The sequence below is a fragment of the Rissa tridactyla genome, chromosome 4 (genome assembly GCF_028500815.1).
Source record: "Rissa tridactyla isolate bRisTri1 chromosome 4, bRisTri1.patW.cur.20221130, whole genome shotgun sequence".
NCBI classification, from domain to species: domain Eukaryota; kingdom Metazoa; phylum Chordata; class Aves; order Charadriiformes; family Laridae; genus Rissa; species Rissa tridactyla.
This window is the reverse complement of record NC_071469.1, coordinates 70,735,292-70,799,247: the sequence shown is the minus strand read 5'-3', so window position 1 is coordinate 70,799,247 and position 63,956 is coordinate 70,735,292. Positions and strand designations below refer to the sequence as shown.

General features: G+C 42.6%; 3 protein-coding genes across 9 annotated transcripts; 2 read left to right on the top strand and 1 right to left on the bottom strand.

Moving 5' to 3' along the window:
• The first annotated feature begins 6,157 nt into the window (after window positions 1-6,157).
• Window positions 6,158-24,718, top strand: GMFB (glia maturation factor beta). 2 transcript variants are annotated; one of them, XM_054199793.1, is made up of 7 exons: window positions 6,158-6,247; window positions 8,435-8,531; window positions 9,088-9,137; window positions 10,106-10,157; window positions 11,220-11,300; window positions 13,482-13,555; window positions 24,374-24,718. In XM_054199793.1, the coding sequence occupies exons 1-7, from the start codon at window positions 6,245-6,247 to the stop codon at window positions 24,404-24,406; spliced, it is 390 nt and encodes a 129-aa protein (XP_054055768.1). In that variant the 5' UTR covers window positions 6,158-6,244; the 3' UTR covers window positions 24,407-24,718. The 2 variants fall into 2 exon arrangements, with proteins under 2 accessions (XP_054055768.1, XP_054055767.1); XM_054199792.1 differs by lacking the exon at window positions 24,374-24,718 and adding an exon at window positions 16,110-20,018.
• Window positions 24,719-26,902: 2,184 nt separating this feature from the next.
• On the top strand, window positions 26,903-35,175 carry CNIH1 (cornichon family AMPA receptor auxiliary protein 1). Its single transcript, XM_054201002.1, has 5 exons — window positions 26,903-27,057; window positions 29,059-29,127; window positions 32,354-32,466; window positions 33,338-33,481; window positions 34,269-35,175. Exons 1-5 carry the CDS (start codon window positions 26,977-26,979, stop codon window positions 34,294-34,296), a joined length of 435 nt encoding a protein of 144 aa, XP_054056977.1. The 5' UTR covers window positions 26,903-26,976; the 3' UTR covers window positions 34,297-35,175.
• Window positions 35,176-35,949: 774 nt separating this feature from the next.
• Window positions 35,950-45,908, bottom strand: CDKN3 (cyclin dependent kinase inhibitor 3). Of its 6 annotated transcripts, none has more exons than XM_054201386.1 (8): window positions 45,885-45,908; window positions 45,635-45,717; window positions 45,047-45,102; window positions 43,905-43,949; window positions 42,692-42,914; window positions 41,758-41,789; window positions 40,793-40,896; window positions 35,950-38,108 (listed from the first exon to the last, which is right to left on the bottom strand). In XM_054201386.1, the coding sequence occupies exons 1-8, from the start codon at window positions 45,894-45,896 to the stop codon at window positions 37,980-37,982; spliced, it is 684 nt and encodes a 227-aa protein (XP_054057361.1). In that variant the 5' UTR covers window positions 45,897-45,908; the 3' UTR covers window positions 35,950-37,979. The 6 variants fall into 6 exon arrangements, with proteins under 6 accessions (XP_054057361.1, XP_054057362.1, XP_054057363.1 ...); XM_054201387.1 differs by having other exon boundaries at window positions 37,996-39,505; XM_054201388.1 differs by having other exon boundaries at window positions 37,996-39,502.
• Between the last annotated feature and the right edge of the window lie 18,048 nt (window positions 45,909-63,956).

Below are 63,956 nucleotides of genomic sequence, written 5' to 3'. Positions count from 1 at the left end.
AGTAAGGCAACAGGGAGAGGCTGTGGGAGTCTTTTGTTAATGCATTTTAGAAAACAGTTATTAATTAGCTCAGGCTGTGCTTTCCTGAATTTGTGCTTTTGTCGCTGCCACCTGTACTGTTGAAGTGATGGCCTGTTTAATGGCTTTGAATTTTGGTTTATGCAGTCATCAGCATACTGGGTGCTGGAAAACTCTGAATGGCATGAAGCATCAGCTCTTCCCTGCATCAATTGTTTCCATTTCATACACTGAAATAGCAGCTGTTACAGTAAGATGGGTCTCATATCAATAACTCAATCTGAAAAGGGCACTACCAACTTCAATGTCATCAGTTTGAAAATTGCTAAAGTAATTTCATGTACAATACAGCTCTGAGCCAAACAGACAATTTTGTGGCTTAACTGCTACTTTTTCCTAGGTTTAAAATCTTTTCCAACCCCTGAGTGTCAAACGAAGACCAAAAAGCAGAGCTTTTACTGACATTGGGCTCCTTTCTATTGATTCATGTTGGAGGGGTGCTCTTTGTAAGACTAACAGGGAAAAACATCAGTCAAAAGTGATTTTTGAGTTGAGGAAACTACTTCAGAAAAAAAATTCTCAGAGCCATTCTCAATAGCAATGACCTGTTCCTGGCAGTCTAACAAATATTTGCCTTTAACATTTACGTCTTGCGTGCCTGAGTGTCACAGATACAGTAAAGAGGAAAGAGATTGAGCTGGCAGAAAATACTCAGTACTCATTATTCCATCTTTGATAAATTCCTTTGGTTTGCTAGACTTTGATGGAAACATTTGCATTTCTTTGACGATATAATCTAGGGCATTCAGCCATACCTAGTTTGTGCGCATGGAGGGTCAAATCTCTGTCCAGTGCAAGTAAACGTAACCACGCTGACTTCATTGGGGCTGTAATGAAGTACACCATTAAAACATCTTACAAAGAAACCAGGTGCAGCAGCTGTTTCACTTATTCAATATCCAAAACTCAATGGAGCTAATCTCTCCAGTCGCACATAAAGATGCCTCCTGTTTTATACCATCTGGATGATTCTGAAGTAAAAACCCTGTTCTTTGGAAACTTTCTTTGCTGGTCGAAAGCAACAGGATAATCACCATGAAAAGCGGACATAGAAAAAAACCTCTGCTACAGTTTTAGCAGCAGCTGAAGGCAGAAAGGCCTTTCTGTTCAACAATAAGGTACAGTGCTTCTGTAAATGTTAAGGTAGTATTCAGTGTGTGGAGGATCAATAAAGATACAGTTTTTATTTTATGATCTAATAGTCTATCAGCCTAGATCATTAGCTGGTATAAGGGAAAATTAATTTATTCAGAACTATGCTAGTTTAGAAGAGGCAGGAGTTTCCAATGGTTTTGTTCGTGACTTAATTTCTCCAAAGAGCAATCCAGACCTCAAACAAGTGCTGAGCCCATAGCTCCTCCTAATACGAGCGTTCATCTCCAGCTAAAAAGACAACACCCAGGGCCATATTCAGCTAATCTAAATTCCACCTCATTCCCATGCCCAGAGCATCTACTGGGCTGGCTCTAGAAAGCTACTTGAGCAGTAACCTACTTAGACTCTGAGCAGAACCACAGGTATCCAGGGCTGGCCATAAAAACAGACGCTCAGCAAATCAGTGCATGATTTTGCAAATGAAAACATTAACATTCCTAAGCAGTTGGTGTTTTTCAGGCTGACTGACACCATCATGAACACAGCCATAAAACAAACTGACAATTGATGCTGAAAACGACGGGGGAAACAAAATGTCATTACAGCAGTATATCAAGTGTTATGTGCTCATATGACACCATATGCATTTATAGTAGTCTGTGTAGCAAATAAAGGATCAAGTTGTTTTTGTGAGTAAGTTCAAGAGCACTTAAACTGTAACTGCAGCTGCAGACACACTGAAGTTGCTTGGAGGCTCTTGGTCATACAGCCACGGTACGGCAGAGTTCAAAGGCAGCAGGAAGTATCTCTGAGTAACTAGCCACACACTCATATACTTGTATGTGCTGAGCTCCTGGCTACTGCTTCTACTTGACTAACGGTTCCTTTACAAACTAGTTTGAAGACAGCTTGCATATATTTACATAAACTGCAATAATATCTAGTGCAGATGCACCTAGAATCCCTGATCCTGAAAAAAAATGCATCTGGATGGTCCTCTGCACACCCTGTAGCCCAAAAAGCATCAATAGACATGTGTGCAAATGTAGGGATCTTCTGGCACAACCATTGCAGGCATTTTACAGCAGGGGATTGCAAAGCATTTATTATAAGCAGATAAATAATGATTAAATTGATAAAGGAACACTGGTCTGGGATATACATGCAGGAGGTTTATTTGAATCATGATTCAGTATCATTTTTTTGTAAAGGTAATATTTTTAAAGAACTGATGAAATGAAAAAGGAAAAGTGGAGAGAAGTACATGGCAATATAATACCGTCGTGTGCAGTGGGACAGAGAGAATTATGAAAGTAATTTCTACCACAGCTCTCCAAGTAAATAATGAGGTGGAGCTTCATCTAACAAAAAGACAACAAAAAGACCAGTCTTGCCTTCACTACCACCTACCCAGCACTAGGGGAGGCAATGCAAAACAAGAACAAAAACTTTCCACAAAGCTTATCGGAAAGATCAAAAGATATGCCTCATTCACACCGAAAGCAATAGATGGCGAGCCAGTGGCAGCTAACAAAGTGATGTAAACAAGGGGAAAACTCTGCACTAAAGGAAGAGTCAAGCAGCGTATTCATAAGCTGCCAAGAGGACAAACAGCTACAGCTAAAACATCTGTAATTCAAAAAGAGACAAATGAAGGAAAACACTGAACCACAGCACTACAGGTATTAATGTTAAACCAACAGGAGGAAATGCAATAACTCAGTTTTATTCTCTCCAGAAGCCACACAAGTGTGGTGTATCCGTAATACCTACATAAAATATTTTGATTGCTAATCAATGCTCTCCGCTTGGCAAGTATCTGTATTTACATTTACAGACACTCCCGAAGCGCCAGGAAAACAGACAGAACTGTGCTATGGATGCACATTCAGGGACGTGTTTTGCTGAACGCTCTCGAATACAACCAGGAGAGGGGCTTACACTCATCACCCCTCTAGACTCCTCGGCAGATCAGTTGTTTAAGGCTCCTCCCCATCCCAGTCCCAGCACCTTGTTTGGTTCACCTGAAACACCCTCTCCTCCTCTGAGCTTCAGCAGTGAAACGGACTGGTGCCCCAGCAGCGGCTCTGTGTCCTCTCACACATTAGTAACAACCCTGCCTTAAAGCCTGGCAGATTTAGCTGAGAACCAGTATAACACCAGGCACCTTACCCAATACCCGCTCATTTTATCTACCACCAAGATCTGAGATGTCCATCTCCACCAGTGACAAATTTTTTCTTTGAAGCAGCCCTCCCTGACCCCCACACCCTCACATCAGGTCAGGTCCTCTCCCAGCCACCCTATTTTCTGCACAGCTTTCATCCTCTTCTCCTGCTGAAGCATCCCCTCTTCCCCTACGGTCAGTGCTAGCCCTCCCCACGCTCCTTTCTTCAACACAACCCCCCTTCCCTGACCACTGCCAGGCCCCACCCACCCCGCACCCCCAGAGCTATTCCCCACGGGGTGCCAGCTCCCATTAGCCCCCTCCCACGCCACACCACGCCACACCACCTCATTACACCGCCAGACCTCCGCAGCCAAGGCCTATCGCCCCAGACCGGCCTCCACAGGCAAGGACGGTGCCGGCCGCCCCCACAGCCGGCCCCTCCGCCGCACTCACCAGCCCAGCACCAGGCCGCTGGTGACGAGGAAGCAGACGAACACCACGGTGATGTAGAAAAGCGGCGAGTACTCGTAGAGCGTGACGAGGAACACGGCGGCCATGGGGCCGAGCCCCCAGGGCGGGGGAGAGCCAGGCCGCACCAGCCGCCCCAGCACCGGGTCCAGCCGCGGGGCGCGTGCGCCGCCGCCGAGTGAAGCCATTGCCCTCAGCTTGCCCGGAGATGGGCGGGGCCGGGGGCGGCACCGCCTGGATTTGCACAAAGCATTTAAATAATTAAAAATAAAACAAAACAACAAAAACAAATGCGAGCGTGCCCATCCGGCACAACCCGCCTTCAAACACCTCCGTGCCTCAACTGTGGCAACTCTTGCGCTTGGAAAACTGACCTCGAGGAAAGAGGGGATGCTGCCAAATTCCTCCCGTGATCTTTAATTCTGAACAGCATTAGCACTGCATGCTGCTAAATAGTATTAAATAGCACTACACAAATATGTTTTGCATCCTGACGTGAATAACCACCCTGCCTACACAATACCACAAGAGGAAAGAGCTGTATTTAAGAGCACGCAGAGATTAAGTGATGCTTCAACAGCTGCTCAACAGTCCTGCGCTTTGTGGTGTTTACTGAAGCTCCTGTTGAAAACCTGCAATTTTATCTTATAGATCCAGCATTTAAGTCTTTAATATAATTCACAAGAGGTCGTATCTGAGATGTGAAGCCTTCATCTATACTTTCATTCTCTTTGAGCAAGCAAAGCAATGATATTTTTCATTCTCACTGTTACAGGATCGCCAAGACGGCATTTTCTTCTCAGTCACAGCACAAAAAAGGCCAGATCTTTCCTCCAGCACCTCCACCGACAGCCTATTATGGAAAGGAAGCATCTGCCTTGCGCTCGCTGCTCGTATTTGTGATTTGTGAGCTCCAAATCCTGGTTTACTTCCAGAACTGTGCTCAATTTGTATAAACAAGTGTTATGATTTGAGGAATCCACAACAATTTATTGTCATTTAGATAATTATTCTCTCACCCGATGACCCCTCCCTACCAGGAAGGGGAACTGGGAAAAAAAACAAGGAATGCTGAGTGTTGAAATGCAAACAGATTTAATAGGACAAGACTGAATAGCTACCATTACTAATACCAAACAACCAGTATTGATCCTGATACCAATATAAACCAGACAAGGACTATACCCAGCCCATTCCACCAGCAGGAAGCTGCACTCCCAGCAGGGACAGCCAATGTGGGACACTGCGAGCGCTGCAGCTTCAGGAGGAAGGGAAGGGGTCAGGGCTCCGGCACCAGGGAGAGTTCTCTGGACCACCACTATCAAGGGAGAGTGAGAGAGAACTCCTCAGCAAAGTTTGTAATTTGTATTGAATGTGACATTCATGGTATGAAATAATCCCATTGGCAGCTTGGGGCAAGTGCCTGCGTCTCGCTCCTCCTCGTCCCTGCACCTGGTGAGCTCGAAAACACTGAGACCTTGAAACCCCCACACCAGAGCTGGCTAAAAAGTAAACATTTTCACCAATTCAGCCACTAGAGTCTTCTAAAAATGCAGTTTTCCCAAGCATTAGAAGATACTTTCCTGAAAAGTAAAATCACTGAAAGATAAATTAATCTTGTGTCACTCAAACCAGGACTACAAGAAGTACCAAGAGCAGCAGAGCTTGCCAAGTCTCCTTTCTACCTCATGCTTGAATTTTTTTCATCTTTATTGAGACAGGCATCCCAGCTGAGGCTTTTTTAACCGTCATTTTTCTGTGTGTATTCTCTGGTGTTTTTGTAAAGGATGTGAAGTTCCCAGTAGGCCTCAATGGCCTCGTCTAACTACAGTTACCCGCCCTGAACCTGCTCCTGACCCCGCTCGCGGGCTGATATCCCGGCCCGGCGTGTGGATGAGGGTTTAAACAGTCAGCCCTTGTCACCCTGGTGGCACCTGAGCCGCTGAGAAGCCGAATTCCCCCATCCTGAACCCATTTTTCCCGCCGCTCAGAGGCCGGCCCTGAGGGGACGCGCGCCTGCCGCTCGCACGCGGCCCCGCCCCGTTGCCATGACTCCGCGGGGAGGAGGGGGCGGGACCTCGGCACCATGGCAACGGGGCGGGGCGCAGCTGGGTGCGAGGCCGGGGCGTCACGTGGCGCGGCGGCACGCGCCCCTTAACCCCCTCCCTCCCCTGAGGCGCGGCGGCACGTGCGCCACTCTAGGCGGACCCTTGAACCTTCCCGCTACCCGTAGGCGGGGAGGGAGGGGGGAGGTGCTGCCCGCCCGGCTGGGGCAGCGATGCTGATTGGCTAGAAGAGAGGCGGGAGGCGGGGTTTGGGCCGCGCAGGTGCAGTGGGGTGCGCAGCCCAGTCAGGAGGAGGCGGCGGCGGCGGGCGGTGGTTTCCGTTGTTGGCGCGCGAGCGGCGGCGGTTGGGCGGTTGCGCGCGCGCAAGATGGTGAGAGGAGCACGCGCTGCCTGAGGAGACCGGGACCGGGACAGGGCAGTGGGGAGCCTGACCGTCCTCCACGGGCTCGGGGGGCAGGGTGTCCCCCGCTGAGGCGGGAGGGGCGGCCGGGCTCGGCGGGCCGGGGAGGAAGTTGCGAGGGGAGAGCAGGCGCCTTCGGAGCGGCGGGGGCGGGCAGGGCTCTCCTCAGGGCCGGCCGGTGCCCTTCGGGAAGGGGGTGGAGGTGCCGCCGTGAGGAGCTCCGCTGGCCCGGTCCGTCCCACCTGTCGGCCCGCCGGGAAAAGCACCTCCTCGGTTGTTTTGTGCTGGGCGCTGGCAGCCTGCAGGGTGGGAGCGAAGAAACAGCTTTTCAAAAAGGAAATCATGACCCGTTGGGCAGGGGGCTGCATCGGCTTCTGAAAATCTTAGACGTATAACGTTGTTATCGGTGGCTGAGGTTAACCGGCAGCAACACCCCCCACTGCGCTGTTTGGCGGGTGTGCCTGCTATCCGTGCAGTCCTCCTCTCTCTTGGCTTGACTTTCTTTAGTTTTTATTCAGCCAAGCACTGGTTTTTATTCAGCCGAGCTTAGCCCCAGTAGCTGCTCTGAATCTGATGTCACCATGTGCTTTGCAGGCACAGCCTTTGGCTTCTTTTAAGGATTTATATTTGTGTGGCTGCACAGGTATGAACTGCTTACCTGCAGTGTCTGCTGGAAGGTGTTAGGAAACTGCTGAGCCCCGAAGACTGGGAGAAATGCTTCCTTCAGAACAGAGCATTTGACACAGAATATAACTTCAACTTTAAAATGCATCCTTGATTTCTGTTGTGTGTGGTTTTTTTAAGTAGAGACCTCCTGAAATAGTGAGAGTGGCTTTTAATGATATTTGTGGATCAGAGGGAGCCAAGAACAATCTGTAAAGTTCAGGGGGAAACAAGCAAAATAATGAATCATAGAGTCATATGAAACAAGCAATATAGTGAGGACTGCACACACAGTGCTTGACCTGTCCTGTCGCAGCAGAGCCTGATTTCCTCTCCAGCTGTTAAAAGGAAGCAGAGGCACAAGACACTGTGCCAGAATTCTGTCAAGGTAGAATTCTTTTTAGGAGTAACAACAAACATAGGGTATTTCCAAGGAAGTGGGGAAGGAGAGACATTGCTCTGCTTTTTGAGGAAAATCTCACAAACAAGCCAGTGTTGAACAGGAGGAAGCAGAACTCAGAGTTTAAATAGTAAGCAGTGATTTGTCTCAATTAAACAGCTCTTTAGTAGAGTTTGTGGTAGGTAATCTTGCAGATATTTTTTATTTGCACATTTTTTTAAAAGAAGTCTTGAAATACAGTTTTGGCACAAAAGCCTTGACACCTTAGGAATTTAAAAATACAATAATGTGAATAAGCTGGAGATGTTAAATAACTCTTCTTTGTCTAGCTGCCATACATCTCTTAACTGTGGAAATAGAGGTTGTGTGTATAAAATGTTGCTCAGGAAATGGCAGTGGTTGGCTTGGTACAGTTTAAAAATTGCATGTGTAAGGGAAGATAACCTGCACAGTTGCTTGTGAAATAGTCATTTCCTTCCCCATCTTCAGTGTGGTGACTAATATGTTATCTGGACATTTCTTCTGAAAACTTGGAGTTAGTGACATACAAGCACATGGGGGAAAAGTATGCATGCTTTTTGATTAAGATGTCTACGTGTGTATATCTCAACAGTTCAGTTAATGTTTTTGTGGATAAAAATAGGCAGTGACCCTTGATTACTGTCTGTGTTCTTCTGAAATGCTCATAGTAGCTCCTATTATTTTAAATGCTTAAATTACTATAGCCACTTTACTGCCACTCGAAGGGGCTTCCTTATTTCGGGACTTGTCTTGGCAAATGAACTGTTAGATTTGTTTACTTCTAGGACCTATGAGAATGATCCCATTTCAGGAATAGCTAATAAAATATTTCTGGTTAACTATGTGGCTTCACACAGTTAACACCGAGGAGGGATATTAAGACTGATAAGTGTTCTTTCATTTGTTTTAAAAACTGCTTTCATCCATGGTTTTTCTAGTTTATGAAAACTAGACAAGTTGCATGCAGTTCTACTCTAGTAGGGTTTATGCGTGCATATGCATGCCATGGGAATTTTTTCTGGTTTACTAGAAAGATTTATCTTTCCCTCCCCTCTGCCGTTTCCTTTCTGTAGAGTGAATCTCTGGTGGTTTGTGATGTTGCTGAAGACCTGGTGGAGAAACTGAGAAAATTCCGGTTTCGTAAAGAAACCAACAATGCTGCCATTATAAGTAAGTTAAAAACACGTCTGACAAAAATCACAAGGTCTTGCAGAAAATCCTGTCTCCTCTTTTTCCTTCCCATGTAATGTTGCTACTGTAACAGGTAAAATGTGAGCCGAGAGGCTGTTTCTTGTATGAACTTCAGTGCTTCCAATTCTGCCTGTAATTTTAACCATAAAGCAACACTGTTCTTACAATACAAAACTTCATCTACTCTTAGTAGAGTATTTGTACAAAATTGTGTCTGAGTCGACCACTGCTTGTACAATAATAGTAAAAAATGTTGTCAAGGCACAGTCATTTTGACTTTGTAAATTTTTTACCCTTTGGGTAGGGGAGTTTGACATTTCTGTCTTTGAAATTTGAGAAGAGTGTGTTGCAACGAACAGTCCTTAGACTATGCACTTCTCGTGACTTCAGTGATTTTGTGAAGTCATGGGTTGGACTGAAGAAGCAGAATGGAAGCTCAGGGAATATACTTGTGGGGGAATGTTAAAAAGCTTTGTGCACGCAATGTATAAATGCATTGAAAAAACATTGATCTACGTTTTATTTTGATTTATAGTGAAAATCGACAAGGATAAGCAGTTGGTGGTACTGGATGAGGAGCATGAGGTTTGTTAAATGAATTGTAAATAAGAGTATCTTCAGCCTGCAATGTATTGTTGTCTCTAAGGTACTGCCTTAGTTTCAAATTGTTATCAAACTCTTAATCTAATTTGGGTCATGAGCTTATTTAAATGCATGGTCACTCTGCATGTAAAGCACAGCACTATTAATAGTGGAGCTATGCAGAAGCAATTGAGTTGACTAATTAATTGTGCAAAAAAAGTTATTCTAAAGCTGTTATGATACAACTATGTAAAAAGCATCTTTGTCACCTGCTGGCTTTTTGAAGAGATTTCTGCTGTGTTTCCACGTAGATCTGCATATTTGCCTCTGAGCTGATCTGCCATCAATTAGGAGCTAGGATTGCTAATCCTCTGCAGACTCTAAATTTGATAGGTGGCATAATAAGGTCAGCCCAGCATGTAGTGTTTCTTAATGATACATAGGGCAAAATTAAATCCTTTCCAGGGATTTGAGCATTAACCATAGCTCTTATTTTCTAGAATGTAGAAGTTAATGTAATATCTCCATAGAATGAGGACTCTTTTTTTTTTTTTTGCTCGCTCAAGGAGGAAGGAGTGATATTTTCAAAAGCACCATTTATGTAGCTGATTTTAACAAATACTTGTTGGTCTGTGCTTGCTTACTTCTGTTTAGCACTAGAGTTAGAAAAGCATGGTAGCTGCCAGCATATCCAACTAGAGACCAAAATGTTTTCTAAACTCATTATGCCTAAAATAGGGATGATTATTCATGCTAACATTAATTCTGTGTTTAGTCATAGGAACCTATTAGCACACAAATCTTCCTAAACTGCTCTAGTAATTTGTGTGAGAGATTGTTATCAGTTCAACTGTAGATGTACATCTAACTTGCAGCTGTTTCACTGTTCCATTATTCTGCTTTAGTCTTCATAGTATACCTTCAGGTGCAAGATCATTTCTTCAAATATTGCTTGTGTTTAATGTTACCAGGGTATTTCTCCTGACGAACTAAAAGATGAGCTGCCTGAGAGACAACCTCGATATCCTTCTTGTGCTGCTGGCATTTGGTCTTACTCACTCCTGGAAGCTGTTCAAAATGTTCAGAGTCGGACTTCACCTTTTTAGGCCAATACTTGCCTGTAGTGTGACTTTGCTGATATTTTATTTGTGAGATAACCTGGGGATCAGTTCTCATGATGCACTGAATGGTTGTCCCACTTGTTGAAACAATGACTGACACATTTAAGCCTTTCCTGAGATTTTTATTTCCTTTTAGACTATATAATTTTTGTGGAAGTAAAGCAAAGCCATGCTGCTGTTAATGTGAAGTAGTGAGTAAAATGTACCAGCTTCGTATGTGGCTAATTCTAAATATAGAAAAGTGCCTGTGTAACTTAGGATTTGGTTTGGTACTTTCTCAGCATGTGGCCCTTGGTATTTTGCCCCAGTTACTGATTCTAGGAGTGCTGTAGGTATGTGATCTAGGGAAGAATCCTTGTATTTAAAAAAAAAAGGAAAAAAAAAAAAAGAGGGACAAGTAAATTATTCTTCACCTAGGTGAAATAAGAGGACTACTTAAGTTATAAGCGGAGAAAATATCTGCCTTCATTATTCTCAAAAGCTGGCTGGCACTATTCCACGTGCCATGCTGAATCTTTCCTTTCATGACCATAGTGCAGTAGGACGTTATGAATCAGAAGTCCTAGCTAAAACTTGAGCTGAAATTCAGCAAAACACCTGAAACAATGAAGTGCTTAGTCTGCAAAGAAAGACTTTGGCTTTCATTAACCCAGAAACACATTGGTGGGCGTGGGAAGTCTTTTTACAAAGCTGGAAGAGGAATATTTGTGATGAAAGGGTGATTTTTATGTCTCTGAGACAGCCCTCGCACACAGCTGTGGCAGAGGTTGGTAAAGACAGGCAGGGTCAGTTCTGAAAGTCAAATATGGAAGTGAAAACAGGAGAACAGCGAGACTACTTATCAAATGTAAAGCATCATCTAGAATGCAAGACTTATTTGTGCCTGTGTCAGCCTCTGATAACTGAGGCCTATATCCTAACAAAATCATTGATTTCTTAGTTTCTTTAACCTCAGAAAAAACATTTATTGTGTATAGTTACAAGTATCAGCATGATGATGGAAGAGTTTCTTATCCATTGTGCTTTATCTTCTCCAGTCCAGTTGGTGAGTGAACACTGTGAATGGTAGCTACTGTGTGTTGTAAATGTTCTTTGCTGTGGAAGATAAAATGAGTGCTTAATGCTTGAATAGATGTTCAGATGCTTAAGGCTGGATTTGGTTATGCCACTGCTGGAAGCAAGGCACTGTAAAGCTATGGCGTTATCTGGAGACTTTCTTTGGCAGATGGAAATCGTTAGTGCATTAGCTCCATCTTCACCATCAGCTCATTGCAAGTGTAGATGCGTTAATCTGCCCAGATCTCCCTAGTTGCTAAAGGTTTCCACTGCCTCTGGGGTTTACGTTTAGGGCACTTAGGAAGTATGGTAGAAGAGATTCTCTTTTCCATTTCTGAAGACTGAGCAGAAATGTTAGTTTCCTGTGTAGCTCACCAAAAGGTGTCTTTCTAAATGTGCCTGCCCCCTATGGTGGTGTGTGTAGCAACACCCTTCTGTAAAGGAAAGGACTCTGGAGTGCTCTGCGTCTATTCATGTAGGTTTACCCTGTTTCCTGTCACTCTCTCCTCAAATCTTAGGGAAGCCTCAAAATATGACCAGACAAGGCTCAGGAAATGGGTGAGGAGAGGGCTGGAAGATGCCACCTCTGTTCCTAAGGGTTTCTGTTCAGTTCTGTCCATTTTGCTATTTGGATGTTAGTGACTGGGTGGGAAGAAACTCCTCTCCTTCTCAGAAGGGCGTGGGAACACCTATCTACCTACCCATGAAAGGAACAGGACTCTGTAAAAGGGTTAGGGTGGGATTAGAGAGGAGGGTTTTCCAGGGGGCCTATGTACAATGGGCAGCAACAGAGGATGTCTCCAAACAGTGCTATGATGTGAAAGAGCTGTCACAACTATGGGTGAAAAAGAGGAAAAGAGGGTTCCTTGACCCAGATCTGGGCAGGTGAAAGTGCTGGGTGAACAGACTATGTTCAAGGAGAAAGAGACTCTAATCTTGGGTCCTGCCAAGTTTATATAGAGCAATAGCTTCCTCTGCTTGTGTCACAGCAATCCTCAACATAAAAACCTGCGCAGGGAACTGTGTAATTTTAATAGAAGCCAAATAAACTGCGGTTTGATTTCGACTTACAGAGGTGAATTGCTGCTGTGGCTTCCACTGTGTTCTGAATTGTAGTAGGGTAGCTTGCTGGTATTACTGGATTATCCTCTAGAAGATAAACTGATTGCATTGTTTTACCCTTCATTACTCAGAAGTGGAATAACTAGGTAGGTAAAAGAGTTTAGCAACTAGCAAGAATCTTTGTATGAATGTTATGGGTGTTACTTTTCTTCTGAAGGATAGATGTTTTGTGAGTTAGAACAGCAGTTAAAATCTGCCTGGGAGACCTTGAAATGGCAAAGCAGGCAGACTTGTACTTCATAGGGAAGGAGAGCTTAGGCAATGTTGTTTATGGGTGGTAAGATTTAAAAGTACACTCATCTAGAAACTTCTGAACTTAAGTTGCTTAACTTCTAAAGAAAAGCCTTTTTTCTTTCCCTTGAGGTCTTCTGTTTGAAAAATTTTTCTGCAACCTGAAGTTAGTGGTTAGACTTACACTGGAGTCAGAAACAATGAACCATTAGTTGGGCCTCTAAACAGCAGTTAACTTCAACTGTAACTGAAGTTCCTGGGGCGGGGCGGAGGGGAGGGAGGGAGTTGTTTTGAGCTACCAATTCAGTTGGGGGATTTGGGGAGAGATTCAGAGAAAAAACAATAAATTCAAACTGACTTGATTTGTTCTCAGTTTGACTGGGGCTCAAAGGCATATGCTATAAAGATCTGTGTAAATGTAACTAGGAAAGACATGGGAATCTTCCAGAAATAGCAAGAGGGTAAAGAATTGGATGTAGTGTAATCAGCACACTGCTGTAGTGGCGGGAGGTACTACTGCTTTGTTGGCTGCAAATTCAAGTTTGACTGCTGCAATGCTTGATGTTAGCTCTAAGCAGAAATGCAGGTACATCTTGAGACCACCAATTCAGCCTGTATTACTTCTGGAAATGTTTTTCAAGTACTAGATACGAAAGTAAGAGCAAGGATGATAATGTATATAAAGAAATAGGTCACTTTTCTGAATGGAGACTTTAGCTTTCAGTTTGGTTTCTTTAAAAAAAAAAATCTTATTTTTAAAGTGTTGCAGTCAAAATAACTAAACAACCTCTCTTTTTTTTTTTCCACACAACTACAGGATGTAAGCCTGAACAGCAGATGATGTATGCTGGAAGCAAGAATAAGCTTGTACAGACAGCTGAACTCACTAAGGTATAATTGACTAGTTGAAATAACTGTCTCCCCCCTTAAATGCGGATTGCAAAAGCTGTTTTGTGTCTTGCTTGAACCTATCGCGAGAAGGGTGTTATGAGACTTTGTAATTACAGTGAAGTAGTAATTAGGAAGACTAAACAGAGGAGTATATGCAGGGCTATGTAGAGTTTTAGGGTACAGGAAGAACAGTGTTCTCTAAAACTAGAGATGTCCATCGGTAGATCATCCATCCAGATGGATGTCTTTACTTTGGGAAATGGATTTATTGATGGGAAGAATAGACTGAAGTCTTAGTACGGTGTGGTGCTGACTGGTTTTGCTGCATGGGGTTGTATGCTTGCAGAACATAGCCTTCAGAATAAATAACATGTGCCAAAGTGCTGAACAATTCTAAATCTTCCTGTGTTGGCCTCCTCCACTACTGAGACCAGAAGAAATCACTGCATTCAGTAGGCCTAGGTGTGTATATATATTTAAAAAAAAAAAATTGCTACCAAATTGTCATTTTGGAGATCTTTGAAATCTCTGCTTAATTGGCATCTAGAGTTACTAAACTTTTAGAGTTAGTGTTCACTTCAGGTTTTTCATACAATGTGAAATGACCTCACCATTCCCTTTTGGTCTTCCTTATCCTGACTGAGTACTTTAACATCCCATTAAAAATGTATATTGGGGCAATAAGAGAACTGTGAACTTCTACCTCTTCTAGCTGTACCTTGTAAGAAAGACCTCTCTGTTTTAAATTAGGCATCAAGTTGACAGGAGTAAATAGGAAGGAAGCAGAAGATAAGATGGTGGAAGCAATCAGTACAGCCCCAAGAAATCTTCTGTTTGTTGAAACTGCATCTTAGAGGCCTGAGAACTTTAGCATCTTTGATAGAAAAGAATTCCATCAGGAGGAAGGCTGTTTTCAGTGAGTGAGAAGGAAGGCTTGAGGAGGGGGAGGTGAAAACCTGGGGACTAGCTGTATTGGAGTTAGTCTTACCTGTCAAGTGGGAGAAATTCAGTCTGAAAGGCTTTTGAATGAAAGTCGAGGAGTGAATATAGAGGGCCACGATCATTTACCTTCTGACGGTGGAGAAGATAGCCTGTGTCCAGTTCAGGTTGCTTACTTGCCCTTCAAACGTGCTTTATTCTTGCTACTCACTGAGCCATGTTTCATTTTAGCTCATGCTGTGACTTCCTCCTGGTGCAATTTCTGCATGTGACTCAACCGAATCCTCTTATTTTTTCAGTCCTTTGAATGTTAGCTTGCCTTCTGTTAAGCTATTCTGTTCTTCTAACTGAATTTTGGGTTTTCCCCTTATCTTTTACCTAAAAAAAAAAAAAACACCACACCAATATTAGTTGATACTAGTGGATCACTGTCTGAGTACAAGAAGCAGTGTCCAGGCCCCACTCCAGCAGAGATGAGAAATGAGGAAGGAAAGACAGAAAACTTGAATTGTTTCCTGAAGAAGATTGAAATGGTAAGATGGCTGAGGACAGGACTAAATAGGAAGATCATTCCAAACAGCAGTTTCACTGAGAAGCTTGTTTTGAGTCTTACAAAATCTCCTCCATTCTGTTGGCTTGAGCATGCTTTTTGTGTCTATGTAATCCATACCATTTGAAGGGCAGATAACTGATTTAATGCTAACATGGCTTTATTTTTAGTGTTGTCAGAATAGTAACAGCAGTCTCCAGTTAAAATATTTTTCTTGTTTTCATTGCCTAGAAGGAGGCTTTGAAGGCGTGTGGATTTGTAAAATTTACTTACCTGATTCTTCTGAAGAGATGAGCCATTTGTGGGCATCTCAAAGGCTCTAGGTAGCAATACAGATTTAACTTAGCCTCTCCTCAAGGGTATTAAAAAAAAAAAAAAAAAAAAAAAGGGCAGCCCCCCCTCCTACCCCAGTTACTTGCCCATATATAATATAAAGAGTATATTGGTGTCTTTGGTCTTGTTTTCTCCTTCAAGGCTGTTAAAGCTTTACGACTTCCATAAAGCTTTGGGTTGGTGGTTTCTGGGGTTGTTTTGAAAGTTTTCTATTCTGAGGTGTCCCGGGCTTGTTTCTTACAGGGAAAACATTGTGGTACTGGATACTATAGATTTATTTCAGTTCAAAGAAGGAATAACTGTCTTGGGCTGAGCAAACTTCCTGAACTTTAGGCTTAATTCAGCCCAGAGGTTAAATTCATTTGTATCCTTCAAATAGACAATCTTGTTGCTGAGATACTGCACATGAGATGGTGCCATTTCAGAGTAACTTTAAAATGTAGTACATGTGCTGTTCTCGCGTATTCTTAAAGGAGAAGAATGAAGTCTAGAAATAAGAGTTAAGGAATTCTTATTCAAGTTAGTAGTATTCCTTGCCACTTAGTCTTGAGTATTTTCCACTGATATTACTTTAGAATATTAAGTGATCCTTTCAAGAAAGCATATGAAAAGTCTAGGTTGGTCACTGATTTATTATGGCTCAACTTGTGTAGAAAGGTATTGATTGCATTGTATGCTTACTCCTTCCAAGTATCACCACCTCAAGAATTTGTACAATGCAATTTTGTTTAGGTATTTGAAATAAGAAATACAGAAGACTTAACTGAAGAATGGCTGCGTGAGAAACTGGGCTTCTTCCATTAAGAAAACCTCTGTAATAAGTATTTATGTACCATCCTGATAATACTGGAACCAGACATGAATACTTACATCTAAAAAATGCACTGTATTTACATCTGTCTCCTGCAGTATATCTCTTGTGCAAAGTTTGTGCAAAGAATAGCAGGTCTGTCTCCTTGAAGTAACCAATCTTTGCAGGTGTTTCCTTATTTGTACCTGTTAAAAGGGAATACTCCTCTGCAGGGACTCCTTTTGCACTCTTGTGACTAATATTTCTATAACTAAAATAGTTCAGTTCTGGATTTATAATTATCTACAAACGTAATTTGGAAGCTGACGCTAACTTTTTCTGAGCTACAAATGCATCCTTATGACATATACTAGCCATTTATATGCAGAAATTGTGTACTGTCACTTAACGTTTCAGACTTTTTGACTTAATGTCTTCTCAATTTTGAAAACTACTCCCTGGAAGCATTTAGTATTAAAAAGACAAAATCCTCGTACAGCAAATCCATCCATTTAACTTTCCATCAAGTCCACGTGAACTTTCTCAAATTCTTGGAACTAATTTTTATCATTCCAATAATTCCTCAGTTGACTGAGTCAATCTTACTAAATTTCAGGGCAAAGCTTTGACTGTCCAGTTCTCATGCTAATGTAGTCTTACAGGAACTAGGTGATAACTAAGGGCTGAATTACAACTCTGGTTACTCTTGTACCAGATGTCTTGCATTTATAACTTATTACACTGTTATGAAGTTTACCTCTTTGCTCATTTCCTGTTATATGGACACCTGTTAATACTGTGTGCCTTTAATTTGTTAGCTTTAAAATGACTTGAGAATTTTACACTGCCACTTACAAATTTGGTAAAAACTTTGGTAAAGAATCCAAGTAACATTTTTTCCTAGTGCCTAGTGTTGCAGTTGACATCTATTTTTAAAAAAAAGCGAACCTCATTTTCTTTGAAATTCCAGTCATCTACTCCATTTGTAGGAGTCAGGAGGTTAAAGCTTTTCATAATAATGAATGATTTATATCTCTTTTGTTACAAAAGTTGGCCACATATAGCTTTTGAGTACTTTAATTACAGTCTCTAACTTTCTTAACGGCTTGTTGGTCAAAATTACATTCCAGATAAAGCTTTTGCATAAGTGATAATTTGATTTTGATTTACTTACGGTTCATCTCTTTGAAACAGCAAATATTCTAATGTGAAAATAGTATTTAACTTTTATAAATGACCAGTCTTTTTACAGGTCTGTTTTATATTGAATAGAGTAGTTGTCTGATATGGGACATGTTCAGCCTGTGCAGTGGCAAAAGGAGTACTCATGTGACAGTATCTCACTATCTTGCTCATGAGTGTTTGTTGTGCTGCTGAACAAGTATCTGCGTAAGAGCAGCTTCCTGTTGATAATGTACATTAAAATACAGCTGCCCTAACAAATCTGTTCGGTGAGAAGGAATGCAGTGTTAAATTTGGAGGCCAGTATTTCATGCTGTGAAACCTTTGCTGAAAGAAGGTTTATTTTTCATTTGCAAACATATGTTGTGTTAGTGTTAAAACACTAATTCCTCTAAGATCACAAGGAATTCATTTGCAGAGGTCCTCAGTGTTGGAAATCTCATCTTAGTTTGATGTTACTGTGCATTTATTTGTATATAAATCTGACTTGAGAGGAGCTTTTAAAAATACATGTTAGAATGATCCAATTAAATTGATCTTTCAGTGCAGGAAAGAAATGCTTGTAATTACAATTAAATTTCTGTGTATTGAACTGGAAAAACAATTTCATTTCCCTGGACAAAAAAATGTTGATTATGAAACTGTTGCTTGATCGTTCTGTACTACAGATCAATAAAAACAATGTCTTTTGTGACAAACATTGTATAAATAAGACTTTGGCTTAAAGAATACTGTAATTCTAAGCATCAGTCTGGAAACAGCAAGAATCTTGTTTTGTTGGCATTGTGCTAAAGGTAAGACATGTCAAAGTACAGCGTGTGTGAGATGGAAGCTGCCACTTGTAACGTTCATCTTGGTTTGCAGTTGGGAAAACTGGATTAATAATCTTTGTCATTGTACTTTGTACACTGGTGGGCTGCCAGCATCCAACTGCTGCTTGCACAGGTCTTGACAGCAATAACTGTAAAAGGGGCCTGTCTCTCTCGGGAAGAGAAGGGAGGAGCTACTGCAGTCAAATGATTGAATTTGATTCTTCATCTCTGGATCAGTCCACCTTCTGCCGAGGAAATAATGCTACTTATGACTTTATCTTCAGTCTGAGTTCTTCTCAGTTCACTTCAGGTGTCCTTACTGCTTCCACTTAAGGACTTTCTGCCTTGGGTGCTGCCCCTCAAGTCCTGTAGAAAGCAAACAAATCCTGATGAGAGTATTAAAGCCCACTTTCTTGTGGAAGGTGATGTTGATGCTGTTCAGCCCACCAGTATTATTCTTCAAACAGTCTTGCTGGGAAACTGTACCTCCTTCCCCTTGCTGAGCTGTGGAAGTGAGGAAGCAGGTGCAGGTACTTGGAGAATAAGTGTGCAGAGGATGTTTGCCGTTCTGGGCTTGTTTGTGGTTTCCTTTTTAATGCAATGTTTTGACACAAGTGTCTGCTGCTTACTGTCCTAGGCTCTTGAGATACAGGTAGTGCTAATACTTGATTAAACAAAGACATTAATTATGTCAGAATCTTTCCTGCACAGATATTTGTTTTTGTAACATACTTTTCCCACCTTATCTTTAGAACTTTATTTTCCGTACTGCTTTCTCCTTACGATCAGTGGGAGGCAGATGTGTCCGTGTTCAGAAAGCCAGTATGTTCTGACTGTGCTTTACTAGTGAGTTGCCCATCTGTAATCATACATTTGTCTTGAATTTCCAGATCTCTAAAGAGGGTTCAGACTAAAGGACAACATAAATTAACTAATGCCACCTATGGGAGCCTTTGTAGCTAAAGGTCTGAGAGTCAGCATTTTCCATTGTAAGCTCCTATTTTTCAGGAGTTAGTAAGTTGGCCATAAAATCCTTGGCCTGGACTTAAGGGTCTCTCAAAGGGAGTCTTCTGCCACAATTAATATGGTTTGCTTTAAATATTGAATAGATGGCTGGGATACAGCTCTTGTAATCCTATTAATTGATGATAAGCTGAATTAAAGCATGAGTTTGCATGTCAGCCCATAAAATGAACTTGTACTATTTGAATATTTTTTAACAAAAAAAAAAATTAAACGCTGGTATTTGATGGTTTAAGTGTGTTTCTAGTATCCTGAATGCTGTTTTGATCTATTAAGGGAGGCAATAATGCGGGGTGTTGACACCTCTTCACTTCTCCAAAGGAGTATCTTATGCATTTGTACCAGGATTACATTTTTGTATCTTTAACTGTAAAATAGCTAGTCCAGAAACAATGTTAAACTGGTAACAGGGGTCTGAATCAAACATGCAAAAGCAAGGGAGTTCATTTCCTCGCTTTAGTGTGCTCAACAAAGAAATGTCATGCAACATGTTTTTTTGATACATCCATCTGGTAACTGTGAAATGGAGGTGTGATGGGATGTGAGAAGGGGCGCAGCGCAGTGCAACCCCTGCTTTTGTTACGTGATCCAGACTCTGTGACTTATGTACTGTGACAGGTCAGGGTTGGCACCAGTGCTGCAGGTGGTAAAAGGTCGACAGGTTCACAGACAGTTTTGAGAATTTGGCAATTCCATGAAAAAAAATCAGTAACCAGTACAACTTCCATATGCTGTTTAGTCTCTGCTCGTTCACATTGCATGTTTACTTTAAACCAAATCTTTTTTTGCTAAGCATGGTGCTTGTATTGGTTTAAATAAAATGTTTAATTAAGAGGTTCTGTTGCCCTGTTTTAATTGCAAAGTAGCACATCTAGCATGGGTGTCTGACAGGGGAAAAGCTGTTAATACCAGGTATGACTTTTCTCAGCTTCGTGGAGTTTGCTTTGGACTTGTAGTGTGGTCTTCAATCTCGAATGTGTTCCCTCACTTGCTCTCCTACCTAAAATAATTCCTCTTTCCATCTGCTGTGAAGGCTGTCAGCAAGGGAGAGGAGAGGACAGCAGCTGGTGGAGTCCTGTGGGATAACTGCCATCCTCCTCCGCTGCTTTGCACCTTTGTGTCACAAAACTCAGTGTGTGAGTTGTGTGAGCTGCCAGACAGTGTGGGCGCTCATTTTCATTCTGCAATGCCACTTAGACTTCCATGTGGCACCTCTCCCACAAGGTCACAGCTCCTGGTGTAACCTGGAGCTCTGAAATACAATATAGAGTGCAGGTGCCAACTGAACCGTGTTAGAGTAGTTGTCAAGGAGACCCCAAAGCTTGAAGGACTCAAAGGAACTTAGTTGTACCTTTTCCTTCTTGTGGTTGTTGGCTTTTTGTAACTGCTGGAGAAGAGAGAATTTTTCTGGGACGTGAGAGGAAGCCCTTGGTGTTCCTCAAGAGCAGTCCTGAACATTCAGGTATGCAGGCATGTAGGTTCCTGCAGCTTAGCAAGGAAAAGGACTTGTAGTTCTCAAACTGTATCTCTGGGGGTCAACAGTCAATCTTGGAGAATTGGCAACCTCTCTCTGGGCTGTTGTGTAAAGTGTTGGACTGCCTTGATTTGTGCCGTGTTCAAGGCATTGGGAGCTTTGGTTTCTAGCTGTTTCAATAAACACAAGAATCCTGAAGCACAAGGAGCCCTGGCATTAGCTTTTAATTTCTCCAATTAATACACGTTTGTATCTGCCAGGACTCTATATTGAAAGGTCAAACACGAGGCTGAGAAATCACATACCTCAATTTTTCTATTAGCACTCAATTTTCATTTTGTGGAAAAATGGAGGAAAATGGTGAAATTCTAGACAGTGAATATTCTCTGATAGCGGTTAGGACACTGCTGGCATGTAAAACTGTATTTCTGTCTGTGTAAACTTGGCCATCGTTGCCTTCCCAGTTCTCGCAGGCATTCTTCCATATCTGCTGTTCCTTTTGGTGATACTAAGATTATGTGATCTTGCGGGGGTACCAGACTGTCCGCTGCAGTGTGTATATGCAGGATCTTGTACGGCCTCACCTTGACTAGGCTCTGTGTCTTTTCTTTAATGCGCCCATAAAGTGAAGGAGATTATTTTAATACATTTACTTAGATGTAGTTAATCAGTGCGGTCTGTTTTGTCACACCCCAGGGGGATTGTCTCTTCTGGAGTGTTCTGTCATGTTTCGTTCTTTCAGGGACTGTAAACATACTGTTGCTTAACCTCATTCACCTTTGGTGATAAGTGAGACATCTCATACAGAACATGATGGAGCTCAGCTGAAACTCCCCTGACAGTTCCAGCAGCTCCTCAGCGGGAGGCAGAAGGGAGAAGAGAGCAATTATCAGCCAGAAAGACTTTGAATGCAGAACAGATGTGAACACTGGGAAAACAGCGTGACTGTCTTTCACGGCAAATTTACTACTGCAATGGGGAAGTCCCATCAAGGCTTTTTGAAAGGCACACTGTTAACCGTTCCTGCTGTTACGTGCCACGGCAGGCAGCTAGTAGCATGAACGCAGCTTCTCTTCCCTCCTCTGCAGTACTGAGCTTGACAATTAATATGATGCACCCTTGAAATCCCCATGCCAAACAGCATCTGTTGTCGTCACCTCTTTTCTGCACAAAATGGGAAGACAGCAGAAGAAAATGGGGCAGAAAATATTCAGTTGAAAGGGAAAGGGGCACCAGCCATCCTACATCTTCGCTAAGGCCTTAGAGGGCAGAAGTAGAGCAGAAAGTTAGGGGTCAGTGCCCTTATTGAGCTGAACAAGAAATGAGAGATTTAGTATTTCTTCAAAGTAATGTCTAATTTTAAATATCTGCTGTTGGAAAATACTGCGGGATAATTGGAAGTAGATTGTGCCCGCCTTGCTCACAAATGCAGTCTGCCTGGCCATCTGCTCTGACAGCAACAAATCGTGGATTGATTTGCGAATGTGATTAATTCAGCTAGGACGACTGGATCAAGGGATCAGCTAGAGATAATATTTATACCCTACCTCCAACTGTGAATGTGCAATTGTTTGGTTCAGAAGTACAAAACAAATTGTATAGCTGTATTACTGGAAGAATAGAAAAATAGAGGCCTCCACTCAGTAGCCCTGTTTTCCTTGGATGGCCCCGTTCCAAGGTCTGTAAGTGCAGTCTAACATAACGTTTTCTCTGTGAGGTGAAGCAGCACTCTTCTCATTTTACAGAGAGCTGCTGCATCTTTATTCCCTACGTAGATGCTACTATTGCTCTTCTTGCTGCAGTTTAGTCCTAAGATGTTGGAGCTGCTGGCTCTGTGACCCTGTCCACGTAGTCTGGAGAGGCAGACGAGGGCAGTGAGCAGCCAGCCTTCCTGGTGCCTGAGGTTGCTGATGGCAGAACTAGTGCTGATCTAGAGCCAGTGTGGGGCAGGACTTCAATCTTAAGAACAACCAGGGCGGTTGTTCTTGAGCCTTGAGCTGATTTGATAATACGGCTATAGCTGGAGAGATCAAAAGCAAGGTTTGTAATGGAATTTAGATGTAGATGAACCCTTTTGAAATCCTACTTGGTGAGATTTCAGTGTGTAAATACACGTTGGGCCTGTAGATGCCCTACTCAAGGCCGCAAGGGATGTCTGTGAGAGAACAGGGAGACCAAAGTCTCTCCTATGTCCTATGCTGACTCTTTTTCTCCCTCCCAAATTTTCAAGTGTGCTGTAGATCTGCTGGGGGCTGCAAGAGCTGCTTGGGGGAAGCATGAGGTTGTGATAACCAGGCTTTTGATGAGACACCGGGCCCTGAATAGCTTATTTGTTTTGATAAAAAGCAGAAGTTGCCTGTATCTCCCCTCCTTTTGGGCAAAAACAATAATTATGTTACAGCTGGTGGAAGAATGAATGCCTCAATTTGTCCCTGTGAGTAGCTGCCCTGACTCTACCTTGACGCAGTCTTCCCACCATATCCAGCAGTGACCAGGTTTCTGCTAAAACAATTAGCAGTGAAATAATTAACAAGGGAGACTTTTTTAGGTGTTGTCATTCAGTACCGGAGTTAACACCATCTTAAATTGCTAACACTATGGTTTCAGCTTCTGTTTATTCAGGATGATATTGCTGCACTTTGGATCAGAATTTAAAATTATTCTTTGAAGAGCTAAGGACTAGGCGTGACGTTTTCAGAGTCATCACCGTTACAGTTAGGCTAATGCAGAGTGTTTTGGAAAATCCCCCTCTTCCTTTGTTAATGAGCGGACGAATCCTGAAACACATCATAAAATAGTTCTTGAAAAAACAATTATCGGTCCCTTTGCCTGTTACACGCTGATATTATGCCATGGGCTCAGAATTCTATGGAGAGCCATTAACAGGAGCTCTACACAGCAAGAGAAAAACAAACCTTGTTATTAAAAGGACAGGTTGAGTATTCAGTATTTAGCCTATTAAAAGAAAACTGTTGCCATCTGACGGTAAATGTTGGAGGGATTGAGGCCACGAGTGGATTCCATAATGAGATGTGGTGAGATGTCTGGCAGCGTCTGTGTTTTGCAATTGAGTTTTAAATGTGATTCTTGTTTCTCTTGAGACTTACTTTCACGTGCAAAGGAATTTATAACATTAATTTGTTTACGTGGTCACATACGTAATGGTAAAAGTCTAAACAGGGATTCTAAAGATGAGCTAATTAGCGCAACAGGAAAGGATGTTTGCCGATTTGGAAAGGAAGTTGGTGCACTCGCAAGTCCAGGGATCTTTTCATCCCACTGATCAAAGATTGAGCAGCGAACCGACATCCTCCACCCTGATGTGTGTTAGCGCGTAAATGAGCTAAGTGGGTGGGGGAGATTGTGTGCTTTTGCTGGTTTTGACGTGTATTTAAAAGCTGCACAGAAAGGTGACCTCTGCTAAATGATATTGGAGAGTCTCTTCTAAACTGCAGAGAAATATTCACATTTTCCTCTCCTGAAAACCCGGTAAGCGAAGTCTTTATTGCAGTCAGCAGGATTTTTATTACCGCATTCAACAGTATTCGATTTCTTCCTTGATATCTATAACCGAAATGACTTTTTCCAGGGATATTATTTTTAATGTTGAAGAATGTGGTTAACCCGTGCATTTCTACCATGATAATTCAGAGAAATCGCTCTGTAATCTTCCCTCCCAGCTCTCTGACAAAGCACTGTTGTCACGATCTTCCAGAGTCTCCTTTCTTCAGCTAAATCTTCCTTATGAACAGACTGCAATACACTGAATTATGACTGATTATACGACTGTTTTCCGATAAGAACAAATACTTGAGAAGGATTTAAGATGAAGTGAACAGACACTGCCATTTTCCCTTGGGATTCCAATCAGGATTAAGCTGGATGAGTCCAGGTTAAAAGGAAAGTGCATTAAAAGCTGTAGGCCATCTCCAGATCCCCGCTGTGTCCTCCTTGCATTGTTTACAGTGTTTAATCAGGGGAGGTTCTGAGAAGGTCCTCGGTTGTTTGATTTCAGATCCCAAATAAATGAATGAAATGAGAATTGATTAGACCCTTTTCTACATTTCTAAATTTCTACCCTAATTTCCTTTTGTGTTATCTTAAAAAGACAATCTGTAATACAAGAAATCCTTGAACGAGCAAATCTTTGTTGTGCAAGATTACAGCTGCCTTCCGCTTTTCCTGGCAAGATAATTGCAGCTGAATGATATGCAAGCATCAGAGGTAATAAAACGTATTCCTTGAGGCAGAACCAGTATTAATTGCAAATGCAAGTACGTGGCTGACACACCTTTTTATTTCTGGTATGACATGTCCTGTTGCACAATGTTCTGTTGTACAGGAGCACAGAATATAATTAGCAACATAGCAACACCGTTGCTTACGTGGGTGTAGGACAGACCATTTGTTTCCCTGTTCTTTCTTAGTGTTTCAGCTAATACGGATCACGCATGCCAATCCAAACCCATCAGCATCCGTGCTGGGATGTGCCGGGAAGGAACTCTTACTGCTGCAGTGGCCTGTGATGCTGCTGACAGCACTGTGGTGGCCAACAGACACTTGGCATAATCCTGTGTAGAGTCCTCAGTGCACATTTATGTGTCTTGAAGCACAAATCCCCATGTTCCGGGTGAGCCTGGGGGCTCGGAGTGGGTCTTGCAAGGAGCCAGATCTCTTTCATCAACAATATTAGTAGATTTGGTGCCAAAGCATCTGTAATTCTGCAGGGCTTTGCCTCGCCAGGGAGGCTCTAGGCGTAACAGTTGAAGCAGTGATGGTCATTTGTTATGGATCGAGGAACCCACAACAACTTATTGTCGTTTAGACAATTATCTCTCACCTGATGACCCCTCCCCACACAGGAAGGGGAACTGGGAAAAAAACAAGGAAACCCAAGGGCTGAAATACAAACAGATTCAATACGGTAAGACTAAATAGTTAATAATACTAAAGAACCCATATTGATCCCGATACCAACACAGAATACAGGACCGTACCAGCCCATTCCACCAGCAGGGAGCTGCACTCCCAGCAGGGACGGCCAATGTGGGACACTGCGAGCGCTGCGGCTTCAGGAGGAAGGGAAGGGCTCAGGGCTCCGGCACCGGGGAGAGGAGTTCTCTGGACCACCGCTATCAAGGGAGAGTGAGAGAGAACTCCTCAGCAAAGTTTGTAATTTGTACTGAATGTGACATTCATGGTATGAAATAATCCCATTGGCAGCTTGGGGCAAGTGCCTGCGTCTCGCTCCTCCTCGTCCCTGCACCTGGTGAGCTCGAAAACACTGAGACCGTGAAACCCCCACACCAGAGCTGGCTATAAAGTAAATATTTTCATAAATTCAGCCACTAGAGTCTTCTAAAAATACAGTTTTCCCAAGCATTTTAAGAGACCTTATTGAAAAGTAAAATCACTGAAAGAGGAATTAATCCTGTGGCGCTCAAACCAGGATGTCGCTGTATCTGGGTGCCTTTTGAAGGAAATCTACCTCAAATGGGTCAAACTGCTGGTTTCCACATTGCGGTCGAAAACCAGCATTTCCCAGTCCCAAGGTCTAAGGGTGTCTTATGTTCTTACTTTCCAATTAATATTCACACAGGTTAATTTTTAAATCTGTTTTCTGGGTTTCGCATTGAAGTTTGACTGGTCATAATGACACTGCAGGGGATTTATGGGAGTAGTATGGGAACGAGACGAGGGATTTTATACCAAAAGATCAACTTCGTGTTCACAACAACTGATTTCCTAAAGATGGCTCCTTTGCCACGGTTTTCCCTCTTATTTTGGTGAAGGAAATCAAGCTTCTGCTCATCTCATTGTGACACTCAATTAATTGTGCGTAAAGCTTTCCGGCAGATATCACTGGAAAAAACTGTTGAGTATTTGGCAGCTGTTATTTTTATGGAAATCGTTACTCACGCTGCTCGTCTGGAGGAAACGGTGGCAGAAATCCTATCCCGAGTTGCCTTTATTGCAGGGTATCCTTGCTTAAAACTGAAACGACTTTTCTGGGACCCTGGGGAAGGAAAAACCGGGATGTTCTCCTCAAACTATTTCTTTTCTTGCCGTTTCTTTTGCGCAAGCCCCGAACGGTTCCGCTATGCGACTGCAGAACCTCCTCCCCCGGCCCCTCCTTTCCCGTTATTCCATCCTACGGGAAATTCCCCGCCTCCGCTCCCTTCGCGGGAATGGCGGTGCCGGCGGGCTCCGACAGGGGGCGCCCGCGGCGGGGCGGGGCGTGGCCCCGGCGGTGAATGATCCTTCCCGGCATCCCCCGCGCCGCCGCCGCCCCGCCGCGGCTCGCCCGGCCCTGCCGCCATGGCCTTCACCTTCGCCGCCTTCTGCTACATGCTGGCGCTGCTGCTCACCGCTGCCCTCATCTTCTTCGCCATCTGGCATGTGAGTGCGGGCGGCGGGCGGGATGAGGGCACGGTCGCCCCGCGGCGATGGTCGCCCCGCCGCCCTGAGGGGTGGGACGGCGGCCCTGAGGGCACGGTCGCCCCGCGGGCCTGAGGGGACGGCGGCCGTGAGGGGGGAACAGGGGGGCCCGGTCGCTCCGGGGCGCTGAAGGAGTTGAGGGGGGTCCGGTCACCCTCGCGGCCATGGGAGGCCGGGGGGTTGTTGTCGCCCCACGGCCTTGAGTGTGGGGTGACGGCCGGTCGCCCCGTGGCCTTGAGTGTGTGCGTGTGTCCTGTCGCCCCACGGCCCTGACGAGGCGGGGCGGGGGGGGTCTGGTCGGCCCCGCGGCCCTGAAGGGGTGGGGGGGGGTCCGGTCGCCCCCGAGGGGTGGGGGGGCTGTCCCGTTGCCCCCGCGGCTCTGAGGGAGAGGGCGGTCGCCCCGCGGCCCTGAGCGTGTGTGTGTGTATTCCGGTCGCCCCGCGGCCCTGACGGGGTGGGGGAATGTTTCCGGTCGCCCCCGCAGCCCTGAAGGGGTCGGGGCGGGCCGGTCGCCCCTGCGGCCTTGAGGTGGGGGGGCGGTCGCCCCGCCGCCCTGAGCGGCTGGGCCTAGAGCCGATGCTGGCGGTGCGGCCCTTTCCCTGGAGCCGGTGCCCGGCTGGAGGCCCTGGGCGCTCTCCCGCGCAGGCCGCGGGGGCCGGGCCGCCTGCCCCGGTCGGGGCCCTGTCCATCTGTCTGTCCACCGTCTCCCGTGAGAACCCCCACTCCCAGGGGTTTCCGTCCGCCCCCCGAGCCGCAGCGTGGGGACTGGAGGCCCCTGGGGGTCTTCTCTCTGCCCGGGGGCTGGCGGCGGTGGTGGGAGCCCAGCAACCACATCTGGGACCTGCCGCCATCCTTACCTTGGAGAGGTGGAAATCAGGCAGCGCTTGTCGGCGGATGAAGTGAATTTTCGAGTGCTGACATAAGACACATCCATTTCATTAAAGGGTATTTTAAATGAGTGCATCTTTTTTTAAAATAGGGGTTGAAAATGTTTTGGCCTGGTGTCAGGTTGGCTGCTGATTTAACAGAAATAAGGAGTGAAGTGTTGTGTTCTTTTCATGTTTTATAGTGAGACTTAATTTTAGAGATTTTTAAAAAAATTATTATTTTGAGAGTTTTCTGACTTGAACCTGCCACAGAGAGAGCCAGGAACCTGCCACAGAGAGAGCCAGGAACCTGCCATGGGTCCACTGCACAATACAGCTCTAGGAGAGGACGCAGGAGGATGTTGTTTTTGGCAGAAAACAGAAACTGTTCCATTGTAAAATCAGTACCTGTAAGCATATTGGGGCTTATATTGAATATAGATGAATCTCATACCTATAATAACTTGTTCTGTCTTAAGATTGTTTTTTTTTAAAGTTTGGTATGACATTTGTTCTTTAGAAGTGGCTTTTTTTTGTATTTCATGCCGTATGTTTGTCTGATTTTTATGGCATGAAAAGGTCCAGTACAGAGGGTTTTTTTTATGGATGCACCTTTTGGACATACACAGGGGGCCAGGATTTACTGTGAGAATAACGAGAGAAAGCATCTGGCTGCTTTTAAGATTGCTGTTGTTTTTTCTTCATTAATGACCCCTGTGTCAGGTTCCTGCTGGCAACCAAGAGAGTCACATGCAGCATTTGGGGTCGGTGCAGCAGGGGGAGGTCGATGCACTGCGAGCAGGGTTAAAAACTGCTGAAGGGACGTTGGAAATTGGTTGCTGGTGAGGAGTAAAAAGGCAGAGTGTGGGCAGAGGGCTGAGAATGCCTGAAGTATCTTCTGCTTTCTTGTTTGTACAACCTGTATCCAATGTGTTTTACCTGTGGGTTTATGACACTAGAACTAGAAATTATATTCCTCAGTATGGTGGCAGCACTGGAACATTATGGCTCTATACCAAAATGTTGCTTTTCATGGATAAAGTACATTGTTGCTCCTGGACTGAAGAATCACAGCTGTTTCAATTTTTTTTTCTAGATTATAGCATTTGATGAACTGAAGACCGACTACAAGAACCCCATAGACCAATGTAATACACTCAATCCTGTAAGTTGCATGCTAAACGTTTTGGTTTTTGGTTTTTTTTTGGTTTTTTTTTTTAATAAATGTATGTAAAGTTGAGTGGTTTTGATGTTATCTTGATCTATTCAAACTTTGCAGTAGAATTGCATCTGGGTGGACAAAACCTAGCTGTTCGATACAAGTTCTAGGGAAATTTCTTTGTCTGATTCTTTGCTTTCACGTTGACTATTCTGACTGTTATTAATCTGCTGGTGATCTTGTCAGCTGTCGTACTAACATTCTTTCAATCTGCTTTTACATTTTCGGCACAAAGACAGTTGAAAAGGTCAAAAAGATTAAAAGAGTCAAAATTGCATTAAAGGTGTGTACTGCTTTTCAGTTTAATGTTTTTAATGCCACTTTCCTTTCATTTTGTTAGGAACATTTGTAATACTATTAAGCTGTTTTGTTTAGTCTGCCTGTTCATCTGCTCGTTATTTGTTTGTTGGGGTTTATAACAACTTCATGGATTTCCATATTTTGTGCAAAACAACTTTGCTTGCTTACCCAATGAAGTGGGGAAAACTGTTACATGCCTGTTATATATGTCCTTAGCTGGAGTAAATTCAGGTAGAAATAAATAGTACTTTTCAAGCAAGATGTATTGAACTCTGAGATTATAGGAGACTAGTTGTTTTTTAAGTATCGACTGGGAGGATTTGGGTGGGCATAATGTAATAGGCATTCTCTTCACTTCTTTGTTTTATGTTCCAGGATCAGGGGTGTGTCTTGGTGTCCTCTCGGATGCAACTCTGACACTCCTTGGTTTGTGAAAAGACTTTGAGACAAACTATTTGCTTGCATCTGTAACAGGCCAATAATAAAAGGGATGCTGGTTAAAGAGCATATGGTTTGATACAGCAGGGTTTTTGTGCATTTCTCATGGTTTTTACTGTGCCCAGGCTGAGGTAGAAAGCAGGGGCAGCGCAGCAGTGTGGCCTGGACTGTAACTTTATTGTATTTTGAAGTAAATTTTGCAAGTTAAAAATGAGTTTACAGTAGCTGGGGGGAAAATGCGTGTTAGACATAGGTCATGTCAATTGACAGCGAATATTACAACGTGAGAATGGTGGGGAGGAGGAGGAGAGGGGATAGGCAGAGGATTCCATCCCAGAGGGTGAGGTTTGCTGCTCAGATAGCTGTGCATCTAACAGTTTCCCTTGCTTGGTCTGTTCTACGGTCATTTCTGCTACGGTACGGGGGAAGGCAAATTGTCATTACATGGATGCATTATGATCTTATCGCAACCTTTGAAGTGTTGTAATGCGCATGTTTAATGCAAAAATTAACCTTCTGTTAACCCACATGCATGTAGTGTTTATTTATATGATAGCTTTGCGAATTGAAAATATTAAATAACTTAATATTTGCTGTTGTTGTGAAAGTAGATTAGCCACTAACAGTGAAGTTACGATCTTGAGGGGATCTGGTAAATGGTGCTGGACAAACACACTGAAGCGTTGTTCCTGTATAAAGAATCAAAAATCCTGGTAGGAATTGAGATACCTCAGTAGAAAGATTATCCCAAAATAGCAACTGCTTAGTACACTGTTGATGCCTTCTCTTCTCTTCCCTGCTCCTATTATAGTAGTATCTCTTCTCAGCAGCAAGATGTCTTCCTCCCTCGCTTCCCTGTTAAATATAATGGCAGAATATGATGTAGCTCATTTTCCTTTAGGACAGCCAGGGAGCATCAAGTGTAGTAGGTTTGAAAGAGTCAGGTGTTCTGGTGTGGCAGGAAGGTGTAATAAACAAGAGAAAGAAAAATGTGTTTTGAGATGCGTAGTTAAATAAACTACAGATTTTCTGACCTGGTAAATCTGTCTCAGCAGGCTGCCAAATGCATTGTGGTTTTGGATAGGTCTGTTGTTGTTGTTCTACTATAAATAATTGCCAAGTTGTAAATGGTAAGTATACAAAGAAGGATCTGGACAAAAATATTTACTTGAAACATTTCATGTATGACAGCTTATTTTTGTTGATGTTGATGCAAGTTTGCTTTGTTTGATATTCTTCATTTAGAGAAGCAGAATGTTGTAGCAAAGTAGGTGGTGAAAATGGCTGTTTGTTGGTAGTTTTTAAATTTCTAGGAAGATATTCTTGGGGTTCAAAAGAAATGTCTGCTTAGAGAGAACGAAAAAAATTATAAAACATTGAAGGTTCTGTGCAGTCATCCCATGCAACGTTTGTGATTTCACGCAAAAAGCAGGGCAGAGTGTGTGTGTGGGGTGTGCACACACTTAAATCTTTGGGTAGAAATGGAGTATTTTTCATGAAGAGATGTTTTAGTGGTCCTGAGTTGAGAAGTTGAAATATGACAGATTTGTTTCTTTCTGAATTCCGTGATAAAGGAATAAATGATGTCACCTTGGGGTGACTTGTTTTAGAAAATTTTACTCCTGTGGCAGGGTGTGAGGTTTTGCTGGCTCTTTGCATGCATTTAATCTATGTATCTCTCCATAGTATTCCTATTAATAACACTAATGCTACCTGGCATTTCACGCTTTGTGTGATTTCATAGTAAACTGATAATTAGCTCTGTGGGCTTCCGCTGGCAAGCATGATGCTCTAAAGCATGCATGTTAGGTACTTGCGAAGGAAAACGAAGCTGGCTCGTCGGCCCCGAGCCGTACGTGCGTAGCTGCCGTGGTGGCCTCCTGCACCGCAGGCAGCACAGAGTCGCCGCTGCAGACCCGTGCGCCTGCCAACGTCACTGCTGATTTGGTTTGATAAAGCCTCTGCCGAGGATGTTACGTTTTGCCAATAGTTGGAATTTGAAAAATTATGGAGGGATGAATTCCAAAACCAAGCTGTCAAATAGGAAAACACAAACCATCTTTTTGCCTATAAACATGGAGCATGTTTCCTACTGATATTTCTCTGTTGCATGAGCAGAAATATCTCGATCTCTTCTGTTACAAAGGTCATATATAAAGCGTGGAGTCTGTTAACAGTGCACATAATAGAAGCAATAAAAAACTTGATCTCAGCATTTAATTTTATAAATTTTTCTTCATGGTTCGTGAATATCATGTGAAAACAGCAAGGCACATACCACTGGTTGCTGTTTTCACTTTCTGCAGTCCTGTTCTTGTTAGTGTTGTTTTTTTAATAATATTTTTTAAACAATAGCTTACCTCCAAAATAGATTAGACACCACACGTTTTGCTTTGGATAATCAAAATTTCTAACTCGTATTTTTCTTTTCCAGCTTGTACTTCCAGAGTACCTCATCCATGCATTCTTCTGTGTTATGTTTCTCTGTGCAGCAGAGTGGCTTACACTGGGTCTCAATATGCCTTTGTTGGCTTATCATATTTGGAGGTAATATTGATGAGTCCGGTATCTCTGTACTCATGTTTAATTGTCACTCATTCTCCCGTCGCAGTGTTTCCTGTTACATGTTCTGTGTCTTTGGCAAATAAAGATGCTTTCTGATATGACACTGAAAAAGTTTATGTCATCGCTATAAAATAGGAACCATCACTTTGCTTTCTCTGTCACTTTTATTTGTTATTCTCTTGTGCTGTGCAAGAGTCGAGTTGTGCTGTGTGTGTTGAAGGTAGCTGATGTGTCAAAGCAGTCCTGATACTGCAGGTGCACAGTGCGAATTGCCAGGAGCAGTGACAATCCCACTTTCCTCCTGCTGCTGAGACATGGGCACCACCTCTCCTTCTGCTGGCATGAGTCCTGTGCAGGGAGGAAATGCAGGAAGTGGTAGTAATTTTACTAGTTGCCTGCGTTAAACTACAATTTCAGGATTGTTTTGTGTTGACCCGTATGAGTAGTCCTTCAGCATGGGAGCTGGTGTGCGTTGTATTCGTGAGAAGAGGCTGTAGGTTATGTAGGGTTATATGTTGATCTCTTCTCCGGCTTTTCCAACCCTTTCACAAGAAATCCCATTTTTCATTTATTTATAAACTTGTGCCATTTCCTTTTGGCGTACCAGAGTTCAGCATGGTTTAAGGCTGAGGTAAGCTGTCGCAGCACCTTCTGGGAAAGCCCTTCCATAGGCATGTCTACTTTGGAGCTCCGTGTTGCTCTTGCAGTTTGCCATCTCCTACATGGAGCTGATGGACTTTGCTCTAAGGGGTGCGATTCCTTGTCTCGGTTCTGGTGTTACTTGGTGGGTGGGGGACAGGAACGAATGTTTCCCATCGCTGTCACCACAAAACTAACTGTGCGTCACTTTCAGGTACATGAGTAGACCTGTGATGAGTGGCCCTGGTCTGTATGATCCTACAACCATCATGAATGCAGATATTTTAGCCTATTGCCAGAAAGAAGGATGGTGCAAATTAGCATTCTACCTTCTATCATTTTTTTACTACCTATATGGGTAAGTTTTTTCCTCTCTTTCCCATCTAATCTTCAGTCTGAAATTTTGGCTCAGTGCACAAGAGAAATTTTGTACCTAGGGATATATATAGTGACAGCTTTCCCGAAAAAGAATCCACAATCACCATTTATTCTGTTCTAAAACACAAGTCTTAATTTGATCAAAATTACTAATTTGAGTCTCTCTACCATGACCGAAGACTTGAAAGCTCCAAGCGTTTCTTCTTTTAAGCATAATATAATAATGCCCCTCCCAGTATTTTCATTAAAAAGCTGGAACAGTAATATTTTTAAAGTAGGTATTTTGATGAAAATTTGATTTTTGTGGAAGTCAAAGGTAGAGGAGTCGTTCCAAGAGTGAAAAGGGCACAAAAGCCAGTGCCACCGCCTGGTTCCTGCTCCCAGTTCTTCCTTCAGGCCAAAAACCGACTCGCTGCATGGTGTTTGTGTCTGCCCTGGGCGTGTGAGAGGGGAAGGGGTGTGCTGTCCTCCTCCCTCTCTGCAACTCTTACAGCGCAGCGGGGGTAATTCAGGCTCTTTAAACGTAGCATCGTGTTCATACAGGGCTCCCTGTTACAGTGGCACTGGGGCTAGTGACAACTGGCTGCTGCATCAGTTCGTGTTGTGCTTTATAATGCCCCTCGCATGTGCTTGTGACTTTGTGTAAAGTCTTCGGTCACAATCCACCTACCTCACACAGATTTGTTCCTTAGAATATATAACTGTATAATTAAACGTATAATGCTAATCAAAATACAGCATCTTAATATTCTTATTTTATTTTCCAGCATGATTTACGTTCTGGTGAGCTCTTAAGAAGACATTCTGCAAGCTTTGTTCCAGTTAAGTGCATGCAAAAGCCACAAAACATGGATTCTTTACAACGAGAACCTCTTACCAAGATTAAATATGGAATCTGATGATCGCATTTGCATTAGAAAACAATGACTCCCCGATTTTTAAAATATTTCCACATTTTATACTTGTGGAAAGACTGTTTTCTTATATTTTACTGGGACACTGAAATCAAAGAATTACATGTAAATTAATACAAAGATTACCAGGTTTCGAAACGTTTTGACTTTGCACTCCATAAGGAACAGCCATAATCTTCAAGTAGGTATCGGTTACTGACTAGCCGTAGGTATTTTCTTTAGGCTGGGCTTCGTAGTGGCTCATTTGGACTTGCGTTTCCCACTCTGTTAATCACCTGTAGCTGCCGAGTGCTCAGGGAGGACTGGCGGTGCTGTGTGTTTTACCTGTAGGTGACGTTGGTCTTAAGAGATGAACTCATGGACGCAGTTGCAAAAATAGGAGTTCTATTTCGGTTTACTGTATTTATTTTCTATCTATCTGGTTCATCTTTCCCTGTATATGCATGATTCAGACTTTGTATTTTCACCAAACATTAGCCTTGCTTTAATCTCAAGCAGATGTCATTGTGATAGGAGAAGTCGAATTGTCCACGAAGGAATTAATTTAAATGGTGGTTATTTTTTTTTTAATGTCTGTGCTGTGTTATTAAGAAACAGTCAAACCTTACAACGTTTGTCAAGTCCAATGATGGAAACACTCTTGAGTTTAAGAGTAATAACACAGACCTTTGCAAAGCAGAAAGTGAGATTGTGAAACTGCCCTGCTGTTCCTTAGTGCAATACATAATAAAAAAAAAAATCTCAGATTCAGAAACACTTATTTTTACCTGGTGCCTTGTTTTGTTTTTCAATTGAAGAGATACTTGCTGTATTCATCTGTTTGTGATGGATAATTGCATTGCCTTTTAAAAATAGAACACTGAATCGCGTTCTGTCTGGAAAAGGGAAGCTCTGATTTCCTGCTTTTTCTCATGGGTCTGCAGATAAATAGTAGATGGGGCAGGGGAAGGTGTTTTAGCTGAACAGATAATACCGCATTGTAAATTGTTACTGCTGCTTAATTTAGGAGTAATAATTAGGAATCTTTTTTTCATTTACCTGTGCTGGAGAATAATGAATAGTTTCTTAGTTCTAGTAAAATGTTTTTGTATAAACTGTTTATTTGTTCACTCTGGGTGTCTCGGGCATTAGATGCAATAAAAACGGTACGACTGGCTGCGCCGGGTGGTACCAGGAATCCAGCTCCTCCAGTGCTGGTGTGCTGGGCGGTGGCTGCAATTGAGGGAACAGAATATGAACAGGGCAGGTATGGAATATCTCTGCCTGAAGAGCGGAAGCACGGATTTGGAAATCTGCCTGTTACAGATGGCCTGAACAAGAGGTTTGGCCTCTTCAACAGCCCTTGAATAGCTTTTCTTCCATTAATTCAGTTGCTTTTTGAGCACTTTTGTAGCCCGGGCTGGAAGATACAGTGAGACAGTGAGTGGAATTACTCAGTATGTAAAGTAAAAAAAAAAAAAAAAAAAAAAAAAAAAAAAGGCATTTGGTGCCTCTAAGCTCTTGTTTTTTAAGATGTATTGAAAATTTCCCCTTTTCCACCTTATTTATGCTGGGCATGATTGAATAGACCTTCATCATGTCATCTGTCAAAGCAGAGAAGTCCATTTAATCTCTTCTTGATTGAAAGTCCTTCCGTAGCTTTGTGATTATCCCTTCTCCTCCCCAAACGTTCCTTTTCAAAGCCAGAGGAGACCAGAACTGTTGTCATCACATGAGATTTGGGTGCCCAGGGGACTTTAGAGCGGCGGTTGCTTGCGTTCTGCTTCTGAATTCCTCCCCTCTTTTGATAATGTGGTGGGGGGATGAGAATTCAGGCTGTGAGAACTTCAAATTCTCCTTCCTAAGTAATAAGAGATCCTCAACACCTTCTTCCTAGGTACATAAATTTTTTTTTTTCCAACACGTGTTTTCTTTGCATTTGTTGCCAGTTTCCTCTGCCATTATCGCTCAAGTGTTCAGCACCACACGATTTTTATTTTCCTGACTGTCCTGAAATATTTGTAGCAGTTTCAGGCCTTATCTCTCATTTTCTGTGTGGAGGCGTGGGTTCCATCCCGACCCCTCTGGAGCTTGGCGAGGAGCCCCCTCCTCACCCCAAAACTCCTTACTCCGATTCTGTAATCCCTTCCCAGCAGTTGGTAGTTGACAAGAGGATTCTCTTCCTTACGCAAATCATAATTTTGAGCTTTTAGCAGGAGAAATTTTGAAAGGCTTTTTGGAAACTCAGGAATATTGTTCCTGTTGGATCACTTTTATTTTCCTACTGGAAGATATGACCTCAGCCTGCGTAAGCAAAACTAATTAACCCTTTCTTATGTTTGTATATTTATTAATCCATATGGAAATGAGACTTACTGGCCTGATCTCTCCTCAGCCTTCTAAACGAACCTCTCATTCCCTCGGTGCTTGGGCTCATTTAAGCCGTTACACACCAGAATAACCCATGCAGGACTGACTGAGTCCAACTGATACCTGCTTCTGAAACCCCTCCCGCTGTGGAATGGCTTTAAGCAAGAAGAGCAGAATGTTTGCAACATTTGCAGTATCCTGTCCATCACAGGCTTTACACGCTTCATGTAAAAATCCAGGTGAATGTTCCTGGACAGAGGAATTCAGAGGTGAAACCAGCCCAGTTCTGCCGGTGAACCTGAACTTACCACTAACCCCAGGAGCAAAATGCTTCTTTGGAGTCTGTCCTGCCTGCTGTGGTTAAATACATGAGAACCAAAGAATTTAAGTATTCTCATTTCAAAGGTCTTTAAATAATGTCAAAACATTGCAGAGCGGGGTCAGAAGTGCAAGTTAGAAGTTACAATGTCCTATGAGAACCCACTGTGTGGACGTGTGATGGCCACCCAGCAGCATCCCTCAGAGGATGCTATTCAGAAACTGTTTTCAGCACTTACTTTTACAGCAGGTTAGTGTCTCCCAGCACCCACCCAGCTGCTGGGTGGTGTGACCGTTGCTGGGTGTACCAGCGGCGTGAGCCTCACCTCCCAGCTTTACCCGAGTGTGGAGTTGCACGTGTGACACTTAGCTACAGAACCGGTCATTTCATGTTCAAACTTGGTATTAATTGATTTTTGGGTTCCAGAAGGCAAACGATTATGGAGAAAATAAAGCATTTGTCTCTCCCTGTCAGTAAGTTTCCTGCTAAACCATTTTAAAAAGCCATCTCATACATACTTCGTGTCTGAAAAACCATCAGTTGTGAGGATTCAGCATGGTAGAAGGGACGGACCTTTTTGGTTTTCTGAGTGCTGGGGAGCAGTGTCAGGGAAGGGACAACACACATTTTGAACTAAGTATTCTCTGATTCCGTGCTGTGAAAACTGGGAGAGTTGCTGTTGTCTGCCTTAGGGGTGGAGACAGGAATGGCGTTAAAAGCTAATCAGTAGAAATAACCTTTAAATGTGCACTGTTACAGTGTCTGGGTTCAAACAAGATGTTAAGAAAAGGTTATAAATTTCAAGTGAGCAAAGCAGCGAGTTCTGCTTCAACTCGAACCCACTGTTGCTGTGGTAGAGTCTCATGGCACAAGTGACTTGAAAAGTTACAGAAACTTTATTGAAGTGCACCATAAACATCAGTGTCGCTGCAGGTGATAGGGAAGCGTAGGCTGCAGCTGTGGGGAGCGCAGGAGGGTGACCCTGGGAGCAGGATGGCAGCTCTTGGTGGTGCTGGTACTGGACACTTGGGGAGGAAAAAAGCACTTAAGAGATTTACCTACAAGGGAAGAGGAGATGGTGACAGGGCAGGACAGTCAGGATGCGGACACTCAGTGACTGCAGCCCAGAGCTGTTTGTCTAAGAGGGCAAGGCCCGGCCTGGGTGACACGGGCCCTCTTCCCACAGCCAAAACTTATCTCACAGGGCGTCAGAGGAGACCTGGGCACTGAGGCGGATCATCATCACTTCCTCAGAACAGGACAGAACTAGTTTAAATGTTTTCTTGAGGAGTCTGTTAATCTTCTCTGGTCTTTACGAGTAGATAGAGTTAAACAGGAAGGACGTGCACTGTTACCAATGTGTTGCTGTGAGATTCTCTCCAGCCTGCAGCTGACTGTTTATTTACTTTCTCTAGCATTAGCACGCAGGAGCGCTGTGCCAGAAACTCACCCACGCAGCTACAGCAGCGTCTCTTCCTACCGCATTCATCTAAAAACCCACCTGCTTGGTTTGTCACGGCCCTTCAGCACAAAACCTCCTTCTATCAGGATGAGGGGTCTTGTTCCTTAATATCACTGACCGCACTAGGCGGAACTGTGACATTTTAGACTGAGTTCTTACTAGTTCATAAGGGGTAGGCACTCCAGCAGGAAGGTTCACATGCTTCACTTTCCTTTGGTTTAAAGCTAAAGCTGAGGGTTTTTTTGAAAGTGCTCAAGTTTTGTAATTTTTTACCTCACTATGTTATCCCAGCATGACTCTCTTACAAAGGTAGTAGAGAAGGAATTAACTTTCGTGTCTTCCTCTACGCACTGGGGCAGAAGCCAGCTATGGGTAGTGGAAGTCTGCGCGCAGCTGTGAGGAGTTATGGACTATTCTCTTTCCTCCCATGTCCTGCCTTCACGTGCAGTTGCTTGTCCCAGCTCTCACGCTACGTAGAGCAGAGGTGAAGTCAAAATGAAATTCAGTCGCTGCTTTTGACAGCGGGGTCTCCCTTCCCCTGGGTACCTTCACTGAAGCAGCGCGCAGGATGTCAGCACGCCGCTTATGTCAGCGGACGCATATGCTCTCGGTACCAAGTGATGTTCTATGTGAGGTAGGTCATTATTGTATTAAAAACAAGCTCGTTAGGCATGCAGGCCACCAGCAGAAGAGTAACGAACACGAATACACTTCCATATATTTTTAAGGCAGTATTAAAGACAGAGTGTGAAAGCAGGCAGCTGTGTCACAGAGGCAGCAGGCACGAGACACTGTGGAGGTCAGGAGTGAGGCGTCTTGTCCCGCTGTCTGCCGCAGCCACAGGGACACAAAGCTACACCGCGCCAGTATGAGTTAGCGCGATACCGATCTTAGTACCGTCTCCTTTGTTGCCAGGTGTGCAGCTAGGTTCTCTCGAAAGTCATGGAGGTAATTGTACTGCTGAAAAAGCACAACCAGATTTGTAATGAGGGCTTTATACTTTTGGAAAAGGCACTTCCCATCTTAAAAAGCTGTTTGATACCCCAGGATGAAAACTGCACCCTCCAGTCTGTTTATTTGTTCTTTTTTGTGCTTACTCCCAATCCTCTGGAATTTCTCCACCATCAGACACAGATGACGTGGATCCTGGCTTGGCTCCGGTGGTTCCTCCTAAAGGGCACACCTGAGCTCAAGGTAGCGCAAACCATGGTCCTCAGTAGGTGGGCGCTTTGTGGTGGAATTCAAAGCTGCTTTATTGGGGTCACCAAGGGCCTTACTCTCTCCATAATGCATCCACGATACAGAACACAGCCTTTAGCCAGTATGATGATCTATGATGATGTATGACAGTTTATAGTAAGAGTTCTTAGGTCAACTCATACATATTGTGGAGTATTAATACGCCCGTGTTCAAAATGAGATAACAATGTCGGTCAGCAGAGGCTAAAGAACAGATCACCCACCCCAAGTGGCCATGAGGGCCTCTAATTAGAATGTTTGTTCATGTCCTTCCCCGTCTCTTCAACCAGGGATGCAAGCTGCTCCTCACCTGCCCTCTTGCTTTGGAGAAAACTAATTTTCAACAAGTCGTGTAAACAAAATTTGCCTTCCAGAGGCTTAGAGCTAGCAAAAAGACAATATTTAGGCAACTCTTCAACAACTGTCAGCTCCTCTTTCCTCTACACAGAACTGTTTTAAGAGCACAACATCTAGGACTTGTGTCAACAGAAATACGTACACGGAGTAGCTAAAAATCCCACCAAAACAAGAAAAAGCTGTTATGTTCACCAAGTGAGTTTTAACACTAGTGCCAGGGATGCTTCTTAAAAGCCACCTGCCAGGGTATTGATGGATAGCTACAGGAGATGACCACGGCCAGCTGGGTTAGGAAGATGGAACAAAAGCAAGGCAGAAAAATCAAGCAGATGGCCAAGTTGTGAGGAGAGTGTGAGGAACAGTCAAAGGGACAATAGTTCAGTGAGTGATGGGCAGGGATAAGGAGGAGAAAGCAACGTTATTTATGGTGGTGAGGAGCAGAGAGGGAGAACAGCTGTTGAAATCAGTAGAAGGACAAGAAGCAGCATGAAAGCAGAAAGCGAGAAGCAGCTCAAACCCAAGGGAGCAGCAGCAGCACCAGCTGTGGAGCACCTCAGAGCCAGAGAGATTCCTTTGTGTGGTGGAGGAGAGGACGGTGCGAGCTCTCCGCTCTTGTTTCCACGCATGTGTTACCTGCTGTAGCCTCATTACCTTGATGGTCTGTATCGCCCCAGATCCTCTCAAATTCCTGAGGCTGTCTATCGCTTGCTGAGGTGCCAGCGTGTCCGAAAGCTGAAGCAGGAGACACGCAGCTACTGTAAGGGAAAGGTATATATGTGTGTATATGTGCTACTGAGCACCTCTTGCTGTACGCAGCATGACTTTGTTCCACAAAAACCACTCTAGCAAAACTCAGCCTCGTCATAGCGGGGTCACAGATCTATTGGATCTTTTGCTGAATATTATTTCTTGGCGCTGGCCCCATCTGCCTCCTGCTCCTGCCCAAGCTTGCAGGCTTTGGGAACAGGTGAAGACTCTCCTACTGTTTCCCCACTGCCTTTCCAGCAGCATTTGGGAGGCAAATTCTAGGCTTTTCAAGAACAAGTGCCAGCACACCCAGTTAATTTCCCTTTGTGTCTTCTGACCACATTTGCTTTTTTGGCAATATCAGCACCCCTTCCTTCTGGGGCATGCACAATAACTAATGCCCTGAAAGCTTAGGGGGAACATTGGCCTGAAGAAAGATGCAGAGGAATAGCTTCATCTCCCTTTCTTGAGATGTTCAGGGAAGAGGGGAAAGCGCAATCCCATCAGTCAGATGAGACTAAAATTTGCAGTGGAAATGGAGAAAGAGTCAGAAAGTAAGAGGAAACTGTCTATCAGCCTCACTGAAAGACTGACCCCGCCTGACTCTCCATCCTCTCAGCTGTATGCTCAGGTTTATACCATGACATACTTACGTCAGTCATCACAGTTTCTACACAGGCAGCTGCTGTTCCTACCATTTGGCAACACCTTTCCCAAGAAGTGAGCCCAAACATATGAACTCACCTGCTACCCGTAGCGGCAGTTTGCATTGCAACCATAGTTAAGCTTCAAGCAAAGTTTGGCTCCTTTAGACAGTACTGTCTCAGGAGAACAAGTCAGGCACCGGGAGGGGGAAGACAACTGCTTACCAAGACACGAGCGTCCGAGGCCACCATAACAGCTGAAAGAGAAGAAAACCTGTGGTTGTAACAAGCTGTAGGATGCTGCAACACCCAGAGCCCCCTCAATATGTAAATATAGAGATACAGTTCTTGCCTTAATATAATCAAGAGGAGCAGTGATACAAGACAGTTAGAATATACCTACAAGGCTATCTCCCATTTATTCTTCAGACCTTCCTTAAGCAGTGCCTTTTTAGAGAAACTGCACTTTTCATTTGTGGTAATAGTCCCAGAGGCACAGGAGGACAGCAAATGGCATGAAGATGGACAATCTCAATTTTCTTTAAATCCTACTCCACATTAAGGCTTTGATGATAGTTGTGAGCTAACGATAGCAGCAGGGCTCTGCATCAGCAGGGAGCCCAAGGACTCGGTGGATGTCCGCGCAGGGAGCTGTCAGCAGGATCATTCAGGGAACACAGAACTTGGAAAGCTCTTCCCCCTCCACCCTGAGCTCACTTACAAGTGTCTAAAGAAATTACTTTAAACCCATTTCATGCAATTTAAGAGTGAATTTTGCACTGCTGGAACCCGCTGAGTCCCTGATAAACAGCCCAGGGGTGTGTTACCCTCTGACAACAGCTGCTTTAGCTTACAGCTCATATTGTATACCTGATATCCAACTAGGCTAGCAGCAAGAAGCCATATGGTGCCATTCAATATACACTTTGAAGCGCTTGCTGGACTGAGCAAGGGGAAATGGGAGATTCAAATCTTGCAAAGGACAAGTTAGCTCCAAAAGTGTGCATGAGGAGAAACAAGCAGCTTTTCACAGCTTGAACTAACCCTAAAGAATGCAATTGTCGTTTAACAGGATTCTGTTTCAGCTGGTCATGCACCTAGAGAGAAGCTGGTATCTTCTACAGGAACGTGGGGTGAAAGGGAGGTGACCAGAACCTACTGTACAATTGTTTTCCGGTTACTTTCCAGGCAGCTTCTGAGCTCTTCCAGAATTTTGCAGCACTTGGCAATGTCAGGAGCATCCCCGTCAGGAATAGGATAGTGGTGCACACAGATCCCGTGCTGTTGGTAGGTATCTATAAGGTTTGGTACTCGGTATTTTAAGAGCTCCCCTCTGGTACAAAGCACAAATATATCCTGGGTCCCATAGTTCTTTAGTTCTTCTGCCAACAGATCAAGACATTTGCAAGTAAACAAAAGCCTATCAAGCTTAAGGATAAACAGATAAGCTACTTGGTACTGATTCTTTTGTTTAATCCTTGAGGTTAAGACAATAGGAGTTAGCAATTTTGCTTTGAGCAGCGTTTACTTCTAATGAGCCTCTCCCACATTTGCTTTCAGGTAACCCACGAGAGGAGTTTTCTCAGCTCAGAGTGAGCCTTGAGACAAGCCTCACTAGAAATCACGTCAGCACGTTAAGCACCAGCTTAAGCATGATTCTGTCCCATCTCCAGCTGTGACTACGTCCAAACACTGTGGGTTTTTGCTATTAGTCTCTGCTCTTCCAGTGTTTACAGATAACTACTTGTACAAATCGTTACACGATTTCATCTCTTCTATCCCCATCTCAGTTTTCTCTGGGAAGAGGAGATTACAAGTTTGTAATTCATTGTGGTCATAGCTTTTTTGAAGATGCCCCCACCTGCACATGACTTAGACCTCATGGTTACCGTGAAAGATACACAGATGCCTCTATAGCTCCAGCCTGGAAATACCCTGACTACTTATCCAATATTTGGTTGAGAAGCCACAGACAAAGTGGCACTGCACACTTGGAAGTGATATCGTAACGGTGACTGCAGTAAGATGTTTGCTGCATCTCCAAGCACAGTGTTACCAAAACTCAGATAGACATTGCTGTCAGATGTACCCCCAGAAGACTCTGTGAAGAAATGCCTGCCCTGCATTCTAACATCATGGCATGTTATACGAGCACGAATAAAACACCACCACTTCTCAAAGTCAAACCATGTTTTAGATACGTGGTGTCTGGATCCTTATGACCAGATTAGATAAACAACTCCAGCAGTCTCCAGACTAAGACAAAGTAAATCTCTAGCTTCTCAGTAACTTACACTTTCAGTTTACCTGCATGTTGTTCTTGCCCATTACATGGAAATGAGAGGCACTTATACACTGGCCAGAAGACTCACCTATATCTTTCTGAAGATTTCTTCTAACATCCTTAAACCTGCAACCTAAAACAAATTATGAACAATTACCACTCCAGGTGACATTTGTGAAATGGCTGCTACGGCTGAGGAATAGAGCACAGACAAACTCCTCACAAAACCAAAGCAAGTGACAAAGCCAAATCCCAAATAAAACACAGTTCTTAGTTTTGCAAATAGATCACTAGCTCAGAAGACATTTTAAATGCCATTATCCGCTTAATGCTGTAATGTAATAGGATTAAAAAAAAACCTGCCCAAGGTTTTGAGCTGCTATGCATTTTCCAGATGAAAAGTTTTGGATATTATAAATCAGGGTACAGTTTAAAAAAAAAAAAACACAAACCCCCACAAAACACAAACCAAAAGACACCAAGAAATAAAAGGGCTGGACAGATCACTTAAGAGTTGTCTGGTTGACTGGTAGGAAAGTAAGTTCCCTGTTCTGTAATACTCAGCACAAATCACATTAAAAATCCTCCTTACTATTAAATCTTCAGCGTATTGCCACTTCCATTTTTTTCCTCAGATCATGCTACCAAGGCATTTTTGCAAGGCATATAGAATATCTCACTGTGACATTCACAGTTATTGTTTGGTTTGTGAGATGTAACGGCTCAAAATATTTGCACTGTGTCCTCCCTCTGTCTCCCCTCCTTCACTTACAGCCCCATAGGCACACAATCTTTATGCCTACCCCGACAACAGTCAGAATTGTTCATATCTTGCACGACAGCAGAATCCTGAAGAGCAAGAGCTGTATCAGCAGGGCTACAACTGGAGGTTGGCATATTGGGATTAAACAGCTATTACACGAACGGCTCAGGTTCTTGTTTGACTGTTGTTGCATGTTATAAATAGTAAGCCAGGCTAAAAAGCCAAATATTTTAACTGACAATAGAAGACGGCCACTATTCTCTTACGGTATAATCTTGCATTAAGATATTCTCTAGACTAACTCTATATTATAACTCTAGATTTGGTATTTCCAAAACAATTATTCCAGTGGTAGATTACAAACGAAGTCACCCCACCAAGTAAATGCAACACAGAATGTTGGGGTACAAGGTATTACTGCTCTTCAGCTTCAAACCCGCCTGCAAATTTCAGTGACTGCTTCTTACCTGGAAGGGAACACAGTCCCAGGAATTTAGAAGAGTAGACAGGAGACAAAGACAGCCTTTTGGGAAATAAAAAATACATAAATAAAACCAGAACTTTTCGATTGTTTGACTAGAGATAACTGGAGTTATCAAGAGAGAACTCACTACCAGACATTCATTTCCTCTGGGACAAAGAGAAGAGTTACATAGCTCTAATTAAACTTTAAGAATAAAATGGAAGTATTCTGGTGTTATTTCCACAACATCAGAGAAGGGACTCACACATTTGGTACTGTACTTCATCACATACCCCTGTCCAAGAGGAGGAGAGGATTTTTGACAAATCCCTGCCTTAGCACTGAGACATTTGGGCTTGCATGATCGACAGTGACTAGTGGACGCTTCCAAAAGTGGACCCGGCCCCACATGCCCTGACAAGCACCAACTTAACCCCTTTTTGGGGGCACTGTCAGGCCAGGCACAACCCCAGCCGTCGCTCTGGCACCTCACTGCAGCCCGGCCAGGGCTTCCTTCAGGAAAAGGTTCCCGTTTCACAGGAGAGGGATTTAACGTGGTTTCTGAGGAAAAAGACCGCGGGGCGCGTCTCACCAGGAGATGGGGAGCGGCCTCGGGTCCTCCTCAGGGGCCTCTTCGTCAGAGGAGTCGAAGCCGCCCACTGGCACGGCGCAGGGCTGCGGCGGGAGGAGAGCGCGGAACTCACCCGGGGGCCGGGGGCCGCCCTCCCCCTGGCCTGAGCCGGCGCTGAGGCGACCCCGGTGATCCCGATCCCGATCCCAATCCCGATCCCGATCCCGATCCCGATCCCGATCCCGATCCCGATCCCGGCCCCGGCCCACACCAGCCTCGCCATGGCGCTGCTCCCCGGCCGCCGCCGGTTTGAACTATCCCCACCCACCGGGCCACCTCATTGGACGAACCCTTCCCTCCCTGCTTCCAATGGGAAGCTGCCGCGAGTCGAAAGCCTCCGACGGCTTGCAGGAGAGGAGCATTCTGATTGGTGGGAAGCGAAGGAGAGGCGGGCTTTAAAAAAGTACCACCGCAAGCGGTGGCGGTGATTTTTGCGCTGATTGGTTGAGGTGGTGTGGCGGGAAGGGGCAGTGTCTCGAGCCGCAGGTGGACGTTATGGGAGGGGCTCTGTGAGGGGCCCGGCCCGGCCCCTGCGCGGCTCCCACTCGCTTTGGTGGCTTTTTGGCGCCGCTTCGCCTTTCTGACTGCAAAGAGGGCTGGAAGTTGGCTTTCATGGACTCTACCGTGAATTGCATTTGAGTTATCCCAGCCCTTTTCATCTGGGATGCTATTCCTGGGATAAATGTGGTGCTGGAAAGCACCCAGCAAGCATGGGGTGCTCCCCAGGGTCCTTTGGCTCTGGCCTTTTATTTCCATTTGTTTCTGGTGGTCTTATATCTGTTGTGGTGTGTGCAGTGCAGATGGGGTGGAAGGGAAAAGTTGAAGGGATGGACCCTTCCTGAAAAGTGGATCTGTGGGGTCCAGAGTCCACATCCATGCAGGCTGCGAGGCAGATATGGTGGCAGGCATGAGCCTTCACTCACAGCGCATGTGAGAGCAGGCGTGTGCTTGAGTTTACTGGGTTGGAGTGCAGTGTGGTGGCCCTTTTTGGCACTAGTGGGGTTTTTATGTGTGGCTGTGGCTTTCACGGAGGCAGGGGAGTTCTCAAGGGTCTCCTAGGTGCCTTGCAGAGGTGCTGGGTGGTCCATTCTGGGCGCGGAGAAAATAGGACTTCTTAAAAGCAGCAAATGAGTGATGCTTGCTCTTTTAAACCACGAACTTAATGTCAAGTATCCTGGCAGCAGAACGACATCGAGCTCTTGGGACTGTCCAGACCTCACAGATGTGCCCTTAGCATTGCTGCTTAAGTAACTGACTCACAACTCCATGCACAAGGAAAGCTGAAGGTGACTGCAGTGTAAAGCTATTGGAGGTCTCATGGAAAATTCAGACTTACAGCAATTAGATGTGTCCGCTTCCTGCTCTTGTCATGGCCCTGTTTTCTAATGTTGTGTGCAAATAGGTTTCAGGGTTATTGCATGGAGGCTTTATCTTAGCCAAAATAACAAGAAAGATGGCTCCAGGGGAAAATAAAACGTATTCTGGCTGCCTGATTTTTAAGAGCTAGGCTGCTGCTCATGCATTTTAGTAGACCTCTTTTTGCAGCATTTCTGGTTTATTGTGCCCGTAACTCTGGCCATTAATTAATAGGAAGAAATATATAAATTGATACTGTGAAATTTTGTTTTTAAAAACTGTAGTAAGGCACTTCTACACTCTGTACCTAGACATGCGTACGACTATGTTGTGAAGGAGCCTGGCACGAACAGTGATTTTTTTGCCATCGATCTAGAGGATGATGTATGGCCATGGAGACTTTCAAAGATGCTGTTTGAAGTCAAAAGAATGGCTGTGTACAAATTCCGTAAGTGGTTTGAGTTTGGTCGGATTCCCAGTAGGGCCAGTGCAAGACCTCCAGGTGTGGAGATTTTGGATTGTAGTTCTACATTTGTAGCATTAGTTCCACAGCTGGAGGTTTTAGTGAAACCTGCCTGAGAAAGGATTGTAGAAGCAGATTGCTTGGTATTGCAGGATTTAGGGTATGTTCAGGGAATGAAGAAACAGATGATAAGAGGATTAAGGAGAAGACCAGTTTATTAAAACCCAGAATATGATAGCAGATGTACAAAAATTACATTACTGAGCATAATGGAGAATGAAAACAATACGGATGTTGCTGACTAAGATGAGAAATGGGAAGAAGCACGTCCTGAGAGTTGAGGCAACATGTGGATGGACAGCCAGCCACTGTAGCTGCAAACATCTTTTTAATAACTTCTACAGCCACTGCATGAAGGAACAGGTATGTTGTTTGCTTGTGTTCAGTGTCTTTTTAGTTCGTGTTCCCTTAGAGATTATCTGCAATGCTCATACTGTTTGATATAGATGTGAAATTTGCCATTGTTTTTTTTCCCCTGATTGATTTTGCCTATTCATGTGAAAGGTATTGCAGGCTTTAACTCTGAGGATTATACCTTTATGAAAGCAGCGACATGAGACTGATAAATATTAAAAAATAGCAACGATGATAATGCTCCTGCTTGTTCTTTGAGAAGATTAAAGGAATTCTCTGGAGTTTGGGTGCCTTCACATGGTAGAAATCAGTATGGTATTATTGCATGGAATCTAAAATGGTAATAACAGCTGGTAATGCCAAAGAATCTGCAAAATGTGAGGATAGGGCTTGGGATCTGTTGTGGCAGAAACAAATAGGTGTAGTATGCAAGTGTGAAATCTGAAATAAATGTAGGAAAAAGGTTGGAAAAAAAACCAAACCCCAAAACAACAACTCACAAACCTGAGGAGGTCCTGCAAGATTCTTTATTACCCTAGGCATCTTGCAGCATTAAATGACAAATATTGTGTTTATTAGCTGACTTCCTATTTGGGTTGTCTGTTTATTTCTTAAATTGAGCTGTTGCACAACACACCAAATTGTAATGTGCTAAAGTATCTAGATGAGCCTGTTTGTGGTGTATTTTATAGAAAAGAATAACAGGAGCTGGGCTGCAAGAAAGTGTCCTTTTGGCATATAAAAAGAAACACATCAACAAGGCTTTCAATTACAGAAATTTTTGTCAGTTTATAGATTGGAGACCTGTGCAAAGTGAAGAAAAATAATAATGGGCATGGGCTGAAATACAGTTTGGAAGATTTATCTCACTGGTGAGAGAAGGTGATAAGGAAGGTATGATTTAACCAGAATTTTAATTGGGCTTTTAGATAAATGGTTGGGCCAGGAACTGTTGTCTACAAATACCTAATGGGAGGGTCTAAAAAAGATGGATCCAGACTCTTCTTAGAGGTGTGTAGCAGAAAGAGAAGAGACAGTGGACAAAAGTCAGAATATGAGAAATCCCTACTCCGTGTAAGAAAATAATTGCTTACTGTGAGTGTAAGAATTAGTAAGAATTCGAGTGATAAGTTTGTGCTTACATGGTGGCTATTTGGGGTTATAGATTTTTGGTTGGCTTTTTTTTTTTTGAGAGAGAGAGATAATCCCACTTATGTTACATGACATAAGACACTTATGCCTCTAATGCAATAATAAATACCCTCCTAGAGGTATTAAAAATAATTTACAGTGAAGTGGCTCAAACAGCAAGATTTTTCCAAGGAGCCCTACGTCCCAGACTTTAAATACATGTACGTAGAATGCGTTTGTGGTCTGGCAGCAAAATCTGTATACAAAATGTGTAATGTAAGAAAATGGTGTATGAAAATCTAAACAGGTCTGATGGGTTAGCTAAGAATTTTCTCATGGACCTAATTGTGACTTCTGTGAAAACAATCTTATTCAAACCTATCTGGATTTCAGGTATTTTTTTATTTGTCTCTTCTCAGCATGCAGTCAAACTGCTGGGAGCCAGCTGGCTTTCAAGTGTTACTCTGGTTATAACCTGGCTCTCATGTCTGTGTGCACCAAACCGAAGGCAAAGTGAAGATCTTTATATCCTGAGTTCATAGGCTGTCATACCGGTGAAGTGTTAAAATCCCGAATGCCAGACAAATACAGTTAGGCCTAACCTGGTTTTACTGTCCTTGGGTCAGGGGAAGAGCCCTCATCCCTGGGGATGGTGGGTGCTCATATATGTAATATCTTCTATCTGCTATTCTGCTCTCAGGTTTCCCAGACAGAATAAATAATTGATTTACTTCAGGTCAAAGCCTGGGAGTGAACTAGTGTGTGTGCAGTGGAGACAGCCAGGGACTAGTGTGAGACAAGGAGTGAACAAACTTGATGGTATGTAGTCTTAGTACGTATCATCTTCAAAGATAAACCTTTAACAAACAAGCTATGTTTTTTTCCTGCACGGAGCCAAAATGAGATCTCAAATGTCCAAACCTTCAAAATAATTAACATCATTGATAACCAATTATTCCAAACAACCATATGTAATGCCAAAGACATGCTAGTCACATCTAACTTCATATCTTAGTTTCTGGAAGTTGTGTTTTAGTAAGACTAAATAATAAACGTACTGTTCCAAGAGATGCACTGTAGCGTCTTTGGGAGCACTTCACTGGTGATATCACCAGAAGATCCCACGGGGCATCATTTCAGTTTTTCAGATGGTTGGTTTTGGAGGGAAAAATAATAGGTGGAACAGAGAACAGTTTCAAAATTTTCAAGCATCTTCTCTCGCTGAGCCTCCCCCCCGCCTTACTTGAACGACTATGTTATAATTTTTACATTGCACTTCACAATTAATATGAAGATATGAATGGAAAAAATCTTGTTACATGAGATAAAATGGTGTAATATTTGGAGAAATGGTTCTAACTTGAGACACAAAAGAAAAATTCTAGAATTGCAGGCACAATTTGGGGAGATTCTGTATGTTTTCCACATCATTACTTAGTTCTTCATCTATGCTTGAGTATGTTTTGTTAGGGTTTTATTCTAAAACTGTACCAATAAAACACCGACAGAAGTATTTGTGAATGGTGGTTGTCTGCTTCAAGCCAAAGTGTTTGCTGAAGGCACTTTATTTGCAAGATATGTTGTTTCGGAATAACAAGCAACTGCCCTCCTACTCCAAATTTTTTGAGGGAATTTTGGTTTTCTTCATGTGTTTGATTGCTTTCCATCACAACCCAAATACATTTGTGGCAGACAGCTGGCTGGAAACATAAGGCTCGTGGATTGGCTGTCTTTTGTGTCAATAAAGCTTCAAAACTGTAATTTCTCTGTAGCTCGGAACAAATCCACCCTGCCTGCTGAGATCAGCTGTTGGCTCGCGGGGTGACTATACTTGTGAATATGGTGTTATATGCTGCTGCTGCTGCCGTAGAACTGGATTTATGGATTGTTTTGCCAGGACAGTACCATGGAGTTAAGAGTTGAAAGACAGACAGAGGGGCTTAAGCTCTGTCTAGCTCTATAAATCCTACTTGTCTATTGAATTGAAACCAGAACTGAGATTTGGCCTTAAAAGTGGTGATGAAAAACAGCGTTGTAGAGTAACTGCTGAGGACACAGGTAGATAAAATAGTATTCCATGCAGTTTTGTAATGGTTACTGGCAATTGGTAGTGGAGGGGAACTTCTACATTTCTAGGGAGGGTGCAGCCCTGCTTTTATTGAGCCTAATGACATAAGTGTCACTGGGATCAGGATATTTTGACTTGCAGTCTTCCACAAATCCCTGTTTATTCTGGATTAAAATGTGAAGCCTTTTTTAGCTACAAAGAAAGTCTAGTGCTATTTGGAGTTGAGAATTGTGCCATCCTGAGCAGCTGACATGAGATGGTGCATGCATCTTGTCTGCCCTTCTTTTGTCACAGTTCTGTCATTTATTTATATATTTTTATTATTTTTTTCCTTTTTATGTTAAATAAACAGAAGTTGTACGTAATACGGTAAAGAAAGCCTCTAGAATGGTACGTTTTATTTTATTTCCATGACTTATTCTTTCTACAGTGGTATGTTCATGACCTCAAAGAATCTATTTTATTGGAAATGATTATTTAAAAGCAAAATTTTTCCCTACTGTACGATTTCTTTCGTATTTCAGACTGAAATTGCCTGTTAAATGGTGTAAAAACTAAAAATATTTTTAACTTATTTTTTAGCACAGTGTGGTTTGATTATAACTTGACCCCTACCAGAATAGGAATAATAATCACAGTTAATGGCAACAATACAGCAGATGAGATAATTGTGTCTTATACTTGTAAATCAAGTAACTGCACATGCAAGGTATAAAGTCCTATTTGCAGCAAATACGATGTTGCCTGTGGAGCTGAGCGTCAAATGTTGGTCATTGGCTTGACATATGATACGAGTATTTTTTTATTCCAAGTTATATGGGGCCTTGTGGATCTTGTTCTTTTCATCGTGGGTCCTACTTGTTTTTTATCATCTCTGCAATATTCCTTAATACCTAACAATAATTATTGTAAAGCTTTTGGAGGGTGGGGATGCTGTTTGCAAGCAAAGTGATTTGGATTCTTATCAATTTTCTTTTCTGTATTTGTGGTTTTTGATGAACGTGAAGTTTCAAAGTAATGATCAAAACAGGACATGGCAGTGACAGCAGGAAAGAAGGGAAGTGTGAAAGGGCAAAAAGAGCTTTGAAGGCTAAGTCTTCAACTGATAAGGTCACTGCATTTGGTGGCTCTCCTGGTTTACACTAACTGGAGATCGTGTTTCCCTAGGAAGTATTATTTCTGTTTTCTTTTATCAACTTTGTAGATAACTTGTTCCTATTTAATATTGGTCCAGCTGATATAAAATTGGACTTTTAAAATGTATACCTCCTTTATGATAACAAAGATGAAATTGCACTTACCAAGTTGCTCATAAGAAGGCTACAGTGAGGCTAGGGCTTTTGTGTGTTTCTGGCTTGCTCTTCCCAACATTGTCTTTTCAATTATGTTAAATATTTGGTCTATGACAGCACAAGTTTTTGCAGTAGAGATGATATAAAGTCCCAAACAGACAGCTGAATTATTATTTCAGTCATTGTGAAAACAGCAGGAGGTGAAGTTTTGAGTGAGTGCCTGTGAAATAATTTCATAAACTGTAATGAAGGTAAAGGAACCAAACCAAATATTTAATAAATGGACATATGTTTAAATTATGTTTAAAGCTTCCTAGTCCAGGAAAGTTTTTGAAGGTTCTTGCATAGTGAATCTTTTCTTTTTTTTTTTTTTTACATGCTAGTCAATGGAAACATTATCACAGCACTGAATAAATTTACATGTTTTCTTTCTCCGTTTTTTCCTTTTTTTTTTTTTGAGAGTTGTAGTGAAAATTAGTTACAATCTCATCAGTTGGGGTGATTTATGAGATACTCAAACATTCATAGTCCAGATTTTTCAGTCCAAGGAAGGATTCTAAGCTATCAAAATGCAACTTGGAGTGGAAAAGGGTGATACTAACAATAGTTACTTCCTGCAAACTGTAACGCCTGATTTCAAAGGACTTTCTCTGGGAGGGCAGAGTAGTGAAGGGGGGATGTGGCTAAAGTCAGTGCCAGGGATTAGTATCTGTATCTTCAATGACTAAAATATATTGCTGTCTCTTGCTGTTTGTTTCGGTGGATATGCACAGTGACTGTAAGAAATGAGGGTTAAAGAATTGGATGCAAAGTCAGAGCGTTCTTTTCTTAGTTCTGTAGTCATTCATCATAGCTTGTTCCCTTAAAGTGCACATTGCAAAGAAGGGTTTGCCCTGAGAATGTTAGTGGATAGAAGTTACTGGAGTGGGTCCAAAAGTAAAAATGCGATTTTTGGAAAAATAAAGTAGGAAGGAATTTTATTTTGAAGATTTTGAAATGCGTCTGTTTTTTCCATTCACTCATCTTAAGTAGTGAGTGAAGGGAATAGTCAGAAGTGTTCCCCAAATGGCTTGGGAAATTTCTCCAGTTAATCAAAACTTGGAGTTTGATCAAAAAGACCCTCAGTTGCCCAGCTGTCCTAGTAAGATGTATCAGAAGTAGGAAGTCCTTTTCAGCTCCTAAATCTTACTTTTATTTTTGGGAATCTGGGAACAATAGGGTTAATTATCTCATTAGATCTCCTGGATAACACAAGCTAATGAATTTCACTGAGCCATCCCATAGTATTGTTGAAGACTGTAAATAGAAAGATGTCAGTGGTCAGAAGCTGAAGTTGGGTGGTGATGGCAGAGAGATCAAAGTGCCATACATGCCAGAAGCTTGTGCAATGGAAGGAAAATGACTGGATGAATTATACCTACACGCTGCCAGCAGGTATGTCATTTATTTTGCTGGGTGTCTACTTATTTCAGTTCAGAGAAAATCATCCTGGCTCAAAATGTGGTGATCATAATATCCATAAGCAAAATGCATCACCCGAGCACTTCATCCAGCCTGTCTGAAGTTCCATCTCCAGCTGTGTCCAATGCTTTATGAAAGCATCGGTATTAGCTTGATAGTAAACTTCTGGGGAGACAGGTTTTGCACTCTTCTAATTACCTTTTTTTTTTTAACCCAAATCCTGCACACAGTAGTTTGTGATTCACTTGGAATATATTAGCTCCTTCCCCTCAGCATGAAGTGGTGTTTCAGTGCAACTCACACTTTTTAAGTAGGTTTAGGTTTGATCAGCAGTTAGATAGAAAAGACTGTGGGAAAACTTGGCAAAATTGTGTCATCTTCCAGGTGTCATGGTGCAGGCTTCATGGAGTCCATGATAGTAAGGAAACATTTGAAGAAACAATAAAAGAAAAAAAGATGGGTTATTTAAGCAGTAGAGGAGAGAACACTATTGGAAGTTAATAGACATCCATCAAATGTTGTCATATTTAGATTAAAGGAATAAAAAACACAAGTTAAATGTAAGGTGACAGTGACACAGCTAAAAAGATTTTGAGGGCCAAACTCCCTGGAGATACAAAACTACTAATATGCTTTTTCCAGTCGTATTGGAAGCAGAACTTGCCAGGGAATTCTTATGGCCTATTAACAGTGGTGTAATAGGAATGCATAATGAAGATAAGGTTGAAGTTGAAGACTAAACAAATTATTTGAATCAATCTTCTTTGCTGAATACTTTATGGATCTTCCAAGACTAGAGTCTTTCTTTATTCAAGGTGTCTCTGAGGAACTGCCTCAAATTATAGTGTCACTAGAAGAGCTGGGGGGTGGGACACCAAAACAACTCCACAATAAAATGAAAAATAAATGGCTAGAAGCTGAAGGTGTTCACTCAAGAATTTCAAAGGCATCTGATAATGGGTTAACCAAATTACTCTCATACGCTGCTATTTTCTCTCTTGAAATGGAACTGAGATCACTGGGATGGCAGGTGACAAACACTAAGCTTGCTCTTAGAAGAGTGCTAGCAAGGATCCAAGAGACTTATGTGGGTCTGATTGCCATATTAAATTAATTGAAGCTATACTAAAATAGAAGTAATAGGCACTTCTATAATGGCAAAGAGTAAACACTGCTTTTATAGAGGGGAAACCAGGCCTCAAAGATCTGTTAACAGTTTTTGGAAAGAATCAATAAATTGCACTATTTTGGTGCAGTTTTGTTGGTTACAAGAATGTTTTTGATGTCGTCCCATTGTTGGCTTAGTGCATCTTCTCATTCCGACGTCTGATTTTTGATTTATGAGCTTATTGTTTGTAAGCAAGCTTGAACACTTAGGGTAAAGATGCTTTGCGTTGTGTGATAATACTTAAGGATAATATCCTGTTGAGCAATCCATATCTCTTCATATGAGTCTGGAAGCGTGGGGAAAAACGAGGCCTAGCTGCAGCAAAGGGCAAGCATACCATTCGAATGAGCCTACATCAGCTTCCCTGCACTGGAGGGAACTGTGTACCAGTTTGTGAGAGGAGAGGGTGTATAAATAATTTTCCTCCCGTTCTTGGCAGCATCTTGCTGCAGAGTTTCTGCTCTGCAATCACTGAGTTCATAGAATCATAGGGTTGGAAGGGACCTCTGGAGATCATCTAGTCCAACCCCCCTGCCACAGCAGGATCACCTAGAGCAGGTGGCACAGGAACACGTCCAGGTGGGTTTTGAATGTCTCCAGAGTTGGAGACTCCACCACCTCTCTGGGCAGCCTGTTCCAGTGCTCTGCCACCCTCAAAGGAAAGAAGTTCCTCCTCATGTTTAGGTGGAACTTCCTATGCTCAAGTTTGTGCCCATTACCTCTTGTCCTGTCCCTGGGCACCGCTGAAAAGAGCCTGGCCCCATCCTCCTGACACCCACCCTTTAAGTATTTATAAGTGTTGATAAGGTCCCCCCTCAGCCGTCTTTTTTCCAGACTGAAGAGACCCAAATCCCTCAGTCTTTCTTCATAAGAGAGGTGTTCCAGTCCCCTCAGCATCTTGGTAGCTCTCTGCTGCACTGTCTCCAGCAGCTCCCTGTCCCTCTTGATCCGGGGAGCCCAGAACTGGATACAGTACTCACCAAGGCAGGGCAGAGGGGTAGGATGACCTCCCTCAACCTCAGCAGTTCACTCAGAAGTTTGTGCTTGTGAGGGAGGGAGCAGCTCCCAGGCTGTGAAGCCACCAAGGTTTGCAAAGCATCTCTGGGCCAGGAGCTTCACATCTCAGTTATGTGAAGACTTCATACAGGTAAGGATGATCCTCCCTAGTTTTACTCGCTCCTAAGCAGTAGAGGGCGATCTTGTTTTAAAAATTTAGACTTTACACGTATCAATGCCTTCCCTTTACAAACTGTTGCCAAAAGAATGAAGGTTTTTATCTCTAGAAACATATAGGATCAGATGTCTGTATTATTCTCTGTAAATGTTATCTTTGTTAAAGATACTTGCAGTAACTATCAGGTTTTTGCCACACAGCAACATTTCTCTATATTAAGTGAGAATTACTGAAGTAAAACCATTATAATACTAATGGAGCAAGTAATAGAATCCACTGTGCAAGAACACTGTGTCTGCTGTAATTGAGTAATAGCTAAGAAGTATTCTGAAGTTAATGGTTTTTTTTACTTAGGATAAAAACATATTGAAACATTTTGATTTATGAAATGTAGATAAAACTGATATTATTATTTGATTTAGTATGTTACATGAAAATCACGGAAACAATGTTCTCAATGTATTTTGTAAACGTTTCTGTATGGAAAGTGTCTTCCCTTCATCTCTGTGCATGGAGATGGCTGACTGCAAATTGAGGGGCTAAGGCAGCCTCTGTTATTCCGGTGGGCAGTCCTGTTTGCACAGAATATTCTTATGAGTAGGGGCAGTCTGCATGAGTAAAACCTGAAAGATTAATGCTGAAGCACATGACTGGGTAGAGTTGTACTTCTGAATATTTTTTTTTGGTGGTAGAGTTTTTAATGATGTTTTTTTAACATTTTTATTTTGTATAACACTTTGTATTCCTAATGTCACCTGGAGACTAGCATGCGAAAGCATTTGGCCACTATGAAGGAGAATGACTGAACTATTGTAGATGGCCTGTCTTGATAAACTTATTTGTCAATTAATCTGTTGCGAATACCCTTAGTCTTCCAACTGGGTTTTCTTCTCACAGCCCTGTGATAGTTCCCTATGGCTCCAGGATGGAACAATCCTGGGCAGTAAAGAGATTGAGATAATGACAGTCCATGGTGACAGCAGGGCTGGCAGAGCCAGCCTGGGGGAAGACAGACACATACTTGCCAATAGAAATACCCCCATCCTTTGGGAATTGTAGCTTGGGAATCAAAGCTGACCTCATAGACAAGAATGATGGAGAACAAGCTTTTGATTTATGACTAGATGAAGCTCAAAGTCTGCCCTTCTGATCCTTCTTTACAACACACCTTTTGTATTTTATATGAGCTCTTTCACTTTATTCTCAGAATGTTATCTCTTGGGGTATCGTTTTTAAGTCTTTCAGTGTTGTAATAGTTCACTCATCTCCTTCATAGCAGGTTTTTTTTTTTTGAAATGAAGTTAAAATCCCTTTTTAGTATCACAAATAAACTGTCACTTATATTTAACATGACTGGTCAGCTGCTTTGCTTTTTTTTTTTTTCTGTGTTCTCCTGAAAGCTAAAACCATGTTTGCTTTCTAGACCGAAGGGTCATCTAGGGAATCCCATTTGCGTTCACTGGTGCCTTGGTTGCCTCAAGTTACTTATTTGCACTCAAATATGAAAAAGTTGCATTTTTTAATACTGAGATTTATGGGCCAGATCCTTAGTAAGGTGTTGACCTCTGCTGAGTTTGATGAAGCTATGCTGTGTTTCACCACCAATCTCTAATTAAGGCATCCATTGTAATGATTGGAACAATATGTCTCTCTGTTAGAAAGTCTACTATCTGCTACCTGGTCACTTTGTCTTATAGGTCTTAAGCAAAACTGTGAACCCTCTGAAAGTGTTAGAAATGTGAATTTGGGTCTAGATCTTCTTAGCTTGTTCTTGTCCAAGTTATCCATTGTTCATATTTTCCATTGTTCATATTTTCCTAATCTTTGCTGAGTCCTCTGTGACAAGCAGTAGAAAGGGCATAAAAAGCCTTTACAGTGGTGTCATTTACGAATGAGAAGGACTATGACAGCATAAGATCAAGTGCAGCTTTCTGAAAAGGAATGTTTCTGTGCATCAGCTCTGTCGTATCTGTGTTCAGGGTGTTTGCGTTTCCATATATCTGTCAGTCTGTCTGTCATCTGCCTGCCTGTCTTCCTGACTTATATGACTGTTGATAAATATGCTCCGTTGGTGATTAAAAGGAAGTGACCTCATAAGTTTGTCTTTTCAACCACAAAGGTTTGGTTGTAACGTGACATTCCATTCTATTACTCTGGTTTACACCAAATTCAACAACTTGTGGCCTGCAGATACTCAGTATAAAGAGCAGAAAGAGACTGACCTTGACAACCTCATTTCTCATTCCTTTCTTGTTATAGGTAATATAGCTGAAAATGTGGTTTTAATTATAGTACTAATGAAAACTGAAAATCCAGACAGACACTTGACAAACTCTGGTACGCTTTATATTACATTTGTGCTAACTACAAAGTATCCAGCTGGGTGTAACATTATATCTCTTTTCCCTGAGCATCCGCCTGACTTAAGCTGTATAATTAATGTGTACTTTGGCTGGAGGTCAGCTTACAGTTGGTTTTTTAGAATTTTTACATTTTTTAAGATGTTGTAATGAAACGAATATGTTTATTACCTCTGTGCCTGCATTCCCCAGGGGGAGTTAATACCTGTGGAGGAGCACTGGCTAGGAGAACTTGAATAAAATGCTTCTGCCAGCTGAGTCTGATGCAGCAGAAGTCTGTTTTCAAAAGTAGGTGTAACAAATAGAATCGAAGAATGTAATGTCCACAGATGTGTTTAACTTTGATTCATCTCCTTTGTATGGCTTGATTTTTAAGTTATGACACTGATACACAAATGCCCAAGGTAGAATTTGTGAAGGGATTTCTTTTATTTCTTTTCTTTTTGCTTTGGAAAGCACTTTGTTTTCAGAACTCACCAACGAGAAACTGATGTTCGCAACTAGAGCCAAAAGCACTAAAAGCAGGTTCCCTGCCAAGCCCCACCAGTGCACCTTCATCCTGACCTGTCTTAACTCTGCTATTCCAGTCGGGCATCGACTGCACTAGCATGTGAATGTAATAGCGTTAAATTAAATACTGGTTTTCATGATACAGACAAATGCACTCTTGGGACCAGACTGAAATTAGCTTTGAAGCAATTTTATTGTGATGTAAGGCAAAATTGAAATTGTGTTGCAAATGATAAAAATCCAAAGACTTGCATTACACTGCTGGTTTCAAGGACCTGCTGCGGAATCTGAAATTTTTCTGAACATAAGTATTAGTGTGATTCTTATGCCAAACTTCCAAAAAACATTTCTGACTTGAAAGGAAGTGGCTGCAGTACAGCCACATTCGCAGTGGGGGCCTCAAGGTGTTACTTGTAGAAATGAATGCATAATGATTTTCAAATTACCTTTTCTGGCATGTTCATATGGCTATTAATGTGGTTTGATGTTTTGTGCAAAGGCACAAAGAGCCTATCTACATAGCCTCTCTGCAGCTGCACTTTAAACTTGTTTGCTGATACGGATGATCTGAGGAAAGCTTGCTTTTTCTCTAACAGCCTTGAGTTGTTTCTGCTTTCTCTTTTTGTGATCACAAAGCCAAATGTGGATGAGGAAAAAACCAGTTTCTTCTGAAAAATTATTCATGAGCAGCTTTGCTAATGTCTAACTAATTTTTGTAAGGCAAACTGAGTTCAAGTGATGGAAAGGTCTTCCCAAAACAGTATAGCTAACAGGTGATTGTTTTTAAAAATTGCCTTTCTAAAAATGATTGGTGGGTAGAGTGCTTTAAAGGATGTATGTTGTCCTGGAAAGTATTTTGGAAAATATTATGCTAAAGTGATAAATTTCCTTTGTTCAGAGGAGGGTACAGATTTTGGAAATAGCCATAATCTTATACATTTGTGTTCCAGAAACATGGAGAAGCCTTGCCCGAATTCAAGTTCTGTAGGACCAAATGCTGTACTGATATGCATAGTAAGAGATAGCCATTGTTCCAAGGGCCTGCAATCTAAAGAGACACCGTAGGCGAATTCTAGCCCCTGTTTCTACCACAGCTGCTTAACTGGTTTTCGTAGTGTCTCGTGAGTGCCCATTTGGCACGAGGGAGATGCACCAGCATCAATTAAAGGCATTTCCCATCTCAAAGAGGAAATAACACCTAGTCTCGAGTTAGTAAACAGCTCAAAAATGAATTAAACCAGATGTTGCTGAGCCCTTGGTATTGACACACATGGCAGTGCAGCCTTTAAAGTGTCCCTCCTGTGGCCCCTCTAGTTATATTAAGATCTTATTTCCATCCTATAAACATTTAGGAGAATGATTGAGCAACAGTACCCCATTCATATCCCATGTTATGCAGAGAAAAGTTCCTGGCTGCATTGTTTCTTGAGTGAAAGTGTGCTGGGTGGGTAATGTAATATCACTTATTTGTTATTCCATTAACTGTTACTAAACAGACTTACAAGACAGAAGTCCCTGAAAGTGTTTTATGTTTAATATTTGCGCATTATTATTGTTTGGCTTGCTTTCTCTCTGTGGTAGAAAACCTCTTATTTCTCCTTCACCTTAGCCATTCTACTGAATAGTCCCATTAACCTTAGTGAAACTGCTATAACTATTATCTTTGTTCTGATTTTTATTCCCATTATCCGCTGTTTTCAGCTCGTGATTTGGAATTAAGAGATTGATGCTGAGGCACTAATTCTTCATTTGTCCTCAAATACCAAGCACAGGCATGAGATAAATTTGTTTGTAGAAGAGTTTGGTATTTGCTGGACACTACAGCACAAATTAATGGGGAATTTCATCCTGGATAAAAAAAATGGGTGTGTTATTTCAAAAAGACCTCTTTTAATAACAAACTACAAGACTGTTTGGTGTGGGGTTATTACTCTTCTTGAGGGAAGGTGAAGGTGGAGAGATGGATTTTACACTTGTAACTGAGGGCAGTGAGACAGTGGGGCCTATAAGGAGTTACAGTTCAAGGCCAGATCCAACTGCGCTGTGGACTGGGGCACTATGCTGCCCTATGGCCATGCCTTTGCCGTAAAACCCAAAAAATATGCTCTGTGCTGGGTCATACCTCTGTTAGGTAACTCTGAGGGGGAGGTATTGCTTTCTTAGCCTTTCCCCCAAGAAGTCAAAGCCTATGAGTGATAAATTGTCAGCAATGGGGGTGTTAGATAGTCCTGGTGTGGAAAGCAGCCGCATCTTTTATAAGCAAGAACAGCAGACCTATGGAACTGCTTACATCACATCCTATAGATGTGATGGATTCTCTAAATCAAGGCTGAAATTGGTATTGTATGCTGCCGTGCAAACATAAGCTGATGGATCTCTGTGCTAGAATTGAGGGGAACTACCTGCTGAGTCGCAGGTGGTAGAAGAAACATTTCTGTCCATTTGGGTTTCCTGCACTGGGTCTGGAGGACTCTAAGCTGTAGCTGTGCATCTTTGTGTTTTGCCTTCCTCAGGGACAGGCAATGACATGCTGCTAGTTAACTATGAGATGTCTCTTCCATTTTCATTTCCTTTTAACAGAGGCACAGAGTTCCCACTGAATTTCTTGAGACGGAAATAGTTTACTCCAGTGAAGGCTTCAGTCATAAGTGTTCTTCATTTTGGCTCCAGCAAAATGTCATGCCTATCAGCATCACAAGATAAAGCTGTTCTGGGAAAATGGAAAGAAAAGTGTTAAATTTTCTGATTTGCCCACTCATAGATAATGATATCACAGTATTATGCTTGTCATACACTATGAGTGTTTTGGATTAATCATGTATTTATAAAAGCTACAAATACAAATAGAAAAAGGAGGGTCAGCGTGACAGTACCTTGCACAGTACCTTTCATTTTAAATGTTGGTTTGTTGACTTTGACAAGGTGTTCTTGCCTTTGATTTAGATTGTGCAGCAAATGCAATTTACTGGGGTTGGTTTCTCAGATGGAGCAGTGTTTTTATCATGTAACATTTCAGAGGAATGGCTGGAGGAAAGTTGAGACAGTTTTCTTTGATGGGAACAATATTGGAAAACAGTTAGATCTGTCCAGAGTGAAAACAATTATCTACATGATTTACTTTACTGGTGCCATAATTCCCTAGGAAATGATATACCTATGCATGTTGCTGTATGTTTTGTATTTAGATCTCTAATTTAATTAAGTTTACAGATCTATGGAATTAGATAATTTTTTTTAAGTGTGGCTGCTGTTTGTGTTGTATTGTTTGATGGCTTTCTTGTCTGTGTGGGGTGCTGTAGGTGTCTGTGTATTGATATGTGCCTATCTACATGTATATGTTCTCAGTTGAAGCATGTGGATAGTTAGGTTGCTGACTGGCAGATGCAGTCAGGTGCTTCACTCTCTGACAGCAGTTTCATTCTCAAATAACACTCGGCAAAACCTTATCTGCAGATACTATCAGCTGCTCAAGAATGGTCTCAAAGAGCAAAGGCAGGATGCAGTTCCATTTAAATTGGCAAGCACAGTTTTGGGCAGCCGGACAGCCCCCTTTTGACCACACAACTGAAGAGGATAAAAAATTTGAATTGCCCCTAAAGCTGCTAGCACTGGCTGCATGCTCCATGATACAGAGAGAAAAACATCCGTTCTTACCCTGAGGAGTTTAGGGTCTATATTACAAAGTCCGATTGTGTAATGTTTTATACTATATGCCATGTTGGCTTGAGCCTGGGATTTTCTCTTGATCCAATTTGTACAGATTCATACCTGTTCTCTGTTAATTGACATTAATTATAGTCACACAGTACTTGAGAAAGGAACACGTGAGGAAAGAGACTGAACACATTTAGTTCTTGAGCTCTAGGAAGCTCAAGCTCTTGAACTCTGGAAGACAGAAACATAATGTTTCCTAAATAGAAATATTTAGGATAGAAATATATATATATATACACTTTGTTTCCTGAACTAGCCCTTTTAAGTTTTGGAGCTGGAAGAGAATAAGCTTCTTAACACATCAATCTTGGAAGTATAGTCATGAATAATAGATCCGAGGATAGGATTTGGCACTAAACAGTAACCACGCTTCTAATGATTTTTATAGAATGTATAGAAACAATTTAACCTTTTTAAAATTAGAGAAAAGAGGTACGTTAGAGTAATATTCTTCTGTCTGCAAGACCTAAATCACATAAATTCTGAGATACATTCTTCCAGCTGTAAAGTGCAGAGGAAAATATTTCCTTTCTCCCATCATCTGTCTGTAAGCTTTCACTTGGATTGCAAACATTTGGGGTAAACACTCCTGCTTACTGTGTTTGCACAGGGCTTAGTATGCTGCTGCTCCAGTTCCAATTAGGGACTTCTGAAAAAGCAATGCTGCAGAAGGATGCCAGGCGAATGTACTGCAACGTTTGGCTACAGTACTGCAGTAAGCAAATTGCATTTAAAAGCGCAACGATTTATAATTTCACCAAGAGGTAGTTCTAATAGTAGTGACAGACAGTTCAGTGCTAACCTGTGCTAGTGTATATTCAGCATGGCAACAATATACTTTCTGATACTTTGAATTATGATACATGGGGTGGCCCCTGAGTTACGTGTGGAATAGCTGTGGTGCTAGCTGATGGGCTATTTTGTACCTTGGATGCAGGGTTTTTATGATGGCCAATACTCTGAAACTCGTTCAGGCAATAAATTTACTTGCCTTTGAGTTTACAAGGCAATAAACAGTTGAGGCCTTTGACCTCAACATTTACCAAATACATTTGCAGCAGTTGTGTTTATTGACAACTATTTATAGGGAAGTGTTTTATACTGAATTTCACATGTGAAAGAGAACAGTTTAATTTTGCAGCTCTTATTTTTCTTTCTGATTTCCATCTCTA

Coding starts and splice junctions, on each gene's coding strand:
- CNIH1 (XM_054201002.1), top strand. CDS start 26,977: ATGGCCTTCACCTTCGCCGCCTTCTGCTACATGCTGGCGCTGCTGCTC. Junction 29,128..32,353: donor AATGTAATACACTCAATCCT/GTAAGTTGCATG, acceptor TTTCTTTTCCAG/CTTGTACTTCCAGAGTACCT. Junction 33,482..34,268: donor TTTTTTTACTACCTATATGG/GTAAGTTTTTTC, acceptor TTTATTTTCCAG/CATGATTTACGTTCTGGTGA.
- GMFB (XM_054199792.1), top strand. Junction 10,158..11,219: donor GCCTGAGAGACAACCTCGAT/ATCCTTCTTGTG, acceptor CAGAAAAAACAT/TTATTGTGTATAGTTACAAG. Junction 13,556..16,109: donor AGACAGCTGAACTCACTAAG/GTATAATTGACT, acceptor AATTTTGTTTAG/GTATTTGAAATAAGAAATAC.
- CDKN3 (XM_054201383.1), bottom strand. Junction 42,915..43,904: donor AAATCTTCAGAAAGATATAG/GTGAGTCTTCTG, acceptor ATCTGTTGGCAG/AAGAACTAAAGAACTATGGG. Junction 40,897..41,757: donor CCTCGGACGCTCGTGTCTTG/GTAAGCAGTTGT, acceptor TTTCCCTTACAG/TAGCTGCGTGTCTCCTGCTT.